Source organism: Scyliorhinus canicula, chromosome 7, assembly GCF_902713615.1.
Source record: "Scyliorhinus canicula chromosome 7, sScyCan1.1, whole genome shotgun sequence".
NCBI lineage: Eukaryota > Metazoa > Chordata > Chondrichthyes > Carcharhiniformes > Scyliorhinidae > Scyliorhinus > Scyliorhinus canicula.
The window spans coordinates 54,050,311-54,122,399 of record NC_052152.1 but is presented as its reverse complement, the minus strand read 5'-3'; the positions used below and the strand labels follow the sequence as shown (position 1 = coordinate 54,122,399).

The 72,089-nt window shown below is 45.1% G+C and overlaps 1 protein-coding gene and 1 non-coding gene across 3 annotated transcripts; one reads left to right on the top strand and one right to left on the bottom strand.

Moving 5' to 3' along the window:
* Nucleotides 1-22,356: 22,356 nt before the first annotated feature.
* Nucleotides 22,357-69,000, bottom strand: vangl1 (VANGL planar cell polarity protein 1). 2 transcript variants are annotated; one of them, XM_038802040.1, is made up of 8 exons: nucleotides 68,883-69,000; nucleotides 53,261-53,531; nucleotides 47,086-47,218; nucleotides 43,093-43,697; nucleotides 32,205-32,338; nucleotides 29,372-29,504; nucleotides 27,303-27,537; nucleotides 22,357-26,248 (listed from the first exon to the last, which is right to left on the bottom strand). In XM_038802040.1, exons 2-8 carry the CDS (start codon nucleotides 53,329-53,331, stop codon nucleotides 25,988-25,990), a joined length of 1,572 nt encoding a protein of 523 aa, XP_038657968.1. In that variant the 5' UTR covers nucleotides 53,332-53,531; nucleotides 68,883-69,000; the 3' UTR covers nucleotides 22,357-25,987. The 2 variants fall into 2 exon arrangements, with proteins under 2 accessions (XP_038657968.1, XP_038657969.1); XM_038802041.1 differs by lacking the exon at nucleotides 68,883-69,000 and adding an exon at nucleotides 64,195-64,236.
* trnat-ugu lies at nucleotides 60,437-60,510 on the top strand. Its single transcript has one exon. It is a non-coding gene; the product is annotated as a tRNA-Thr (tRNA).
* Nucleotides 69,001-72,089: the final 3,089 nt, after the last annotated feature.

Genomic DNA, 72,089 nt, shown 5'->3' with positions numbered 1-72,089 from the left:
GATGAACGTAACTGAGGGTTTAATACACTAAACAGCAAGCCCCCTGCCTCTGGACCCAAACTGGGTCGGAGGCGGAGACTTGCCACCTTTATACATAAGCCCGAGGGGAGGAGCCACAGGCGGAGTCAGCCTGGACAAGCCCAGGCACGCACAAACATGCACAATACAATACAATATATATAGTGCAATAAAGTGGTTTACCACAAAAACCCCATTGGCCGGCTGGTGGGATGGAGAATCCCGTCGCCGGCGGTGGTGCGCCGCAGCAGAAATCTGGTGCCACGGGATGGAGAATCCCGCCCAAGATGTCTCATGGGTTTTATTTGTGAAGACCGATAACTCATAATACACGATTATAGTGAAACAATTGCGGAGGTTTCAAACAAACATTCACACAGATTTCACATGCTGTTCCTTAAATTCCACTTGCCCTGCCCCAGAGGAGAACCACACGCCATTTATTTTCTGTATTTGCTGCTGATGCCTTCTTCTTGGATCTCAGTTTGAAGAACAAACAAATTGCTGCAATCCCTGTTAATGTAGCTGTCACATACTTCCTCCTCCCTATGATGGAGTAGGCATTGAAGTACTTCATTAAATCATAGAATTTACAGTACAGAAGGAGGCCACTCGGCCCATCGAGTCTGCACAGGCCCTTGGAAAGAGCACCCCACTTAAACCCACACCTCCACCCTAACCCCGTAACCCCACCTAACCTTTTTTGGACACTAAGGGCAATTTGTCATGGAGCTGTGCAGCAAATATGCTAACCACTGTGCTACCGTGGAAGCCAGTGAACTGGTGCTGACTGCCAGCACGAGACCCACCATTCTCACCCTCACACAAACCTCACTTGGCCGCTCTCTATGTCCTTCATAGGCCCCGGGCACCAACAGTCCCACTGCCGGAAGTACCACCCTCGCCTCCTTCTATTGGTCAGCGGAACAATGATGCACCGGATGTGACGTTAAGAAAGCTAATCACCCATTGGATAATCAGGGTGCCAATAGGCTAGGGCAAGGCAAAATGCTGCGGCTGCCGGCAGGCAAGGGCAGCATTCTCAACCTCAAATCCGGCCGTAGCTGTTGGGCGCTTCTCCCGCGATCGGGAATACCACGACTGATCGCGCTGTGACCCTCACAACACCCAGCCGCAAATCACCCCGCGGGTCGTGATCCTGGGGTTGAAAAACCCTGCGTTGCACCCTTCTGACAGAACACCGAGGCACTTCAAAACGTTGGTGAACAGGTATGTATTATGTATTGTGCTATTTACAGGTATTGTGCCCTAGCCCCTATCGCTAATTTATGTGCTGCACCCATGCCAACTTTAACTGGAGTCTACCTTTCTGGCTTTACGGGCCCCAACACTGTCCAGGTGGTTCCCCAGGCGGTACATTAGGAGTGGAGGTGCCCTGCTGCGGATCCCTCCCTGTGACATGGGTCCCCTTTGATGGCCATCATCTGAAATGACCTGGCCTGCTGCCTTCCAGTTGGCGTGGTGCCCTCCTGTTCTGCCTGCTGCCCATCAGATGCCCAGGGACTGGTTGGGACTATTCAGATGTGCTGAGATGTCCCAGCTCTCCCCTGCAAGAGTCATAGGCACTGACCCATCACTTCCTTCTCCCTCAGGGTGCCGGATGGCCCCCAGGCTGCTCCTGGGGATGGGGGAGTGGATGGTGCAAGTTCCAGGTCTCTGCCATCACCTGGTACTGCCAGTCCTGGAGGCCCTCTCTCGTATCAGCCAGGGACTCCATGCTCGCAGCCATGGGGCACAGGGACTGTGCCACGTCCCTCTGGGGCTGTGCCATGTCACTTAGTGACCGTGCCAGGGCCCTCAGGGACTGTGCCATGTTGCTCAGGGACTGTGCCAGGTGCCTCTGTGTCTGGTTCAGGTCAGCCAGTGCCAGGCCAATGCCGTTGACGCCTGCAGCCTTGGCCTGTTTGATTGGGCCAAGCTCTGGCGTGCTGCAGCAATGTCCATGTTGCCCTGGCACATGGCTGCCTGTGACATGGCCGCCCTGTCCTGTGCCTCAGCCACTGCCTGTGCAGAGTTCCCCAGGCCCTGGACATCCTGACCCATGGCCGATACCGTTCGCATCAAAGGCCTCCAACGTGGACGTCACCCGCACAGTGTTGGCCTGGGTGGCATGCATGGTTGGCACAGCCTCCTGCCCCTGCAGGCAGTTGGACTTCTCCAACTGCACCTGCAGGCACTGGATGGAAGCTGACACCCCCTCATACAGTCCCCAGCTCTGCGCCTGCACCTCTAACATTGACGGTACCACCATTTCCAGAAGCCTGAGACCCGTCGCGACGTCAGCTGGTCCCTGGGATCAGGCCACCCTCCGACTGTCCACCCGCTGGATGGTTCCTGCCTCCACCTGATGTACCACAGCACGTGTGTGTGGTGCATACTAGATAGTGCCCCAGGAGCCTCTTCACTAAAGTGCCCAACAGAGGTGAGTGTCTCTGGGGTGGTGGAGGGTAGCAGTGACATCACTGCCGAGAAGTCGGTGTTGTTGGCGAACGTGTTCTCCGGGGTGTCATAACCCAACCCAAACCCTAATTCTCCTAACCATCTCCTTAATAAAACTAGTCAAAAAGATGATGTAAACCTCTATACGGTCTATAACCCTAAACCCCAAATCCCAATCCCCTAACCCTGACCCTGAAACCTAACCCTAGGTTTGCGAGTGGGAGCTTGCATCGCCAGCAGGTGCCGCTTCATCACCAGATGGGTCTTGGGGTTGTGGCCAGGCACGGGAGCCCATCTTGTTGCCGGGTGATACTGCAAGACAAAGACAAAACGTATGGTTAGCTCACATGCCATAGAGACACTGCAATCCATCGCAGGCTCACTTGCTTCCCTGATGCCAACCTCTGCCTTGGCGACTGCCCGCTCTCCAGGCCCATCGACCACATCCAATATCCTCTGCTCTGCAGGCCCGGCGGGCCCCCTCCGGTCTCTCTCTTCCTGTAGTAGTGGGCCGATTTCTCCTGGGGGAGGGTGGGGACACACACACAGACAATGCACAGTGTGAGACACTCGGACGTGGGCTGCACAGGGGGTCAGCGGCTAGTGGCCTGTGTGTGTAGGGCACGTGGCCATTGTGGGCTGTATGGATATTGGCACGTGGTGCAGGGTGGGGTATGTGTGGGCTGCTGGTGGGTGGGGTATGATCGCCCCCTAAGGAGCGGCTAGGGGTGTGTGGGATGGGGGTTGGTGCCAAGGGCATGGTGGTGAAAGTGGCTCAACCTGGCTGGCCTGGGGGGTTGCCCACTCTCACTCCGCGCTGCCTGCCGATCTACCTGGTGGGGGCCGTGTGGGATGGAGGGGTGGGAGCGGTGAGGGGTGTGGGATGGGGTGGTGCCAGTGGCATGGAGTTAGTGACTCACTTGGGCTGCCCTAAGGAGGTCATGCATTTCTTCCTGCACTGCTGTCTGGTCCTGGCGGTGGTCCACTGCCTTCTTCCCACCCCGGGGAACAGGGTGCCCCACCTCTCCTCCATGCCATCCAACAATGTCTCCAGCTCCGCATCTGCGAATCTCAGTGCCGCTCTTCAGGGGGGAATCATCTTGGCTGGAATGAGTGTGTGTGGAGTATGGGGTACTTATATGCGGCTGCAGCCTGTCAGGCTCGCCAGTGTCAATCCCAATCCCTGAGAATCCAACGCCAGCGTTGGTTGGAATTGCACTCGTTGCACCTGGCGCTGGTGCTAGCCCTATAACGTGTCCTGAATCGCTCCAGGACCGGCACCGCTTTTGTCAACGTAAAACTCTCGATATTCAGTCCCGCCATCAGCATTTAGTCTCTCAAACAGAGAATCCTGGCCAAGATCCTCGCTGATAGGTGCACAATGCTCCATGCCATTCCTGACTCTTCAGATGCTGAAGCAGCCTGTGTCTGCATGCAGCAAAGCGTGGACAATATTCAGAGTTGGGCTACTAAGTAGCAAGTAACATTTGGGACACACAAGTTCCAGACAATTATCATGTGTAACAGGTGGGAGTCTAGGCACCGCCCCATTTCATTCAGCAGGATTATCATTGCTGAATCCACAACATCTACATCCTAGGAGTTACCATTAACCAGAAAGTTAACTGACCTGTCCTATTCATACTGTGACTACAAGAGCAAGTAAGAGGTTGGAGGTTCTGCAGTGTGTGACCCACCTCCTGTCTCCTTAAAAAATTTCAAGCACTCACGAGGCACAGGTCAAGGGTGTGATTGAATACTCTCCTCTTGCCTGGATGTGTTTGTCACCAACAACACTCATGAGACTTGACACCATCCAGACCAAAGCAACCTGCTCAATCACTGCCCTAAACCTTCATTCCTTCAACCATCAGGCGCAGTGGCAGCAGTGTGTGCCATTTATAAGAGGCAATGGCTCACCAAGGCTCCATCACAGCACCTTTAAAGAATGACATAGGCATGATGGGTCAGATAGCTTCTTCATGTTGGTGGTGGTGTCGAGGTAGTGTCACTGGACTAGTAATCTAGAGACCCAGGGATCTGGGTTCGAATCCCACCAGAGCAGATGGTGAAATGTGAATTCAATAAAAATCCTGAATTAAAAGTCTAACGATGACCATGAAATCATTGTCGATTGTCATAAAAACCCATCTGGTTCACTAATGTCCTTTAGGGAAGGAAATCTGTTGTCCTTACCTGGTCTGGTCTACATGATCCCAGGCCCACAACAATGTGGCTGACTCTTAACTGCCCCTCAAGAACAATAAGGGATGGACAGTATCCCATGGATGAAAAAAAAGAGCATTCTATACTGTAGCTAACTAGTACTTCAATATTAAAGGTATTGTAGAGTTGGCAACTAATTTTACAATTGGAGAGGGGGTCAGTCATTGTTGTGCTGCTTATCTGAGGGTTGGCTTTCCAGAAGAATTGATATGTTACATAAGAACATAAGAACATAAGAACTAGGAGCAGGAGTAGGCCATCTGGCCCCTCGAGCCTGCTCCGCCATTCAATTAGATCATGGCTGATCTTTTGTGGACTCAGCTCCACTTTCCGGCCCGAACACCATAACCCTTAATCCCTTTATTCTTCAAAAAACTATCTATCTTTATCTTAAAAACATGTAATGAAGGAGCCTCAACTGCTTCACTGGGCAAGGAATTCCATAGATTCACAACCCTTTGGGTGAAGAAGTTCCTCCTAAACTCAGTCCTAAATCTACTTCCCCTTATTTTGAGGCTATGCCCCCTAGTTCTGCTGTCACCCGCCAGTGGAAACAACCTGCCCGCATCTATCCTATCTATTCCCTTCATAATTTTAAATGTTTCTATAAGATCCCCCCTCATCCTTCTAAATTCCAACGAGTACAGTCCCAGTCTACTCAACCTCTCCTCATAATCCAACCCCTTCAGCTCTGGGATTAACCTAGTGAATCTCCTCTGCACACCCTCCAGTGCCAGTACGTCCTTTCTCAAGTAAGGAGACCAAAACTGAACACAATACTCCAGGTGTGGCCGCACTAACACCTTATACAATTGCAACATAACCTCCCTAGTCTTAAACTCCATCCCTCTAGCAATGAAGGACAAAATTCCATTTGCCTTCTTAATCACCTGTTGCACTTGTAAACCAACCTTCTGTGACTCATGCACTAGCACACCCAAGTCTCTCTGAACAGCGGCATGCTTTAATATTTTATCGTTTAAATAATAATCCCGTTTGCTGTTATTCCTACCAAAATGGATAACCTCACATTTGTCAACATTGTATTCCATCTGCCAGACCCGAGCCCATTCACTTAACCTATCCAAATCCCTCTGCAGACTTCCAGTATCCTCTGCACTTTTCGCTTTACCACTCATCTTAGTGTCATCTGCAAACTTGGACACATTGCCCTTGGTCCCCAACTCCAAATCATCAATGTAAATTGTGAACAATTGTGGGCCCAACACGGATCCCTGAGGGACACCACTAGCTACTGATTGCCAACCAGAGAAACACCCATTTATCCCAACTCTTTGCTTTCTATTAATTAACCAATCCTTTATCCATGCTACTACTTTACCCTTAATGCCATGCATCTTTATCTTATGCAGCAACCTTTTGTGTGGCACCTTGTCAAAGGCTTTCTGGAAATCCAGATATACCACATCCATCGGCTCCCCGTTATCTACTGCACTGGCAATGTCCTCAAAAAAATTCCACTAAATTAGTTAGGCATGACCTGCCTTTAACGAACCCATGCTGCGTCTGCCCAATGGGACAATTTCTATCCAGATGCCTCGCAATTTCTTCCTTGATGATAGATTCCAGCATCTTCCCTATTACCGAAGTTAAACTCACTGGCCTATAATTTCCTGCTTTCTGCCTACCTCCTTTTTTAAACAGTGGCGTCACGTTTGCTAATTTCCAATCCACCGGGACCACCCCAGAGTCTACTGAATTTCGGTAAATTATCACTAGTGCATCTGCAATTTCCCTAGCCATCTCTTTTAGCACTCTGGGATGCATTCCATCAGGGCCAGGAGACTTGTCTACCTTTAGCCCCATTAGCTTGCCCATCACTCCCTCCTTAGTGATAACAATCCTCTCAAGGTCCTCACCTGTCATAGCCTCATTTCTATCAGTCGCTGGCATGTTATTTGTGTCTTCCACTGTGAAGACCGACCCAAAAAACCTGTTCAGTTCCTCAGCCATTTCCTCATTTCCCATTATTAAAACTCCCTTCTCATCCTCTAAAGGACCAATATTTACCTTAGCCACTCTTTTTTGTCTTATATATTTGTAAAACTTTTACTGTCTGTTTTATATTCTGAGCAAGTTTACTCTCATACTCTATCTTACTCTTCTTTATAGCTTTTTTAGTAGCTTTCTGTTGCCCCCTAAAGATTTCCCAGTCCTCTAATCTCCCAGCAATCTTTGCCACTTTATATGCTTTTTCCTTCAATTTGATACTCTCCCTTATTTCCTTAGATATCCACGGTCGATTTTCCCTCTTTCTTCCGTCCTTCCTTTTTGTTGGTATAAACCTTTGCTGAGCACTGTGAAAAATCGCTTGGAAGGTTCTCCACTGTTCCTCAACTGTTCCACCATAAAGTCTTAGCTCCCAGTCTACCTTAGCTAGTTCTTCTCTCATGGAAAGTTACTTTCCATGTCAGTCTCTAAAATGAATAGGTGTAGATTTAAAAACAAAACTGACCACTTGACAGAGACTCCAAAATGTGGAATATAATCTCAATCATTTACAAGTCAAAAAAAATCCACGATATAGCCTCAAATGTTCCACCTGATATTGCTGAGGTGGCAAATAAACAAGTCTATCCCTGTACTAATGGAGATATCTAAATTAGAAGATATTTATTTTAACAGTACAGAGTGCTGAATTACCAGGTGACTATAATCTGAAAAACACATTAGATTTAGGATGTGATTGCATCAGGTTTCAAAATTTATTAGAGTACATCCCATGCTATCTCAATAAACCCTTGCAGTCCCTATTCCATAACCTTATACAGGAAAGTAGCATATTGATGGTCTCAGGTCTCAAGTTAATTTTTTCAAAAGTAAGAACCAATCTCTGTCAAGAGGCTGGTGTGAGATCTTTAGAGTTTCAAGCAGATGGAACGTTCCCAGTTTAGAAGCCAGTCCATTCCTTAACCAATCCCTTGGAGCCATAACTTTCTATTCTTATTTCAGTAGCCAGAGCAAAGATTAGGCTTTGGGCTGTTACAGAACAACAATTAATGAAAAATGAAGCCCCCAGGCAAGTTAGCTAGATTGAAAGACAAATAGAACATAGAACATAGAACATAGAACGATACAGCGCAGTACAGGCCCTTCGGCCCTCGATGTTGCACCGACATGGAAAAAAAAAACTAAAGGCCATCTAACTACACTATGCCCTTATCATCCATATGCTTATCCAATAAATTTTTAAATGCCCTCAATGTTGGCGAGTTCACTACTGTTGCAGGTAGGGCATTCCACGGCCTCACCACTCTTTGCGTAAAAAACCCACCTCTGACCTCTGTCCTATATCTATTACCCCTCAATTTAAGGCTATGTCCCCTCGTGCTAGCCACCTCCATCCGCGGGAGAAGGCTCTCGCTGTCCACCCTATCTAACCCTCTGATCATTTTGTATGCCTCTATTAAGTCACCTCTTAACCTTCTTCTCTCTAACGAAAACAACCTCAAGTCCATCAGCCTTTCCTCATAAGATTTTCCCTCCATACCAGGCAACATCCTGGTAAATCTCCTCTGCACCCGTTCCAAAGCTTCCACGTCCTTCCTATAATGAGGCGACCAGAACTGTACGCAATACTCCAAATGCGGCCGTACCAGAGTTTGGTACAGCTGCATCATGACCTCATGGCTCCGGAACTCAATCCCTCTACCAATAAAGGCCAACACACCATAGGCCTTCTTCACAACCCTATCAACCTGGGTGGCAACTTTCAGGGATCTATGTACATGGACACCGAGATCCCTCTGCTCATCCACACTACCAAGAATTTTACCATTAGCCAAATATTCCGCATTCCTGTTATTCTTTCCAAAGTGAATCACCTCACACTTCTCCACATTAAACTCCATTTGCCACCTCTCAGCCCAGCTCTGCAGCTTATCTATGTCCCTCTGTAACCTGCAACATCCTTCCGCACTGTCTACAACTCCACCGACTTTAGTGTCGTCTGCAAATTTACTCACCCATCCTTCTGCGCCCTCCTCTAGGTCATTTATAAAAATGACAAACAGCAACGGCCCCAGAACAGATCCTTGTGGTACGCCACTCGTAACTGAACTCCATTCTGAACATTTCCCATCAACTACCACTCTCTGTCTTCTTTCAACTAGCCAATTTCTGATCCACATCTCTAAATCACCCTCAATCCCCAGCCTCCGTATTTTCTGCAATAGCCGACCGTGGGGAACCTTATCAAACGCTTTACTGAAATCCATATACACCACATCAACTGCTCTACCCTCGTCTACCTGTTCAGTCACCTTCTCAAAGAACTCGATAAGGTTTGTGAGGCATGACCTACCCTTCACAAAACCATGCTGACTATCCCTAATCGTATTATTCCTATCTAGATGATTATAAATCGTATCTTTTATAATCCTCTCCAAGACTTTACCCACCACAGACGTTAGGCTCACCGGCCTATAGTTACCGGGGTTATCTCTACTCCCCTTCTTGAACAAAGGGACCACATTTGCTATCCTCCAGTCCTCTGGCACTATTCCTGTAGCCAATGATGACCTAAAAATCAAAGCCAAAGGCTCAGCAATCTCTTCCCTGGCTTCCCAGAGAATCCTAGGATAAATCCCATCCGGCCCCGGGGACTTATCTATTTTCACCTTGTCCAGAATTGCCAACACTTCTTCCCTACGCACCTCAATGCCATCTATTCTAATAGCCTGGGTCTCAGCATTCTCCTCCACAATATTATCTTTTTCTTGAGTGAATACTGACGAAAAGTATTCATTTAGTATCTCGCTTATCTCCTCAGCCTCCACACACAACTTCCCACCACTGTCCTTGACTGGCCCTACTCTTACCCTAGTCATTCTTTTATTCCTGACATACCTATAGAAAGCTTTTGGGTTTTCCTTGATCCTACCTGCCAAAGACTTCTCATGTCCCCTCCTTGCTCGTCTCAGCTCTCTCTTTAGATCCTTCCTCGCTTCCTTGTAACTATCAAGCGCCCCAACTGAAACTTCACGCCTCATCTTCACATAGGCCTCCTTCTTCCTCTTAACAAGAGATTCCACTTCTTTGGTAAACCACGGTTCCCTCGCTCGACCCCTTCCTCCCTGCCTGATTGGTACGTACTTATCAAGAACATGCAATAGCTGTTCCTTGAACAAGCTCCACATATCCAGTGTGCCCAACCCTTGCAGCCTACTTCTCCAACCAACACATCCTAAGTCATGTCTAATGGCATCATAATTGCCCTTCCCCCAGCTATAACTCTTGCCCTGCGGGGTATACTTATCCCTTTCCATCACTAACGTAAAGGTCACCGAATTGTGGTCACTGTTTCCAAAGTGCTCACCTACCTCCAGATCTAACACCTGGCCTGGTTCATTACCCAAAACCAAATCCAAAGTGGCCTCACCTCTTGTTGGCCTGTCAACATATTGTGTCAGAAAACCCTCCTGCACACATTGTACAAAGAACGACCCATCCAATGTACTCGAACTATATCTTTTCCAGTCAATATTAGGAAAGTTAAAGTCTCCCATAACAACTACCCTGTTACTTTCGCTCTTTTCCAGAATCATCTTCGCCATCCTTTCCTCTACATCTCTAGAACTATTAGGTGGCCTATAGAAAACTCCCAACAGGGTGACCTCTCCTTTCCTGTTTCTAACCTCAGCCCATACTACCTCGGAAGAAGAGTCCCCATCTTGCATCCTTTCTACCACCGTAATACTGTCCTTGACTAGCAGCGCCACACCTCCCCCTCTTTTGCCCCTTCTCTGACCTTACTAAAGCACCTAAACCCCGGAACCTGCAACAACCATTCCTGTCCCTGCTCTATCCATGTCTCTGAAATGGCCACAACATCGAAGTCCCAGGTACCAACCCATGCTGCCAGTTCCCCTACCTTATTTCGTATACTCCTGGCATTGAAATAGACACACTTCAAACCACAGACCTGAACACTGCCGCCCTCCTGCGAAGTCAAAACTGTGCTCCTGACCTCTCTACTCTCAATCTCTCGCACCCCAAAACTACAATCCAGGTTCCCATGCCCCTGCTGAATTAGTTTAAACCCCCCAAAGAGTACTAACAAATCTCCCCACCAGGATATTGGTGCCCCTCAGGTTCAGATGTAGACCATCCTGTCTATAGAGGTCCCACCTTCCCCAGAAAGAGCCCCAGTTATCCAGAAATCTGAATCCCTCCCGCCTGCACCATCCCTGTAGCCACGTGTTTAATTGCTCTCTCTCCCTATTCCTCATCTCACTATCACGTGGCACGGGCAACAACCCAGAGATAACAACTCTGTTTGTTCTCGCTCTGAGCTTCCATCCTAGCTCCCTAAAGGCCTGCCTGACATCATTGTCCCCTTTCCTACCTATGTCGTTAGTGCCAATGTGGACTACGACTTGGGGCTGCTCCCCCTCCCCCTTAAGGACCCGGAAAACACGATCCGAGACATCACGTACCCTTGCACCTGGGAGGCAACATACCAAACGTGAGTCTCTCTCGCTCCCACAAATCTCCTATCTGTGCCCCTGACTATTGAGTCCCCAATTACTAATGTTCTACTCCTTTCCCCCCTTCCCTTCTGAGCAACAGGGACAGACTCCGTGCCAGAGGCCCGTACCCCATGGCTTACCCCTGGTAAGTCGTCCCCCCCACAAGTATCCAAAACGGTATACTTGTTACTCAGGGGAACGACCGCAGGGGGTCCCTGCACTGACTGCTTCTTCCCAGTCCCTCTTACAGTTACCCATCTATCTCCAGTCTTTGGTGTAACTACTTCCCTGAAGCTCCTATCTATGACCCCCTCTGCCTCCCGAATGATCCGAAGTTCATCCAGCTCAAGCTCCAGGTCCCTAACACGGTTTTTGAGGAGCTGGAGTTGGGTGCACTTCCCACAGATGAAATCAGCAGGGACACTGACGGCTTCCCTCACCTCAAACATTCTGCAGGAGGAGCATTGTACTGCCTTCCCTGACATCCCCTCTAGATTAAAAAAAAACAAGAAAAAGAAAAAGAAAGGAAGAGCTTACCTGATATTACCTCAAACCCTGATCCCGCTGAAAGGTAAGCAAATTTAAAGGCACTCACTCACCTTCACGACAGGCCCCTGCTCCCGCTTCCCAACCACCGTGGGGTGGGGGGGTTGGTTAGAGGAGGAGGTAGGGTCACAAAGTGTTTCGGGTTTAACTGTCACTTGCCAACAGCCCCTCCACAAACCACCTTCAACTTATGCTGACCGCACTGCACGTATGCAAATTTCCCCAGAACAGCTGATCAGTAGCTCTGCTCTGCTGCCCTCTGCTGGTTGCTTGCCTTTACTCAAACTCCTTGGGTCTTCTTCGCAGGTTCACCTTCAACTTAGGCTGACCGCACTGCACGTATGCAAATTTCCCCAGAACAGCTGATCAGTAGCTCTGCTCTGCTGCCCTCTGCTGGTTCAATTTATGAAAGGAAATAATGAATTTGATAATGTTAATTATCATTAACATACTAAATGCATACTAAAGCTCATTTAAACAAGTAGTGTTTAAATGGATTTAATCCAGACTTGAACTCAGTTTGTAAGTTCACGGACACTAGTCAGTCAGAACTGGATCAGCTCTCAAGCCAGTCTCATATCTCCAATTGTCATTTTGAACTTCGAGCACTTTTCAAACACTAATACATGCAGATTCACCCCCAAACCCTCTAAAAGCTACGCACATTGTGTAAAAGTACGTAGATTGAGATTAACCATACCTATTTAATGTTCCATGTGTCTGAATTAAACTTTACTTTCAAGCCAGCAAGATAATTTATAAACAAAGAGCCACTCATCATCCCGAATATTCCTGTGACAGGCAGGTGACCCAAGTTTACCAACAGTTCGGAAGACCAGAAGATAAGTTGCTTTAATTCCATGCTTATAAATGATGGTCACGATTCTCCGCACCCGCGGAAAATCGCGAAGTTGGCCGTGAAAACGCCTGACTTTTGCGACGGCCCGACATGGCCCATTTCCCGAGGTATTCACGTCCGGGAAATGGGCTAGGATCGGGGCCGCGTCAATCACGTGCGCGATGACGCCGGAACGCGGCGACGCTACGAACACGCCCACGTGACGCCGCCCGACGCTGTTAAAGGGCGCGGGCGAGCACAGAAACTGTAGGCCAGGACGTCGGAGCTCAGGAGAGCAGCCCCACGATTCGTTGAGGCTGACGTGGAGATGCTGTTCGAATCAATCGAGCAGAGGAGGGGCATCATCTGCCCGCGTAGAGGGCATCGCTACCCTACCAGCGCGGTGCGCCAGGCCTGGCGTGAGGTGGCTGCTGCCGTCAGTGCTGTGGGGCAGACCCCTCGCTCTGCAGAGCAATGCAGGAAAAAGATGCACGACCTCACCAGGGCTGCCAGGGTAAGTGCCAAGAGGGTGCCCCCGGGTGACAACCATCCCTCCCCCCTTAACTTAATCACCCACCTGCCCCCCCCCCCCCCCCCCGCCAGCACGGGGGGTGGAGGGGGATTGGGGCAGAGTGAGTTGAGGGTGGTTCACAAAGTAGTCACAGACCCAGCGCTCTGGCCCCCGTGGAGAGATGCAATGGTCTTATTACAACTTGACCCCCAAACTGTGCCAGTATCTGACCGGATTGCTGATACCTGCCGTATTGTAATGATCTACCTATGCACCCTCCCCCAACAGGCCAAGTCCGCTCACAACACTCGTCAGCGGAACAAGACTGGAGGGGGTTTGCCCATCCTGCGCCCCCTCACCATGTTTGAGCAGAGGGCACTGGACCTTGTTGGGGGATCTGCCACCCGGGAGATCGCGCAATGCGAGGTTGGCGGAGCTGCAACAAGTGAGACAACCCTGCATGACAAACAACACCCCCCTCCCCCATTCTCTGTCCCTTCACACCCTGCCCACTGGGACACCTCCCCCATCCTCTGTCCCTTCACACCCTGCCCACTGGGACACCTCCCCCATCCTCTGTCCCTTCACACACCCTGCCCACTGGGACACCTCCCCCATCCTCTGTCCCTTCACACACCCTGCCCACTGGAACACCTCCCCCATCCTCTGTCCCTTCACACACCCTGCCCATTTGGACACCTCCCCCATCCTCTGTCCCATCACACACCCTGCCCACTGGGACACCTCCCCCATCCTCTGTCCCTTCACACACCCTGCCCACTGGGACACCTCCCCCATCCTCTGTCCCTTCACACACCCTGCCCACTGGGACACCTCCCCCATCCTCTGTCCCTTCACACACCCTGCCCACTGGGACACCTCCCCCATCCTCTGTCCCTTCACACACCCTGCCCACTGGGACACCTCCCCCATCCTCTGTCCCTTCACACACCCTGCCCACTGGAACACCTCCCCCATCCTCTGTCCCTTCACACCCTGCCCACTGGGACCGTCTAGCGCCCGGCCGAGCGAATCTAAATAACCCGTTTCATTCTCTTCCCTAGGACATGATGCCGAACGACCTGGGCCGTCTGCCTCCAGGCAGACACAGGCATCTGCCCCCCCCTCACCCAGGGCCGCACAACAGAGGGTGCCCGATCAGTGGGGAGTCCCATCCTCCCCAACCGAATCTGTGGAGCAGGACGCCCAGAGGGCGGCGACAGAGCAAGAGAGAGAAATGGCCCGCGAACGCCCTGCGGCCTCTCAGCGGGCCGATGACATAGAGGAGGCGTCAAACCAAGACGACCTCAAGCTTGCGCACAGCTATCTCCCACACCATCCACCATCCCAGAGACACTCACCCCGGTTGGGATATTTAGTGATGAGGCTCCTGGGTCACAGTCTGGGTCGCACATCACAGCTGAGCAGGTACAGTAGGTAGAGGTCGGAGCAGCCGAGGGCCCGGACTGGCGGAGGCCAGGCCAGGCCCAGCATGCAGCTGGCTCCCAGACGTTTTCCGAGTTTCTGGACTTTCTCAACCCACCCGCACAGCCGATGCATCAAGAAACCCAGGGAAACAATGATGGGATGAGGGCTGTCTTCCAGACTCTGCAGACGCTGTTCGAGGAGTCGAACCGCGTCCACGAGCAGGGAGTGGTGCCACTCATGGCAGCAACCCAGGCCGACACCGCACGGGTGGCATCCGCGGTGGAGGCAATGGGTCAGGTTATGCAAGGCGTTGGGCTTAATGTGCACGCGTCATCCTCGGCCCTGGACAGGGTTGCCCTCTCACAGGCAGCAATGCGCCAGAGCCAACACGACATTGCCGGCGCGCTGCGGGCCTTGGCTGAGTCTCAGCAGGTCATGGCCCAGTCGCAGTACGCCATGGCACAGTCTCAGCAGTCGATGGCACAGTCCCAGAAGTCGATGGCACAGTTCCAGCAGTCAGTCGCGGAGAGCATCAACCGCCTGACACATGTGCTGGATGGCGTCGTGCACTCACAGGTTGAGATCGCACAGTCCCTGGCGGGAATGTCTAACTCCCTGGACTCCGTCTCTGCAAACCTTTTGGATCCTGGTGGATACCGTTGCAGGCCTCCAGGACTGGCAGCACCAGGTGTCGGTGGCGCGACGGGGCACCTCCCCGCTCGCACCTCTGTCCCAAAGTGAGGCCCGGGGGCCACCGGGCTCCCCGAGGGAGGAGGAGGTTTCGGGGCCCGTCCCATTAACTCCATCACGGGACGTCCCGGAATTCTCGGCCTCCCTCCGTCCCATCCCTGGTGCATCGGGTGGGCAGCAGGCAGAGCAGGGTGGCACAACGTCACCCGAGACGCCCGCAGAGCAGCCTGGCCCATCAAGGCCGGGTTGCCCCAGGAAACGCTTGCCGAAGGAGAAACAAGTCGAAGGGGGCGATTCGCAGCAGTCCTCCTCCACTCCTGCTGTATCATCTGGGGAATCACTTAGACGTAGTGGTAGGGCCCGTAAGGCAACAAAGAGAGACACTGAGTAAGTTGGCACGGGTGAAGGGCACAGTTTAGTTGTAGGGGCTAGGGCACCTGTAAATTTTTGTTCACATTAAACGCACTGTTCCACCTTACTTGTAATACCGTGTGATTGTTCCACAGCCACAGGAATCGTGATGGTGACCGAGTGTCGCTGGGGTTGACGAGCGATGAAACTTCGGTGCCGGGTGTGCAGTCCCTTCCCCCCCCACCCCCTCCCACAGCTAGCCCACGCGGGCACGTGATGGAGTGTCCGTGACGATCTCAGCGGCCACCAAGGTGGATGGTTCAGCTATTGCCATGGGTCAGACTCTCTCTAACGATTCTGAGCTCACATCTCATCGCAGAGCGGGCTGTCATCATTCCACATGGCACTGATCACACCCGCTGACACAGCCATCAATGTTGTGCCATACCGTCTGGACCCAGTGGTAAGGGTGATGTCGAAGTGGAGCAGTGTACACTGAGAGTGGGTGGGGGGGTTGAGGTGGTGGCAGTTGTGTGTTGACCCTCTGCACGACTAGGGATGCAGGTGGTGGTTTGGTGTTCAGCGGGGATGTCGCATACGACGCGTGAACCGTGCTGCCACCAAGGCGTCGCGTGCCCGCCGTCCTCGCCGGGTCCGTCGTGCCGCCTCCTGGACTTCACCAGCACCAGGGTCGTGTCTGCGTGCTGCGCCCGCCACTCCGCCAGCCTCCTCCTCCTCCCTCTCCTCCTCCTCCTCCTCCTCCTCTGTGCTGGCACCACTGTCACTGGCTTCTCCCTCCGCCTCCTGCAGCAGGTCATCTCCCCTCTGCATCGCGATGTTGTGCAGCGCACAGCAGACCACAACAATGCGAGCGACCCTGTCGGGTTGGTACTGCAGGGCCCCTCCGGAGCGGTCCAGGCACCTGAATCTCATCTTCAGGAGGCCAAGGCAGCGCTCCACCACAACCCTGGTTGCTGCATGGGCCTCGTTGTATCGGTTTTCCGCATTGGTCTGAGGCCTCCGTATAGGCGTCATCAGCCAAGACCTCAGCGGATAACCCCTGTCGCCTAGCAACCAGCCCCTCAGCCGGGGGGGGACGTCCCTCAAACATCGCAGGGATGAACGACTGCGCCAGTATGTAGGAGTCATGCACACTCCCTGGGAACCTTGCACAGACGTTCATGATTCTCATGTGGGGGTCGCATACCACCTGGATATTCATGGAGTATGTCCCCCTCCTGTTTGTGAACACATCCCTGTCCCCTGCAGGTGGGCGTATGGGGACGTGAACACAATCGATTGCCCCCTGCACCATCGGTATCCCGGCCACGCTGGCAAATCCACGAGCTCGTGAGTCTTGAGTTTCTCGGTCCTCGGGAAAGGTGATGTAGCGATCGGCGATGGCATAGAGGGCGTCGGTCACATCCCGGATGCACCTGTGCACCGATGGCTGGGAGATCCTGGATAGGTCCCTGCTCGGAGACTGGAAGGAGCCGGTCGCATAGAAGTTAAGAGCGACCGTCACCTTGATGGCAACCGGGATCGCGTGTCCTCCCCCCGTTCCACGTGGGGCGAGGTGCGCCACGAGGTGACAGATATGTATCACCGTCCGCCTACTCAGCCGGAGTCTCCTTCTGCTGGTGATGTCCGTCATTGCCTGGAAAGAGATCCGGACACGGTACACCCTCGGCCTTGGTCGTCGCCTCTGGCGCCGTGGCTGCACCCTCACTCTCTCCTCCTCCCCCTCCTCCTCCTCCTCCCCCCATGCTGCTCGACGACTGGCAACTCCTCGGCCCTTCCCTCTGCTGCTGCAGCTGGCCCTGCATCCACTGCGGGTTGTGGCTGTGGATGCTGCTCCATCTCCAAATGCAGTGCAGCGGCCCCAACCACTGCGCAGAACATAGCCGTTCTGTTCACATACATTGTGCTAACCTACAGAAGGGTGGTGGGGGCAGAGAAACGGGACAGTTAGACGGACATGTTAGACGGAGGTTAGTCGACACCTCGGCAGCCGCCTGCCACGGGATACCTGTGTGTCCCGGTGGCCTGGTCGCGCTGCTGACACGCGGGCAGCCTAACCCCTGGTCACTTTCTGCATCCAACGGGCAGTTAACTACGTCCTCTTCATCGGTGCATCAGTGGCCTGTGGCCGTAAGCCACAGGGCAAACAGCGGCCTTGTCCTTGTGACCGGCACGCCATGGCATGGTGGCAGACATTTTGTTACGGGGTTGGACGGGTCACTCACTCACTCTCTCCCTAACCCCCCCCCACTCCCACTCTCCCCCCTCCGCCTCCCCCACTCCCCCCTCCGTCTCCCCCACTCCCCCCTCCGTCTCCCCCCACTCCCCCCTCAGTCTTCCCCACTCCCCCTCCGTCTCCCCCACTCCCCCCTCAGTCTCCCCACTCCCCCCTCAGTCTCCCCCACTCCCCCCTCCGTCTCCCCCACTCCCCCCCTGTCTCCCCCACTCCCCCCTCAGTCTCCCCCACTCCCCCCTCAGTCTCCCCCACTCCCCCCTCAGTCTCCCCCGCTCCCCCCTGTCTCCCCCACTCCCCCCTCCATCTCCCCCACTCCCCCCTCCGTCTCCCCCACTCCCCCCTCCGTCTCCCCACTCCCCCCTCCGTCTCCCCCACTCCCCCCTCAGTCTCCCCCACTCGCCCTCTCCATCTCCCCCACTCCCCCCTGCTCTGGACCCCCCTCCCGTTCTTGGGGATGCCTTCCCCGTTGTGGCCAGACTCCAGCAGTGCGCTGAGCGGTGCGCTGAGCGGTGCGCTCACCTAATCAAAGCTCTCGTCAGCCAGCACGACTGGTTGACGAACTTGAAAAGCAGGTGTGTTGGCCGGCGTGAAAACAGTGCGTGATGACGTCGGGACTTCGGCCCATCCGGGCCGGAGAATAGCGGGGGGCCAATAAGTAGCGATTCTGGTCGTGTCGGGGGCGCGTTCGAGGCCTTTGCCGGGAATCCCGACGTGTAGTTTGTGCGGGGTTCGGAGAATAGCGGGAGGGCGTCGGACCTGCGTCGCCGTGAAAATTTGCGCGGCCCGCTATTCTCCGAACCGGCGTGAGTGCGGAGAATCGCGCCCGATGTGTTGATCCGCATGTTTGTATCATTGTCTTCTCTGGCACCTTAACAAAAGCCTTTTGTTCTCTTCCTTTTGGGTGTGAGGGATTGAAAGTTACACTCTTCCTCGCCTTCACTACCCTCTGACCACACCACCTTTCCTTCAATCTGACCTTCCAACCTTCCCCTTTCTGACCCGGAATGATCTGTCCTTCGCAACAGCCTCAGTTTCAACTTCTTATTCCCCTTCCTCAGGTGAATTCCGAGCACAGCACAATGCTTTCACCTCTGCACCCATGCTTTGCCAGATGCCCTCTACCCCAGTGGACCCTTTTAACGGTCTCCAGTATTTTCCATCCATCTGGACCCCTCCCTCTACCCCCTTCCCACCTTGAGATCCTTTCATTTGAGAACCACTGGCATATCATCATCCATCTCAATTTCTCTTCTCTCCTCACCCATTTTACCCTGTCTCCCTCGGAACTTGCTGTACTCTGTTCTCTCAGGTACTCTTCTTTTAAGCAGCCCCTCAAGATGGAGGATGAGTTGCTTCCACTCAGTTCAGAGATGGCGATCTAAGATCTGCAGATGCTGCAACAAGTGGGGCAGCTAGTGGTAGTATTTGGAATTTTGTGCGCTATCTCTAATAAATTTCTTGACAAAGTCTTGGTGTGTTTGATGCCTTCCTGAGTGAACATTTTTGGTGCTCACAAGCCAGGTTCTCCCATGCATTGGTGGGGTCTTTGGCCTCCTCAGGGAAGCGTTGAGGACATTTCTAATGTGCTTTGCTGGCCTACTGGGGGTCTCATGCTGCATCTGAATTCACTAAAGCAGTTGCTTTGCGAGGCTGGTATCCAGCATGTGAATGACATATCCTGTCCAGTGGAGCCGATTTTGGAGAGATAAGCACCTCAATGCTGGACAGGTTATCTTGGGAGTGGACACTGCTGTTGGAGTATCTTAAAGTACCAAATTAATTTTTTCCAATTAAGGGGCAATTTAGCATGGCCAATCCACCTAGCCTGCACATCGTTTTTTGGGTTGTGGGAGCGAAACCCACGCAAACACGGGGAGAATGTGCAAACTCCACACGGACAGTGATCCAGAGCTGGGATCGAACCTGAGACCTCGGCGCTGTGAGGCTGCAGGGCTGACCCACTGTGCCGCCCATGGACTATCTTTCTTGCCCCAGATTTTGAGGGCCCTTCAAAGCCACCATTCCCGCGTACTTTAAAGTGCCTGCTCTCGGTTGTCCAAACTGCAAAGCATAAAGGAGCAAGGGGATCTTTGTTGCCTAATAAACCACGGCCTTAGTCTCGGGTTTGAGATCCTGGTCCTCGAATACTCATTTTCTCAGTCCAACAAAGGCTAAGCTGGCATATTGGAGAAAATGATGAATATCATCTGCTAGGTCTAACCCTAAATTTATCATAAAATCTGTTGACAAGTGTGCTGGTGACGGGCACACAAATCTCTATCTAGCAGAGGCCGAACATGAACACCTGACACTACTTCCAACTCCCGTTTCAGTTGACACTACTTCCAACTCCCCACTGAACTGATTTTTCTATCGCAACATTTTTTCTCTCTTGTCCAGTCTCTTCCTACCCTCTTGCCTTATATTAATTCCTCATCCCCATCACATCTGTTAGGGTGATGCAACCTTCCACTAGAGCTTCTGAAATGGCTTCCTTTTTCCTCAACTGAGGTTTCCCTCACAACACCAGCAGCACTGCTCTCCTTGTGGTTGAGGGGGCCTATTAGAGTCCATTCTTTCACACACTTCTACCCAGAACTATATGCTTCTTTACCATGACCGTTCACTCCATCAGCTATTTGTCTTGACTTTTCACCCCACCAGCCACTCTATTCAATGGATCACCCTTTGTTACCAAACCCATCTCACCCCTTTATTTCAGCATTCTGAAGGGACCATTCCCTCCAAATGATCCTGGTTCACTCAACTCCCAGCACACCCTCCCTTTACTTTGGCCAACAATCCATGTAAGCACAGGAAGTGGAACACCTGCCATTCTACTTCTTCGCATTTCACTGTTCCAAGACACTAAACACTCCTCCCAGGTAATATAGCGATTCACATGTACTTCTTTCAATTTAGTATACTATATATGGGCTTCCCTACACTGGCCAGACCAAATGAAGACTGGGTGACCAGCTCCATTCAGTCTGCAAGCATGACCCAGAACTTCCAGTTGCCTTTTTAATTCTCCGCCCCACTCCAACCTTTCAATCCTTACCTACTGCAGTCTTCCAAACAAGCTCAAAATACAAGGCTGAGGAGCAGCACCTCATCTTTCAACTGGGCATTTTACATCTGGACTCCCAACACTAATTTAATCAATTTTAAATTCTAACCTCTGCTCTCATTTCCCCCCCCCCCCCCCCCCCCCACTTCAGAAGAGCTATTCAGGATCCTACCATTCACAGCTCCTCTATTCATACAGAAAGCAAAATATTGTAGATGTTGTCAATCACAACATTTTTAAATGATGGAAGGTCATGTCCTGAAACATTGATTGCTTCTTTCCACCTTGCTGCCAGACCTGCTGTGTATCTCCACCATTTTCTGTTTTTATTTCTTTGGACATCTTTTATTTACTCATCCCATTACCATATCCTATGGATTATGAATCTTTTATCATTTAATCTTTCCTGCCCCCCACTCTCTCCAGGCCTTCACTTTTGTTCTTTTCCTCAATCTGCCCCCCGCCTCCTTCACTTGCTCAAAACCTGTTATATTTCCAACTTTTTCCACTCTTGACGAAGGGTCACAAACCTCAAATTCCAAGTTGCTTGTGGTTTCCACACGATGCCAGACCTGCAGAGTATGTCCAGCAAATTCTGTATTTATTTCAGATTTCCAGATACTGGTTTGTTGTTACAAATGTGAATAAGCTCTTGCCCAATGCAATGGATTTAGAGGATGTGCTCCTGAAGTGCATAGCAAACATGTGCTAATTTAATCAGATCTTCTGAGAGGGCTGTTTGTGGGGCCTGTGTAAAATGTTTGACAATTTACTTATCTTACTGGACATTCCTATTGTTAAATAAAGAGCTGCAACAGTGGGCTGGGGTAATTGTCCGAGCACTCTATCAGTCATAGGCAAATGCCTAATCTTCACTTGACATTCCATCAAAATGTCATCACGTGCTTCTAGTCTCAGCACAGATCTGCAATGCAATAGCTCCATCACAATGCATCGGAACTTCAATGCACCACTGCATTATTTCCTGTTCACCTGAGGAAGAAGTTGCGCTCCGAAAGCTCGTGTTTGAATCAAACCTGTTGGACTTTAACCTGGTGTTGTAAGACTTCTTACTCTGCTCACCCCAGCCCAACGCCGGCATCTCCACATCATTATTTCCTGTTGTTAATGTTCACTGATATTAACAGTGCAACCAGATAAGATCTCAGAGGTGGCAAAATCATGAATTAGCATTACACTGGTGGTAATTACAAGGGTAGCTACAGTGCTCCAGGAGGTGCAAGTAAGCAGTGTCGCTAACAAATAGGATGGAGTGTCTGAAGTTCAGTTGTGAGTAGAGTAGGTTGCCAAGCTTTTCCTTGCTTAGCACAAATGTGGGAGTATCACGACAACAGTGGTGCATGACTGCAGCTTAGTGGCACCTTCTCAGAGAAACCAGGAGTAGTCGTTAAATGTATCTAGGTCAACATTGCCAACATCATAAATAAAAGCACTTTACTGACAAACACAGATAGGCCAACTCTAGTTTTCCTCTTTATTTTTCAGGAGACTCCATGTACAAAACCTGATGTGGAAATAACATTTTGCAGTTTGTTACAAAAATGTAAAATTTAGAGAATGATTCCAAAAAGAAATAAATTACTAAGGCTACATACACACACACAATTGTTAGTGTCTATCATGCACCTATTCAATTGAAGTAGATTAAAAATTCAGTAACTCCAAATGGTGACCTTAAAATTCACAAATTCTGTTTCAGTACAAGGTGCAGAAGCTGGTGGTTAGTCCTCGGCTCTGTTACAAGGATATTTAATAGAAATCATTTAAAAATCAGTTCCTGTAAAAAATTAGGTGTGTACAGTAGTTACATAGTGACACTTCAATAACACTTTCACAAGACTAGAAACCTCACAAGTGAGTTTACCAATCAATCTTACAGCAATGACTTTGGCTACCAAAATCCTATACAATGTCGTTTCCAACTTTTTTTTTTGCTTTACAAAGACAATGTTGTGTATATGTTGCATTTTACATTCATAGAGACCACAATGTAATCAAGTTGCATAACACAAATAAACATTTGTGGTGATATCACTGTAAGTCAGGGAGGCCAGCTTCTTGCGCTCAAACATTCAGACCCTTGCAGACTATAAACACAATAAAGAACTGTATACAGCAGATTCAAATTGCTTTGTAAGATATAGAATGCAACATTCGATGGTTTAGCTCTGCAATCTGTCAGGCTCTGGTACTGCCAGTAAATTGTATTGTGTGACTTACTGTTCAACAAATTATAGCCGGTGCTTTCTATTAAGTACTCTGTTTATTTATTTTCACAGGAAAGTTATAAAGATGACTTGCTTCTCCATTGATTCACAGGGTGGGATGTAGTAGGGCTATCTTTGGCAATGGTGCTGTGGTTCGAGCAAGTAGCACCCTAAAATTCTCAGAGGATGAAATGAACAGCACAACAGGAAAATGGAAGAAAGAGCACATTTTATGATATTATTTTATTAGAGTTACCTGGTGCACTTTTTCACTATGCAATGCAGATTGTGTTCCTTCAGATATTACACTGGATATTTAGTACTCAATGAGGCACCTGCATGCCTAACTGTGTTATCTGGTGCCTGAAAATTTCCAGCAGTACGAGGACATTTTTATCTTGTGCCACATAGGTCCAAAGACAGAAGTTTATTTACTTAAAATGCACGCAATAAAAACCTATCAAATTAAGCAGCTGGACCCACTAGCCTTTCCAATGGAATGTTTAGCCAGCATGTGTCTCTTTTTAAATATCTGGTTACATTTCAAATGGTAAGTATAAGGCCAATTTAAACAACAATCTGTTCAGAGAAATGCTACATGAAATTTGAGGTAGTGATGGCAGAGATAATGCATCAAGAAATGCATTTCCTACCTGCCCAGTAACAGAACAGCTACTCTTGACTAGCAGTTACACAGCTGCTGTATTTAAAGTTTGAGCCTGTGTGTGCAAATGTTGTTCCAGTCATATTGTACTCCATTCGAGGATGATTCAACAATTCTTTAAGGCTATACCTGTCTGGCAAGTCCTCTTCTGCTCTAGCAAGATCAGTCTGTGCTTGTTTCAATGACGCTGTGCTAGTTCCTACAGAGAGATTTTTTGGTCCCAGGCAATGCACATTGAGTGCAATTACATTCCAGACCAGTGATGCAACAAGACATTGCATTAACTCTGGAGGCTATTTAACCAGTTATTTTTCCATCTCTGTACTTTGCCTTACATTTTCACTCCAACTGTGCAAGTTGGGACTCTAAAATGTACTAATATGGGCACATCTTTTTCAAGACAACTGTTTTAGAATTCTATATGGTCACTGACAATGCTACTTTGCAACTGACTACGTAGTAGAAGCATGAATTAATCAATGTCAGAACTAATTTCCATCCCAAAAGGGAGCATTTAGCTTTCATGCGATTCATCATCCAGTGGCCCAGTTCAACCAAATGACAGCCAACCCTGATACTTCCAAGTTAAGGAGTTAGTTGTATGCCTCAAACTACTTGTCTGTCAGTCTTGTGGGTTTTACTTCGCACATTAGCATTCTCTGTTGTACAAATTATTCTGCAATTTAAAAAATATTAAAGAAAACAGAACAATGAGACAGAAAAACATACATGATGCATCCCAATAATCAATACACAAACAAATTCAAATTGCACCAAATAACTTGCAGACAAAATCAAAAGATGCTACAATTAAACAACAGAACCTTGCTGTAAGATCAATTTGTAAATTCATTGCTGTAGAACATTTGACTTTGGATAAAAAACAAGCCAAAGTGATGTGTGTTGCAACCTGTAAGTTTGATGTTTAGAAGGTTGCTCAGCATGGACACATTGGACAAATACTGTACTCTGCTCCTGATCTGATAAACATTCTTCACAAGGCATGTCAATTAAAAAAATTGCTCAAAACAAAGTTATCTGTTAAAAAATAAAATAGAAGATTCAAAGGCCACAACCGTTAAAAAAAGTAAAAAAAAAAGTAAATTATTTCTCAGAATTCTTGACAGCAAATATTTTTGTATAAAAATTCCGTAAGCGGGAGTGCAGTGCATTGCGGGCAAAAGGTGAGCCAGCAGGGCACATTCTGCAGTGCACTACAAGAGGTAAAAAAGTGTGAAGAAAACAAATGACAGAGTCCTCAGTTAAAGAATGCAGTTCCTACTGGGCACATCCCAAGTTATTAAACAAAATGAAATATGGAGTATTTTACATGCCAGGACCTTTCAGGAATGCACGTCACTGATTTTTAGTGTGCATGATTTTTAAAAATTACGTGAAAAAACAGATTAATGGTTGCTCTTTGCTGTACAAACGTGCTCCAGTGTCCCAAACACGCGTCCTAGTGTTTCTTTATTCAAGCACTTCACAAGCCCTCAAAGTGATACAATTGAAATTATTTCCAATTTAGTGTTAGTTTTGGGGGTGGGGGTGGGTTGAAAGGGAAGTTCTTCCCTATCTTTACATTACCTGCCTAAGGTAACACATCTACATAAACTCCACATATTGGATAAAACACTATCTATACTGTAACAATTCTTACACTGTGCAAGTCTACATTTGCGAACCAAAATTTCCAAGCATTTTATCTGGGAAAAGCTGGTTCTCTAGAACACTAGGACCAAAAAGATGGGATCTATCTACATCTTCATTTGCAGAACAGTTCGCTAGAAATCCCCATCGACAGTGACCAGTCTTTTCAAACGAAGGCTCTAGAAATACACACTGAGGGCTTCCAAAGAACTTCCTCCAGAGGGCAAGTTGGTCTACATACAAAAGAACCGAGTCTCTAGAAACAAGTAGAAAGACAGTGCATTTCTCTCAATACAGAAAATGTTCAGGTTTCTAGAAGTCCATTGCTATAATGCTGGTATCTGGAAGCAGGCTGATACAGTCCTCATCAATCAGAACAAAACAGGCAAGCCCATGATAGGTGGATTACTTTTTCTTGGAAGATTTATACCAGAAAGATTTAGGTCTCCAGTATTTAGGAAAAAAATCTAAACATGGTCAAAAGATAACACCCTTCCCCATCCAAAGTGCAGTTGGATTATCTGACTGATCTGCCACGTGTGTCCTTGGCACGAACAGCTTACACCGATGTCTCAGACTGAAGACGCAGAACAAACTTGTGAGATTTTGGGTCGACGAACTCCTCTGAGAGTTTGATGAAAGGGATTTTTTTCACTACCACTATCAGGCTGAAGTCAAGACATTTCAGGGTGAAAACCAAGCCATCCTTCAGGCCATTGGTCACCGCCTCTTCGCTACTCAATGTCCACTGACTGGCCAACCATCTGTTCTTATCATACTGAAGGGTAGGTCCTGGGTTCAGATAACGCTCCAAAAAGGCCTATAAATAAAACAAGACACATGGAGGGGCTGGGGAAAGCTTTGAAATACACAAAACAAACTTTTATAACACAAACAGTAAATCAGAAGTGAAATGATGTCCCCCAACTCTCAACAAAAAAAAAACAGAACATGTACAGAAGTTTTTAAACATAGCTCACCAAGGCAATTCTAATTAATTCCCTAATTTGATAAACTTCAGATATCAGAAAAACTTGAGAAAAGGGACATTTCAAATACCAAAAAACATTTATAATTAGCAAATTACTTTATGGACAAATTTTAAGTTGAGTCATATTTTAATGTAACCTATTCCATATATATTAATACATCATACGGATTATTCTAATGATTAACATTAACATAAATAAAGACAGGAATTTTCTTAAGTACAGATGTTTACCTTCATTCCTTTTATTGGGCTAAATCCCAGATAAGGTCATTTATTCCATCTTGGAATAACTTCCATCATTATTCCATCTTGGAATAACTTCCAAATACAATTTTTATTAGTGTCACAAGTAGGCTTACATTAACACTGCAATGAAGTTACTGTGAAAATCCCTTAGTCGCAACACTCCGGCGTCTGTTCAGGTACAATGAGGGAGAATTCAGATTGTCCAATTCACATAACAAGCATGTCTTTCAGGACTTGTGGGAGGAAACCGGAGCACCCAGAAGTAACCCACGCAGACACAAGGAGAATGTGCAGGCTCCACACTCTCAGTGACCCAAGCCGGGAATCGAACACAGGTCCCTGGCGATGTGAAGCAACAGTGCTAACCACTGTGCTACCGTGCCGCCCATAAAACGATTCTTACACTAGAGCTAGAAAGCAAAGTTTGACAGGTAACTGATTCTACTAGGGAGTGACTACTTGCTTTTACAAGTTTCTCTATTTAAAACCAGAGAGCCGAGCAATAATTAATATTTTGGTCAAATGTTGAATTCCTGATGGGGATTTATATTATAAGCAAGTTTTTCAGGGTATTTTGATCTTGGTCTGTTCAGTAATTATTTGCACCAACATCTTAATTTAATAGATTTTGAAATACCTTTGGTGTCATATTGTTGGTAACACAGAATGCCAGGTGCTGTAAGATGCTCTCCATGGTGTGGTAGTGCTGCTGTCTAGTAGTTCGGAGGTATTTCTGTAACGCTCTCGCCATTGAAGGAAAGATAGACTGTGCTGCATTCAAAGGGTCCATCACCTCTCCAGGAGCTTTCTGTTGCTCGTCATCCTGAAGCCGCCTAATGTGGGTGAATGCCTCTTCAACTGCGACCACCAACCTGAAGAAACATAAGACAAAGAGAAAGTAGAGATGATGAGTTTCCTGAACTTTCTCATTGAGGTTCTTCCATGCTTTATTCCTTTGAGCGAAATGTAACAGAATGAATATTAACTGTGTCTCATATACGCATTAGAAATTCTGATCAGCACGTCAGGTTTAATTGCTGGGGTACTGGTTAAAATAACTGCTATGTAATGTCCAATAGCCACCACAGTAAGAAATAATTAATTACCCCCAGAGTTGTCTTAGTTAAGTGCAGGCTTCCTTTTAACAATGCTTTATAATATTTCAGGCCAACTACCAACTAGTCTGCTTCCAATCTTTCCACAACTGGCATTTTCTTGTTGAAAAAATGTCACCTTGGTTACAACTACCTCATTCTTGTAACAGTGACCAAAATAGAATAGAATAGATATAATGCAGAAGGAGGCCATTTGGCCCATCGAGCCTGCACTGACCCTCTGAAAGAGCACCCTATCCATTCCTCGACCCCACCTTATGTGTGTCTGAAGGTGAATGCTACAAAAAGCCTGAAATGTAAAATTTAACTTTTGTAGGGCTAAATATAGGCATGATGGAATACACCACCATTATATACCCCACCCAATTGGGTAATCAGGTGTTGTATAATGGCTAGCAGATCTACTATCGCCCATTTCACGATATCCATTCAAGTTGAATTCCACTCCCTTGAGTGAAAATGATGTTGTGCGTAGTTCGAAGTCGCTCTCTGATAATTGCTGAACAAAATGACTCCAATTGCAGCCAGCTTATGGGAACTGCATGAAATACAGCTGGAATTGTTTTCAAAATAAAACGCAGGCATTCGTGTCTGGCTGAGATGAGTCATCAAGTCAGTCTTCCCTCTTCTTTGACAACTATTAGACTGAATGGCAATCTGGCCTATGCTTTGTCAGGTGAGAAAGGGGAGTTGGGGAAGGGCATTATTCATGGTTTAGGAGCCCTGTTGTAAAGATCTACAGCTAGATTTCCGCACCAGACCATGAGAGAACTTAAAGAAGAACCTCTGCAATTTGAAGGAGACACCAACTGCCCAAAGAATATTTTGTACCGTGGCCCATACACGGGTATACTCTCGCTCAGGTACTTGTACAATTATGCCTTTGAGAACCCTTTGGTGACTACTGGACACAGGAGGGCATGTTTTCCTCATTTTAATCTCATCAATATGCAAGTGATTACACACTGAAGTCATTAAGGCCTGCCTTTCTAGAAAATGGGAAGGACGGTCAAGTATAGCCTCAAATACATTTTCAATGGAGCAGCACGGTAGTACAGTGGTTAACAATGTTGCCTCACAGCGCCAGGTTCGATTCCCGGCTTTGGTCACTGTATGTGCGGAGTCTGCATGTTCTCCCTGTGTCTGCGTGGGTTTTCTCCAGGTGCTCCGGTTTCCTCCCATAAGTCCCGAAAGACGTGCTGTTAGGTGGATTGGACATTCTGAATTCTCCCTCCATGTACCCAAACAGATGCTGGAATATGGCGACTAGGGGCCTTTCACAGTAACCTCATTGCATTGTTAATGTAAGCCTACTTGTGGCAATAAAGATTGTCAGTATTATATCTGGTCTGCTCCAGATCAGGCTCAAACCTGTCTGGATTGGGCCAGAAGGCCTAACCCTTGCTGTCCATGCCCGTACCACAATACTATTCATTTACACCAAATTAACACTCTTTAAACTGAACTATGTTCTTCCCAAATGGGAAATCCTTATTCTTTAACGTTACACAGAGTATAAATTTAAAAGTGTGTTCCATATAATGCATTTCCAAACTTCCCCATCTTCAACAAATCTGTGATGTGTCATTACCTTGCACGTCGTTTCCTCACCCTCCGATCATGTTCTGCTTCCTCATAGTACAGCTCATTGTGACTTGAATCACGCCGTCTCGCTGCTGCAGCAATCATTGCACGAGACTGTCCAGCTGCATTATTTCCAGGTCCTAGGAGTAATTACATTGTAAGGGATAAAATAACTGTCAAGCAAAGATACCACAGTCCTGTGATTAGAAGAGACTGCATAATATTTTTCATTGCTCAATCAAGAAACAGCAGTGGAAACCGAAAGTTAATTCATGATATGGAACTCATTAATTTTTAAATTGTGTCACAGAAAAAAGTTTGTTTTAATGGTTATTTTTAGGGCAGCACAGTGGTTAGCATTGCTGCATCATCGCCAGAGACCCGGGTTCGATTCTGACCTTGGGTGATTGTCTGTGTGTCTGAAGGTGAATGCTACAAAAAGCCTGAAAGGTAAAATGTAACTTTTGTAGGGCTAAATAGAGGCTGGTTTAGCACGCTGGGCTAAATCGCTGGCTTTTAAAGAAGACCAACGCAGGCCAGCAGCATGGTTCAATTCCCGTACCAGCCTCCCCGACAAGGTGCCGGAATGTGGCGACTAGGGGCTTTTCACAGTAACTTCATTGAAGCCTACTTGTGACAATAAGCGATTTTCATTTTCATTTCAAATATTGGCATGATGGAATACACCACCATTATATACCCCACCCAATTGGGAAATCAGGTGTTGTATAATGGCTAGCAGATCCACTATCGCCCATTTCACGATATCCATTTAAGTCGAATTCCGCTCCCTTGAGTGAAAATGATGTTGTGCATAGTTAGAAGTCATGATAATTGCTGAACAAAATGACTCCAATTGCAGCCAGCTTATGGAAACTGCATGAAATACAGCTGGAATTGTTTTGAAAATAAAATGCAGACATTCGTGTCTGGTTGAGATGAGTCATCAAGTCAGCCCTCCCTATCCTTTGACAACTATTAGACTAAATGGCAACCTGGCCTATGCTTTCTCAGGTGAGAAAGGGGAGTTGGGGAAGGGCATTATTCATGACCCGTGTCTGCTTGGGTTTCCTCCGCGTGCTCCGGTTTCTTCCCACACTCCAAAGAGCAGTTTAGGTGAATTGAACATGCTAAATTGCCCCTTAGTGTTCAACGGTTAGATGGGGTAAAAGAGATACGGTGGATATTGGGTATGTGTACGATGGTCTTTCAAACGGTTGGTGCAAACTCGATGGGCCAAGTGGCCTTCTGCACTGCAGGGATTCTATGATTATAAAATTGCAACTGAAAACAAACACATGGGTAGTTTACATTGGTTTCAGTTGAAAGTGTAAATGATCTGTCTTGTCTCGCTCCAGCAGTAGCATGGACACACAATTTCAAGGCGTTTGTGAGCTGTGGTCAGATGTACTTCTGCATTTGACGGAGAGCAATGATGTGTTCAAAAGTAAATGGGGCAGAGTATTAATATGAGAACAGTATAGTCCCAATTTCCTCAAACAAATTCTGCACCATTAAACAGAGCGCAGTACCAGAAGACAGCGAAGGCCACTTCATTTCACTCGTGAAGCACACTTGCACTTGCTTACTCGCATCTTAATGTCTTCTTTGTTTGTATAACAAACTGCTTTTCAACAACTTCATGCCCCCAGCCCTCCCCCACCCACACAACTGTTTTTGGGCATAAAGGATCTTTGGTTTTTAAATTAGGAATGTGATACAATAACAAAACAAGAAAAAGGCACCCCAAGCAGCTTCCTTATTCCCCGTGAGGATTCACCAAGACTAAGCTCAGAGCAGAAATGAAGCCAGGATTGGGAAGCCAGAGAAGCAGGAAATCAAATCTATGGATTATCATGCCCAATATGACCTTCACCCATTTGAAGCTTTGAGTTTTAATTTTCTAACTACAATAAAATTTTGCAGCTTTGACCATTTTTAAAGATTTTTTAATAATTGGATTTCATTTAAAATATCTTGATCCATTTTTGCATGTTACTTGGCAGGCAGTCCAGCGCTACATTACCAAACATGTTGTCCATTGAGGCAAGTGTAAATGGAGCCCTTGAAAGGAGCCGGTACTGTGGTTCTTCACCAAGCAAAGAAGAAACTGTAATTATGGACTTTTGAAGAGTGTTCCCAAATCCCGATCCCTTTGGTTATCATCAAAGCAACGGATTTAATTGAACAGCATATGCCTCAGAAACTGTACTAAATAAAATGGACAACAAGAAAAAGCACCATAACCGACTCCCTCATTCATTTATACATGCGATGTTGTTGCAATGCATTCTGCAAACCTTAACACTGGCCCTTTGCCGCAATATTTACTCACACTGCAACTCAAGGTCTATTGCATTTGGGGTTCCAGCTAGGAGGTGTGTTTACAGGCTCTGCCTTGGCTGGAGTTCTAACAGCGGCGCCACAAAACAAAGTGGTGCATATTTCTGATATACGATTTGTGTGTTAGGTTGATTTACCTGCGACAGCATGATATTTTTTCATAAGGTGTCCATTCCTCTCACCAGACACTGCTATCGATTGCATCAAGAGTCAAAATTTCTTGGGGAAGGGAAGAAATGCCCAAGACACTCCAGAAAATGCACTTTGCACCACCTAAGGAATTTAATTTGTTGGCTTTGGTCACAGGCCTTAATTCAGGACTGTTTACCAGTTGTATAATACTGTTTTGAAGCTGTCCTTTGGTACTTCCAAGTTTTGTGTGTTTCAAAACCTAATTTATGATGGCCACTTATTAAGTTACTTAAAATATAAAGCATGGAGCAGGAAACATTTATCGAGAGGCACATCTTTGTTGTAGTATTTCTGTATGGACTCACCATCCACGTTGTAGACTTTCAGTCCAGCCATGTGTTTGGCTGCACGGGATTTTGCGGCAGTCAGGAGGGCTGGGTTGTGGACAGTGAAATCCTTGTAGTAATTCTCCAGAATGACAAGGGCGGCCCGTTGAATACTGAAAATACAGGATTACATTTTGGAATATAAATATATGGAATGGCAAAATAGTTAATCCAATCCTATCCTGATTTCACTGATAATGCTGAGATTAAGGAGCATGACTCAAGATTTTCCAAACGCATTTTTCTTTTAAAAAGCCTGCTCCTGTTTACACTATTAGAGTCAGAGTTAGACATGGCAATTGGATTTAGAACTCCAGATAATTCAAATTGTTCGATCCACAGCACCTTCAATCCTGCAAACCGACCCCCAAGAAACCAAACAGGAATCGCGGCAACACATTCATTTTAACTGCCTGTACCCGACCCGCCAGTGACAGGGGAGACCATCCCACCTTGCCAGATCAGCTTTCACCCTCCCCACCAAACTAGAAACGTTGTACCTACAAAGCTCCCCCCAATCCCGAAGCTTTCACATTTTAGCCAGCAAACCCTTCAACTCATAGTCACGCTGCTCTGTGTAAGTGTGGCCAAAACATTCCAGAATATGTAGAGCTCATCTTGGACGAACAACATTTTCTAACATCAGTCCTGGTGCCAGTAGTTTTCTCTCAAACAAGTTTCAGCCCATTTACTATTATTTACAATCTGCTTCAGCGTTTCCAATGTGCTCAACTTTTCCCCTCCATAGACAACTATCATGCACCAAAGCTAGGCAATGGCTTAATTTTACTAATGGGATTACGATTTACCACTTAGACGTGCTGTCCTGTCTGCTCCAGTGAAATGCAGGCCAAAACCAAAATTCATTATAGTTTCTTTCAACCCATGCCAGATACAGAAGCAGTTCTGTCGGTCAATGCTCTTATAGCCATTAAAGTCCATCATTTTTTGAGAGGAGGGCAGCTTTAAACGAGGTAGACATCACTCAAAATATCTCTAAATGTATACATTTCATATTTGACAATGATTCATAAATAAGGGGCTGGTTTAGCATACTTGGCTAAATCGCTGGCTTTTAAAGCAGACCAAGCAGGCCAGCAGCACGGTTCGATTCCCGTATCAGCCTCCCCGGACATGCGCCGGAATGTGGCGACTAAGGGCTTTTCACAGTAACTTAATTGAAGCCTACTCGTGACAATAAGCGATTTTCATTTCATTTCATTTTCAAATGATGGTTTGCTACATCAGGGGCATTAGGTTGCTGGCATGCTGAATCTACTCCTAAGTCAATGGAAATAAGTTGATCATTATTAAATGACATTCCACATAATGCAGAAAAACAGGCTAGGGTGTTTCTGGAAACATTACAAAAATGCCACAGCAGAATGGAAAAGATATTAGAAGGGCGCAACCAAAATTCTAGCCAAAGGGTAGTGTTAAAGGAAGGCAGAAGGCTGGCGAGATTAAGGAGGTTAGGGAAGAAATTCTAGAGCTAGACAGCTGAAGACACAGCTGATGACAGTGGACAGAGGTACATTGGATGCACAAGTGGTCAGAGATAGTGAAAGATCTCATGGAGGCTGGAGTAGGTCAGAGAAGGAAGGCGATGGAGGAATTCACACACAAAGGTGTTGGGGCACTGGGGGACTGGGAGCCTATGCAGACCAGCTAAGAACAGGGCTGACCAATTCAAGAGTAGGATAGGGGCAGGAGAGTTTTGGATGAGCTGGTTTATGAAAGGTATAGGATGGAATATTGCAGGGTGAAAACAGAATATATCTCTGATGAAAGGAAGCAGGGTTGAAGCTCAATTTGGGCTCAAATAGAATGCAGAGGGTGTAAATGGTACTCTTCAACCTGAACCAGTAGTCAAGGAGAGGGCTGGGGTTTGTGGCAAGGAGATTCAGCTCATCACAGCAGCATGTTAAGATGCAGAAAACTGAGCCCCATCCAGAACTGGATACTGGACAAACAGCCTGACTAAAGGCAAAGCAGCAGAGGGATGGAAAAAGGTTGCAGTGATAGAGAGCTGGACATCAATGTTGATGTGGCACGGGGTGGTGGTAGGGTTAGCCAAGGATGGAGTATTGGGAGGAAGTTCCAAGATGATGGCTTGAGTATGGAAAGAGAAGCTGCTGGAGGAGATTTTCAGACTATGAATGAATCAAGATGACTGGAAGCGAGTGAGAGCAGTCCCACTGAGCTGGACAATGGAAATGAGGCACTGAAGAAGGATGGTGCAGTTGGCCACATCAAATATTGTAGAGACGTTGAGAAGATGAGGAGTGATAGTGCACCATTGTCTGTCACATGGCACGTCATTTGTAACATTTTTTAGTGTTGTGGAAGGAACAAAATGTCCTGACTCGAGAGGTTCCAAACTCGGAGTTGCAGATGGGCACGGATTTGGGGGATGATCATTTAAAGCACAAGATAACAGTCAATGATTGTAACTTTTCTTTAAATTTATGAAATATACCCAAGTCTCCCTGATGATTCAATGGAGGTTGTGAAGCTGCGGGTTGATTGTAGTGTGGGTCAGCCACAGCATAATGGATGTGTGACACAACTGGCCTCCTTGCCCCTTGGTCAGAGGTGGAATAACATAAATAAATACAAAAATCAGTCAGGGTCTTGCTCCTGACTGCTACATGCAATTTGTGCTATAAAGTGCGCGTGTAAGTAAAGGTTTCGTGAAGGCAGAAACAGGAGAGCTGCGCTGGCTAGGCACAAAGAATGGGTGAGGTACAACACGGCTCCAGTCATCCATCAAATGGTGCCGCAGCAGCAGTTAAAGCCTTCAGGACAGAAGGGGACAAAAGTGATTAAATGAAATACGCATAGGCATACCCCTCCCATCCACTCCCTTCCCCGTGGGAACCACGATTCACAGATGTGCAGCATTAACGGAAATTAGCTTTCTGGCTAACACTTGCCATGTTTAAAGAGGTCAGAAGTACAAGAGAAGAATTTAGGAGTCCAGAATCTACTGATGAGAGTCTTAGCAGTAAATGCTAAGCAGTGGCTAAAGGCTATCAGAGTGCTTGTCATTATTCAAATGAAGAGCTGTACAAAAGGAAGAAATTCATAAAGACAATTATTGATCAAACACACCCAAGTTTGTGGTCAAGTCCTGTAATTTCCCAGATCTCACAAACCCCTATTTATGGTCATTTTAAAACATGTGGATGCAAACTATTTAGGTTTTCTTGGTATAAATGCATTCAACCATTGATTCTAAATATTCAAATGGTGTCATTTTGTGCCCCGAGCATTAATTTGTCAGGGGATGACACTAACCAAAATGCTCGAGTTCGGAAGTGTTTTACTGTGGTCTATCTAATCGTATAGCTGCAATGTCAGATTTCTGCCAGGAGAGGCCCCCAGTGACCTGTTTAAAAGCTGGGTTCCATGAAGAGATTGAACACCTCAGAATAAGCGACTGAGTACACCCTTTGATTACAATGATTTTCACACTGATAAAAAGATAGTAATATTGATCAACTCGCACTGCCAGTAAACAATATCAAAATACATAATGAGCACCGGTCAAAATACAGAAAAAAAGCCCACCAACTTTTCAGGTCTTTTCTCTGGAATGAAATATTATAGTTCAACAGCATTTAAAAAGGAAAAGAAAAAGAGGAAAGGAGGAAACAAAAGCAAAGGGGAAAGAAAAGAGAATGGGCTGTGAAGTGCTTGTCTGGAGAACACAGCATGGTTAAGTGGTAGAACTGGTATCATTGGGAGACAAATGGAGGTGTAACCCGACGCTGCTGTATTGAGAGACAACAAAGAAATAAAAGACCTAAGCAATATACATAGTGTATCCCTTGATAAAGGAAACCAATAGCAAAGGAAACCAGCCAGAGAAGGCAGGTTCCAGAGACCTGGAAATATTCTGGAAGAGAAAAAGGTTCAACATCAAGCATGCTTATCACCTCAAATCGTGTGGAGACATGGAGAGATACCGTGGCTAGTTATCTTGGGATGAGAGGAAAATCATACAAAAGCAATTGTGTGGGGCTTCACTACAGAAGGGGGAGCCAGCAGAGGAAGATGGGATGGTTTAATATGTCAAATGGTGCAGTGCTTTTCAGTTATAGAGAGTACTGAAGTGAGGCCCTGGAATCCAAACATAGAATTACAAGTGAGCTTGAAAGTGGGTGGCATTTATTCTTATTCTTCTCTGTGAATCACAACAAACTTTCAAAAATCTTCTGGCTTTTAAAACCCAAGGTTGGCTGAATCACTACTTCTAGATTTATGTTAGCTCATTACAACATCAGTGGTGTCCACTCCTATGGGCTTTAGTCCTTCAGCAGTTCATGAAAAATGTTGAAGAATCTTCAATGTACAACAATAATCCATAAAATTTTGAAAATAACAACAAAGATAAAAATAAAGAAAAATGGTAAAAGTTTAAAAAGTGGACAGACATAAAGATGTAAAAAAAAAACCTGTGTCATGTTCAGTGTTCTAGTTGGTCTAGTTTGGTCCTTACCTCCACTGGAGAGGGTACAGGGATTTATGAATGTTGCCAGAACTGGAAAATTGGGGCTACGAGGAAAGACTGGATAGGCCGGAATTGTTTTCCTTGAAACAGAGAAGACTGAGGGGAGATTTCCATAGAACAGTACAGCACAGAACAGGCCCTTCGGCCCTCGATGTTGTGCCGAGCAATGATCACCCTACTTAAACCCACATAACCCGTAACCCAACAATCCCCCCATTAACCTTACACTACGGGCAATTTAGCATGGCCAATCCACCTAACCCGCACATCTTTGGACTGTGGGAGGAAACCGGAGCACCCGGAGGAAACCCACGCACACACGGGGAGGACGTGCAGACTCCACACAGACAGTGACCCAGCCGGGAATCGAACCTGGGACCCTGGAGCTGTGAAGCATTGATGCTAACCACCATGCTACCGTGAGGTTACAAGGTTTTGAGGAGCCTGCATAGGGTGGATGGGAAGGATCTGTTTCTCTTAGCAGCGGGGTCAGTAACTAGTGGGCATTGATTTAAAATGATAGGTAGAAGGATTAGAGGAGACGGAAAAAATGTTTTTTTCACTCGGGGGTGGTAGGGGTCTGGAACTCTCTGCCTGAAAGAGTAGTAGAGGCAGAAATCCTCAACTCGGGTGTCAGGATATGCAACCAAAGCCCCATAATCTCTATGGCTATGGACCAAGAACAGGAAAATGGGATTAGCTGCAGACAGTTGGAATGGGATCTCATATGTTTCCATAAGATCACCTCTCATTCTTCTGAACTCCATTGAATACAGGTGCAACCTTTCCTTCAACCCATGAATTTGAACCTTCTCTGCGGCAAGGTGACACAGTGCCTTGCACTGCTGCATCACAGCGGCAGGGAGCCAGGTTAGATTCCAACCATGGGTGACTTGTCTGTGTGGAGCTTGCATTCTTCCGTGTCCATATGGGTTTCCTCTGGGTGCTCCGGTTTCTTCCCACAGTTAGGTGGATTGGCCATGCTATTGTCCTTTTGTGTCCAAATATTGGGTGTGTTTACGGGGATAGGATGGGGGAGTGGGCCTAGGTAGAGTGATCTTTCAGGGGTTGGTGCAGACTCAATGGGCCAAAAAGTCTCCTTCTGCATTAAGGGATTCTATGATTCTCGAAACCGCCATTAATCCAATTATGAACTTTAAGGAGACCAAAACTGTTTGCTGTACTCCAGATGTAGGGCTGGACTGTCCACCCCGCCTCTCCACTTTTCTGCCCCGACACGCTGGCGGGATTCTCTGTTACACCGGCCGGTCAATGGGGTTTCCCATTGTGGGGCAGCCCCACCAGGCCACCGGAAAAACGGAGAATCAGGCCAGCGGAGAATCCCGCCCCCAGTCTCCCATTTCCCTTGAAATAAACATTTAATTACCCTTACTATTCACCTGCTGTAGCTGCAGACTAACTTTTTGTGATACATGTGCCAGGACACCCAGATCTTTTAGCGCCACAGATTTCTGCAATCTCTCTCCATTTAAATAACTCACTTCTTTTCTATCCTTCCTGCCAAAGTGGACAAGTTTACATTTTCCTACATTATACTCCATGTGCCAAGTTTTTTTCCCACTCACTTGGCCTATCTCTATCTCTTTGCAAATTTCTTACTCCTCTTTACAACTAACTCTCTTACCTACCTTTGTCTCATCAGCAAATTCATACATTTGGTCTCTTCATCCAAATCATTACTATAAATATTGAGGCCCCATCTCTGTGGCATTCCACCAGTTCAGAACTTAAGAAATAGGAGCAGGAATAGACCACACAGCCCATCGAGCCTGCTCCGCTATTCAATATCATGGTTGATCTTGGGCTTCAACTCCATTTTCCTGTCCACTCCCAATATTGCTTAACTCACTGAGACCAAAAATCTGTCTATCCTAGCCTTAAATATATTCAAGATTCATATGTAGTTATAGCTTGACAACCTGAAACTGACTCATGTATTGCTACTATTTGCTCTCTGCTAACCACTTCTCTGTCCATGTTCATATGCTACTTCCTGCACCATGAACTTTTATTTTGTGTAATAACCTTTGATTTGGGACCTTATCAAATGTCTTGTAGAAATCCAAGTACACCACATCCACAGGTTTCCCTTAATCAGCACTGTTTGTTACTTCTTCAAAGACCCCCAATAAATTAGTCAAACATAATTTCTCTTTCACAAACCTAACCTGATTGTGCTTCATCGCATTATGATATACTAAGTGCCCTGTTATAACTTCCTTAATAACAGATTCAAGCATTTTCCCTATGATAGATGTTAGGCTAACTGCCCTGTAGTTTCCTGCTTTTGGTCTCCCTTGGGTCACTTTTTGAATAGAGGAGTTGCATTCGCGATTTTCCAATCTGAAGGGTCTTTTCCAGAATTTTAGCAATTTTGGAAAGTTACAACCAATGCATCTACTATCTCAGCAGTCACGTATTTTAACACCCCAGGATGCATGCCATCAGGTCCTGGGGACTTGTCAGCCTTTAGTTCTAATAATTTTCTCAGTACCCCTCCCCTGGTGATTGTAACCATTTGAAATTTCTCTCTCCTGTTCACCTGTTGATTTACAAGTATTTCTGAGATGTTATTTGTGTATTTTACAGTGAAAACAGACAAAATTTCAGTTCAACACTTCCTCCATTTCCTTATTTTCCATTATTAATTCCCCAGACTCACTCTCTAGAGGACCAACATTCACTTTAGTTACTCGTACCCTCTTTAAATATTTGCAGAAACTCTTAGTGCATGTTTTTATATTTCTGACTACCTTTCTCTTATGTTTCTCGCTTACTATTTTTAAACATCATTCTTTGCTGGTTTTTAAATTCTGTCCAATTTTCTGACCTACCACTAACCTTTGCGGAACTAAATGCTTTTGCTTTCAATTTGATACTATCCTAAATTGCCTTAGTTAGCCACAGATGATGTGTCCATCCCTAAGAGTCTTTCTTTCTTATAGGAAAGTATCTTTTCTGAGTATTGTGAAATTTCTCCTTAAATGTCTACCACTGTAACTCCACTGTCCTATCCTTTAACGTTCTTTCCCAATTCACTTTGGCCAGCTGAGTCTTCAAATTCTTCTATTGCCGTTTAAGTTTAAAACATTAGCCGTAGACTCATTTCTTACCCTCAAACTGAATGTGAAACTCATTTTATGATCACTACTACCTAGAGATTCTTTTACTTTGGGGGCATTAATTCACCCTGTCTCATGCACATTACCAGATCTAGACTAGCCTGTCCTCTGCTCAGCTCTAGAACATTCTGCTCTAAGAAATTGTCCTGAATACACACAATTAACTCACAGTCCAGGCTACTTTGCCAATTTTATTTCTCCAATCCATATGTAGATTAAAATGACTCTTGATTACTGCAATACTTTTCTTATGTGTCCTATATTTCTTCCTGCATACTTTGTCCTACAATGTAGTTACAATTTGGAAACTATAAAGTACTCCCACAAGTGACTTGTTACCATTGCTATTTCTCATCTTTACTCAAACTGATACTACATTTAGAACTGAGGTCATCTGTCACTATTTTACTAATGTCATCCGTCACTATTTTACTAATGTCATCCCTAACTAACACAGCTACCCCACCATTGTTTTCTAGCTTGCTGTCTTTCCGAAAAGTCAAGTACCCTGTAATATTCAGATCCCAGTCTTGGTCACCTTGCAGCCAAGTCTATGTAGTGGCTATCGGTTATACATATTTATTTCTATTTGTGTTGGCAGTTCATCGTTTTGTTATGGATGCTACGTGCATTCAGATAGAGCCGTTAGTTCTGCCTTGTCACTATTTTTGCAAACTTTGTCCTTATCTGCAGGCGCACTCATTCATTTGTACACTCTGTCCCTTCCTGTTACACTCCGATTATTGCTATCTTGCTCTATTCTTGGCCTTTCCCTTTACTTTACCACATATTCCCAACATGGCCACCCCATAGGACCATAAGACATAGGAGCAGAATTAGGCCACTTGGCCCAGAGTCTGCTCCGCCGTTCAATCATGGCTGATATTTTCTCATCCCCATTCTCCCCATAACCCCGGATATTGAGTTTAAAGCCCTCTCAAGCCGTTGGTTATGACCCGCCAGAATACTAGTTCCAGCATGGTTCAGGTGAACACTGTCTCAACAGTACAACATCTAACTTTCCCAGTACTGATGCTAGTGTTCCATGAATCAAAATCCGTTCTTCCCACAGCAATCTTTGAGCCACTTACTCAACTCCCTAATTTTACATACTCTATGCCAATTTGCACATGGTTCTGGGAATACCTTTGTGGTTTTGCTCTTTAATCTATCCCCTAGTTACTCATATTCTATAAGCAGAACCTATTTCCGAGCCCTATCTAGGTTGTTGGTACCTAAGTGGACCACGCCAACTGGATCCTTTCCCTCCCACTTCCAAGTTCTTCGCCAACCCGGAGCAGATGTCCAAAAGTGCAGAAGGCAGTGCAGCCTTCTGGACTCTCACTCTTGGCAATACTGAACTGGGTCTATTTCCTTGACCAAACTTTCTCCTGCACTCCATGCTATTTACTCACTGTAGGCTTCATGTACTACGGTGCCACGGTAAACTTGCTCATCCATCCTGCAGCCCTTGCTCTATCCATTTAAGCTGCCAGAGATGCTCCTCCTTCAGACAGACTGGAAGTGATAATTTGTTACATTTGCTTGTGCCTGCCTTATTTTTTAATGATTAATCTCCGTGTAATACAGTTGATTCAGTCAACAAAAAGGAATCTCAGGGACAGAATATGCAACTGTTATTTTCATCCAATGATGCTAAATCTGCAACTTTATATGTTGCACTTTCAAATGGAAGCATTTTCATAGAATTTCATAGAATTTACAGTGCAGGAGGCGGCCATTTGGCCCATCGAGTCTGCACCGGCCCTTACAAAGAGCACCCTACTGAAGCCCACGTATCTACCCTATCCCCATAACCCAGTAACCCCCACTTAATATTTTTTTGGACACCAAGGGCAATTTAGCATGGCTAATCCACCTAACCCGCACATCGTTGGGACTGTGGGAGGAAACCGGAGCACTGGAGGAAATCCACAGACATGGGGAGAATGTGCAGACTCCGCAGACAGTAACCCAGCCAGGATTCAAACCTGGGACCCTGGAGCTGTGAATAAACTGTGCTAACCACTATGCTACCGTGCTGCCCCTTCTTCTAGCTAGTACTGAAAAACAATAAGGTGGAAAAGGGGTGGAATTCATCCCACCTAATCACAGGTATAGAGGAACATACAGAACTTCATCGATGTTGTAAAATCCAATATGAAATTAGCCGTTTTCACAGCCGATGTTTAACCTCAGGAGTATGAAGCGCAAATAGTTTTGCAAATTCCCGTAGTTTAGTTGGTAGAACAGACATTTTTGATAAATGTTTCATTTAACTGCAAGTTGTTTGCTTTAAATCCAGCAATTACCATTTAAAACTTGATTCCATCTTTATCGCAATTCGATGATGAAACTGAAGTATAGAACTTGAGATTCTGTCACAAGTAATTAGCACTAACACGCCACCATAAGAGAAAAACAGATGTAAACTAGCATACACCATGTCACCCACTGAACTGAACTGAAATGGTGTTCGGTGAAAGTATAGAGATACAAGCCAACTGTAAATAGCAGGAGCTCGAGTGGTTTCGCTGCAACGTAAACATCACCTACAGGTGAGTCATAGAAACATAGAAGATAGGAGTCTGCTCCGCTATTCGTCACCATCATGGCTGATTGTCCAACTCAATAGCCTAATCCTACTTTCTCCCCACAACTCCTGATTCCATTTGCCTCAAGTACCATATCTAGCCGCCTCTTGAATGTATTCAATGTCTTAGCCTCAACTACTTCCTGTGGTAATGAATTTCACAGGCTCACCACTCTTTGGGTAAAGAAATGTCTCCTCATCTCTGTCCTAAATGGTCTACCCAAATCCTCAGACTGTGACCCCTGGTTCTGTACACACCTATCATTGGTAATATCCTCCCTGCATCCACCCTATCTAGTCCTGATACCAAACATCAGCTTTTCCAAATAAAGGGGTAATAACTGTAGTCATTTACACTTGGGCATTACAATTCTGAGCAAGTAAAACCCAATCCACATCCATGTTAATGTCCATATATAAAACTACAACTCATTCACCACAAACTAATGTTCATTTTCTCTTGGACATTTCAATTTTAATCTGAGCTCTGAACTTTCTTACTGGGCATGGCTAAAAGTGCTGAAAGACATTAGAATGGAAAAATATAGGCAGATGAAAAACTACATTAGCAACAAAATGTAAGTGTTGCAAACAGTGATGCTGCACGCCACATACCTCAGTAGGCCCAATGTGTAGAAATGGGATTCCCCATCAGTTGAGCGGGTCACTTTCACAGTGAACATAGGCTGCAGCTGACGCAGTTCCAGCAACACGATTGCTAAGTAGTGGATAAACAAGAGGGCATCAACCAGCGAAACTGCGTACTGAACAATTCCTTGGTAATTTGGATCTCTTGAGTCCAAAATACGTACTCCATAGAACAGCCAATAGGAAACCACAAATACGAATATCAGCACCATCAGGAGTGCCCGGAACACAAAGACACGTGGCATCTGCGCCTTTGGTTTGCGAAAGAAGAGTGCCCAGGTTCCAATGAGAAGGATGAGAAGCTTGAAGGCGACAGAGATGAATAGCCCTTCGCATACAGTACCACAGGGTTCAAGCACTTCCCGCCACAGAACTTGAGGCAGAACCATAAAGGCAATGGGAGTTAAAAAGACCAATATTCCAAGCACAGCAGCGATGGCTATCCCCAAATGCCGAGTACAGTCCAGCCCAGTGTCATCCACATCCTTTGTGATCCTTGCAATATCTTCCTGTGATATACTGTGCTCTGAAGTCCCAGTGATGGCTGTTGTTGTTTCCCCCCAGTTATCATCCTGCAAGGTAAAATGCCATGATAAGAATTGCATTTTACAAACCTTTTATTGAAATCAACAACTAAATCAAGCCAAATCAAAACAACTTATTTGTTTTTGAAGCTTGAAACCTGCCCCAGATTTTCTGAATAAATGTCAATATTGCACTAGTTCCATATCAATTCAGTAAGCTTACAAGGTCTTCAACAACTTCCCAATCCAATATTGAAATACATGTCTGCATTTAGAAGCACAGGAGCCCTAAAATAGGCCCCAAGATCAACTAAAATCAAAACACTTTTCTGTTTTTTTATATTTATGCTTTTGTAATACTTTAAATTCTGCAATAAAATCCTGCACAGCTTCACAAACTAATTATTTAAAGCCACTAAGTGGTAGATTTAATTAAAATATTCCCAGAGAAATTACAATCACATGGTTTAATTATTAGGCAGGTGTGTGAACCCCAGAGTATAATTCTATCAGAGTAGGACACATGGTCTAACTTATAAAAGGCACCTTTTCCAGAACTAGCAGTTAGAGGAAATATCTGTATATTTGCTTACATTGTCTGTACACAGCAACTAGGGGAAAATTAACCTCCTGGCTACTATATTGAATCCACTATTTTCTATCAAATTTTAATCCTGATTGTGTCAAGTGTGTATTTAGTCTCTACCACTGCTAATGTCCTTCAACTGGTCTTACTCACATAGCTTACCACAAACAGGTCAATAGTTTAATCTACCTTCAGGGAATAATTTAAACCAAGGCTTCTTTTTAACCAGGTATGATTCTGAACCTTGCTGCAACTTTTAATAACACACTCTTGTTGTCTTTCCTCCATGAACACAGTTTTGCTTTTATGCTCAGACATTGTGCAAAGACCCCAGGATGATGAAGAGGATGGATCTCAGCATATCTAAAATGATCTAAATTCTGGCCAACAGATTTTACAGAATATTCCATTACTGTTGTAACCAATATGTTTTCTTCCCTGTACATGCATTATCCAGTGCTGTACCTCAGTGGACGCTCGTAGAAACTAACCTCTGTATTAAAACTCTAAGTGCCACTGGATACAGTTCGAAGTCATCCTCTTAACTCCCATGAACCGCTCAAACTACTGAATTGTAACAGGACTGAATCACATTGATTCGCTCAACCCACAACCTCTTTAACCAAAGTCCAACCCTTCAGTGCTGCAATGAATATGCAAATTACTCTGGGCTCAGCAACATTTAGCTTATTCATGACAGATAAGAGAGTTCAGAATTTCTTGCCTTTTTTTGTTAACTCGTCACAAGCGCACCACTTGCTGTTTTAAAAGCAAATGCTATAAAATTTACTAAATACTTCAATAAAATGCTGTAAACTTTAGTGAATGCTTTTCCATTACATTAAAAAAAAAGAACTCCCACAATGACAAACATTATGATTGAATACTGAGACTAAAACCGAGACAAAAAGGTTGTCAGCAGAAAAGGTTACAGGGTGAAGCAAAGGTTACACAGATCCATGGTGCAAGAATAAATAGCCAGTCCTAACAAATTCCACTTCAATCACTGATAAGAACAACTTGCATTTATAGAATCTAGAAAATTCATGAAGGAGTTTTAAAAGATGTAAAGAAAAGATAAATAGGAATAGATGAAGAGAAGGCCACTGAGGTACGCATTGAAATTTGGAGAGGTAACCAAAAAGATGATTTTTACTTCGATTTTTAGAATCACCAATGGCTGGTCGAAGGGAGGAGACAATCCATAAAGAGTTAGAGGGTCAAAGAAAGCAAAATAGTTTGTAAGAGGAAGGCCAAGAAATTGCAAACACAGGATAGGGCAAGACCACATAGATATTAGAAGGGCAGGGATTATAAATTTAATAATTGTATGGGGCGAGAATTAAGTGTAGGTCAGTACAGGATTAGTGGGTGGCACATTCTGAGAGCAGCAGAATTATTGTAGACCATTTCAATTTGGACAAGAGGGTATTCTGCATGCCAATATTATTTATACATGGGATGGAACTGCAACCGTTTACAGAGTCTTTCAAAGTGACAATCATACGCATTAAAATAAAGAACATTAAAATGATGCTACAAAGTTAAGGGGCAGGATATATTTCAATGTCAGAATGCTACTTGATTAGGAGGATGACATGCAAGTAGTAATATTCACATGTGTCTGTTACCCTTGCTTTAGGTGGTTTGTGGTCACAGGTTTAGAAAATGCTTTTGGTGGTGCTATGGCAATTTGCTGCCGTGCATCTTGTAGATGGTACTCTGGAAATCTGGAGGTGATTAACTCACAGTAGAATTCCCAGCCTCTAACCTGTTCTTGGATCCAGAGTATTTATATGACTGGCCCAGTTAAGTTTCTGGTCAATTGTGAACCCCAGCATGTTGATAGTGGGGAATTTGGCTATTGTAATGCCGTTGAATGTCGACGGTAAGTTTCTCGCCTTTTAAGATGATCACTGTCTAACACAAGTGCGGTATGAATGTTACTTGCCACTTTATCAGCCCAAGCCCAGGTTGTTCGGGTCTTGTTGCATGTGGACATGGAATGCATCTGAAGAGTTGCGAATGGAATTGAACAGTGAACATCTGACCGACTGATGGAGGGAAGGTGATTGATGAAATAGCTGAAGATGACTGGCATGAGTATTCTATCCTGAGAAGTTCTTAGATACCTTGGCTTGGGATGATTGGTCACCAACAACTACAACCATCTTCCTTCGTGCTAGGTATGACTCCACCAGATACCCAGTGACTTTCATTGGGTGTGACATTTGGTCAAATGTCACTGTGGTGTCAAGGGCAGGCAATCTTACCCTACCTCTGGAATTTAGCTTTTTTGTTCCTGTTTTGACACAGATTTTAATATAGTCTGGATCAGAGTGGCATTGGCAGAGCCTAAGCTGAGCATCAGAGAGCAGGTTATTACTGAGTAAGCGCTACTTAATAGCTCTGCCAACAACTCCTTCCATCACTTTGCTTATGACCAAGAGTAGATTGATGGGCCGATATTTGGTCAGATTAGAATTGTCCTGCTTTATGTGGACATGATGCACCCAAGCAGTTTTCCATATTCCATAGCCTTTGCTGTTATCAATTGACTTCAATTTGCTCTTATATATTGACAGAAACAAAAGGGAAAAAGACAAACGAAGCAACCTCCAGGGGTAGCAACAAGTTGGCCGGTGAAAAACATCTTTATACATATATCTATCTAACAAAATAAATGAACAAAAGGGACTATAATCAGATAAACTTCTGAATTTTTGAAAACAAACATTAATGCTCATTCAATAATAAATAATTATATCACAATCTTCACTAATCTGCCAACTGAAACATCAAATGATATGGTTCTCATTTTGAAACTTGATAAATCAGTCCAAGTCTTACCTGTACTGTCTCATCCCCACGAATTGACTCATTGCCAAGCAATGGTTCTGCTGGTGGTGTTTGGATGGTAACAGATTTTTCAGACCGGCTACTGTCTTTGTTTCTGGATCTTTGCCGATCTCGGCTCCTTTCACTGAAAGAGGCAAAAGCAGGGAATTTGATCATGGCCGGGGAATGTTGCCACAGAACCCATATAGGACAGCTTTAAATGATCTACACCACTGTATTACAATTCAATATAGGTTCTGCTAAAATAAGCAACATATTCTCCCAATCTAAAACTCTAATTCACACTACGCTTGGCTTAAACATTCTTGAATATTAGGCCCCTCTCCTGTTTGATGTGCTAAATTGGACTACAAAAGCAACCTACACTCGAACATTCCGACAATAGTTGGGGCAAATGTTAATCTTATGAACCAAGTTTAGAGTTACACAGACTGACAGATGGACAAAGAACCCAGATGCAACATAACAGAATAAGAATGAGGCACGGAATTTGAAAAATAAGCAACAAAATAACTACAGAAAAAGTAAAGTAATGAGAGAAACTAAAGTTATAAAAAATGCTCTACATCAAAGGAAGGAAAATGCAGGATTAGCTTAAGTTATTTTGTATTCATCTTTTCATTTTCTTCCAATTGTGTTCAGTAGAATACATAGGAAACTAGTTCGCTGTCCATTAGCAATCAGCTGTCAGAAGCTGCACAAGATTGTCTGAGAACAGTGATCTCTGTCACTCCCCAACCTTAACCTGGCCTTTCCCTCTGTCCAACACTTGATGATATTGGTATTTAATTCTGGTCACCATCGCATATTGCCTGAATTCCTAAATAATGCCAATTTAGAGTATGCACCTAATTTTTACCACCAGGGAACTTGGTGATCCAATGTGTTGTGCCATTTGAAATGCATTATTTTGTATTTCGAAGACTGGAAAGAACACTAATGCTAATTTTGCCCTTATCCTGGCATCCAGTCCAGACTGAGCGTATAGAAGGTGACGAGAACCAACAGCAGGGACAAACCTACTAAATCATGCCCTCACCAACATGTTTGTTGCAATGTCATCTGCGAGGGCAGTACTGGTAGGAGTGACCACCGCTCAGTCCTTGTGGAGATGAAGTCCCATCTTTACACTAAGAGCAGGCTCCAGTCTGTTAAGTGGCACCTCACTTTGCTAAATGGGATAGATTTAGAACAGAATCTACAAGGTGCTGCAAATCATCAGCGGCAGCAGAGTATTACTCAACAATGATCTGAAACCTCATGGCTGGCATATCCCTTACTTTACCATTGCCATGAAGCCAGGGGAATAACCTTGGCTAAATGAAGAGCAAAGAAGAATCTGCCAGGAACAGCACAAGGAATAGCCAAAATGAAATGCCAACCTGGTGAAGCCACAGCAAAATACTACACAATCAATAAATCAGATCAAAGCTATGTAGTTCTGCATCATCTAGTGTGAGTGGAGGTGGATAAAGTGGAGAAGAAAGCTCCATAAACATCCCTATCCTCAAATTTGGGGGAGCCCAACATGTCAGTGAAAATGACAAGGCTGAACATCTGCAAGAATCTTCAGTCACAATTGGCAAGGCGATGATCCATCTTGGCCTCTTCCTGAGGTGGTATCACAAATGCCAGTCTGCAGTGAATTAGATTCACCCCATGTGATGTCAAGAAATAAGTGAGGGCACTGGATAGAGCAAAGGCCTTGACAATATCCTAGCCGTACCACCACTAGAGCAATAACACAGGCATCGACCCAACAAAGTTGAAAATTGTCCTATCCAACAAAAGGAAGGACAAATCTAACCTGGCTAATCACAGTCCCAGTCTACTCAAGATCATCAGAAAAGTGATGGAAAGAACTGGCAATAGTGCTATCAAGCAGCACTTACTTAGCATTAACTGCTCACAGTTGCTCAGTTTGGGCTCCGCCAAGGACACTTGGCTCCAGACCACATTCCAGAGTTGAGCCAAAAATAGGCAAAAGAGCTCAATTCCAGAGATGAGGCAGATAGCCCTTGACATCAAAGCAGCATTTGACCAAGTGTGGAGTCAAGAAGACCATAGCAAAACTGAAGGCAATGCAAATTAGGGAGAAAAATCTCCACTAGAATCACATCCAGCACAAAAGAGTACGGCTGTGGTTGTTAGAAGCCAAATATTTAAGTCCCAGGGTATCACTGAAGGACTTCCTCAGGTTATCAGCTAAGACATAACCATGGTGGCAGGGTAGCACAGTTGCTTCACAGCTCCAGGGTCACAAGTTCGATTTCCAGCTCAGGTCACTGTCTGTGCAGAATCTGCACATTCTCCCGTGTCTCTGGGTGCTCAGGTTTCCTCCACAAGTCCCAAAAGATGTGCTTGTTAGGTGCATTGGACATTCTGAATTTTCTGTGTACCCGAACAGGCACCGGAGTGTAGACACTAGGGGATTTTCACAGTAACTTCATTGCAGAATTAATGTAAGCCTACTTGTGATACTAATAAAGATTATCTTCAACTGTTTTATCAGTGACATTCCCTCCAACATGAGACCAGAATATGGTTGTGGGGTGTTCAGTAACACTCAACTCCTCAGGTACTGAAGTGGCCTGTGTCCACTGCAGCAATCTAGGACAACATTCAGAATTGGGCTAAACTGAGAATTTTCATTTTTTACACAGAGGGTGGTACGTATGTAGAATAAGCTGCTGGAGGAAGTGGTTGAGGCAGGGACATTGACAATATTTAAAAGGAATTTGGACAGATTCATGGACAGGAAAAGTTTAGAGGGATATGGGCCAAATGCAGGCAAATGGGGGTTAGCTTAGATGGGCTTTTTGGTTGGCATGGACCAGTTTGGGCCAAAGAGCCTGTCTCCGTGCTGTAGATTCTATGAATGTAAATGTCGAGTAATATTTGTGCCACGCAGGTGCCAGGCAATGATGATTTCCAACAAGGGAGATTCTAACCATCTCTCCCTAACTTTCAACAGCACAACCATAGCTGAATCGTCACCATCAACATCCTGTGGCTTACCATTGACCAGAAACCTAATTAGTCCAAAGATGTGCAGGTTAGGTGGATTGGCCATGATTAATTGCCAATAGGGTGGAGCTGTGGGCTTAAGGGTGCTCTTTCCAAGGGCCGGTGCAGACCCGAAGGGCTGAATGGCCTCCTTCTGCACTGTAAATTCTATGATTCTAGACCAGAAGATAGTTCTGACTGGCCTTGCGGCAGCAAGTACTCAACTCCTGCCTATTGTCCACAAGGCAAAAGTCAGGAGCTTGGTGGAATACAATCTACTTGCCTAGATATGTTCAGCTCCAAGAATACCCAAGAAGCTCAACACCACCAGGACAAAGCAACTTGATTGTTTGGCACCCCATCCACCACCTAGAGACATTCACTCCCTACACTATCAGCACTAGTTACAAGATACATTGCAACAATTTGCCAAGCCTCCTTCAACAGTACCTTCCAAACCCACGACTTTTAACACCTAGAAAAACAAGGGCAGATGAATGGGAACACCCTCACCTACAGGTTTGGCTCCAAACCATTAACCACCCCAACTCGGAATTATACTGCTGCTAGGTCAAAATCAGCTCAGCAGGTGTACCTACAGCAGATGGGACTGCAGCAGTTTAAAGACAATTAGTGGTGGCAATAAATGCTGACTTTATATGTTCCTGGAAGGGAGCTTCGCGAGTTTGAGGAGCTTGGAGGAGAAATTTGGGTTGGTAAGGGGAAATGATTTTAGATACCTACAGTTGCAGGACTTTGTTCGTAGACAGGTCCCATCTTTCCCGCGCATCCCGCCAATGGGGATCCTCGACAGAATAGTCTCTAGGAGGGAAGAAGGGGAGGGCAGAGTCTCGGGTATATATAAGGTGCTCATGAGGGAGGAAGGGTCCCAGACAGAGGAACTGAAACTTAAATGGGAGGAGGAGCTAGGCGGGGAAATGGAGGATGGGCTGTGGGCAGAGGCCCTGAGTAGGGTAAATTCGACCGCGACATGTGCTAGGCTCGGGCTGATCCCATTTAAGGTCGTTCACCGGGCCCATATGACGGTGGCTCGGATGAGCAAATTTTTCGGGATAGAGGACAAATGCGCTAGGTGCGCGGGAGGACCAGCGAACCATGTTCACATGTTTTGGGCATGCCCTGAGCTAAGGGGGTACTGGGAGGGATTTGCGGGGGTCATGTCCCAGGTGCTAAAAACAAGGGTGGTGATGAGTCCAGGGGTGGCAATTTTTGGGGTTTCGGAAGACCCGGGCGTCCAGGGGGAGAAAGAGGCCGATGTGTTGGCCTTTGCTTCCCTGATAGCCCGGCGACGAATATTATTGGCGTGGAGGGACTCAAAGCCCCCGAAGACTGAGTGGTGGCTTGCGGACATGTCGAGTTTCCTGGGGATGGAAAAAATTAAGTTCGCCTTGAGGGGATCTGTGCAGGGGTTCACCCGGAGGTGGCAACCATTTATTGACTTCTTTGCGGGAGAGTGAGCGTCAGCAGGGGGGTGGGGGGAGGGGGGGTAGAGTAGAGTAGGAGGGAAATATGGCGGGTAGTACCGGTGGGAGGGGAGCGGGCTTGTGCAATATGTTACGATGGAAGTATTGAAAGTACGTGGATGTTTGCACATTTTTGCCTTTGTTGCTTCCTTTCTGATGTCTGTAACTGTTTATAAAGCCAAAAACTACCTCAATAAAATTGTTTATTAAAAAAGAAAATAAATGCTGACTTTACCAGTGATGCTCATAGCCCACGAATGAACAAAAATAAACTCCTAATCTAAAGTAGACTGGGGCAAAAGCTAGTTAATTCTAAAGAGTCATTGCTGCTAAACTATCAAATCCTCTATCAAAATAATGCATACTGCTAATGTTGCTGGATGCCAAATTTTCAAATTAAACTCCTGTTTAGATAAAGAGATGAAAAAAGTCTCTACTGTGTACCAAATCAAACTGGCACCTGAAAGTACTTGCCTAGTTGCTCGGTCAAACATTCTCAATAAGGGATGCAGGCTGGAGATTGGTGTGACATATCGTGGTCTTCCAACGCTGCTAAGAGCAATGCGTTGTTCATTTTATATGGGGAGCACACACACAATGGGAGAACAGCAACAAGGATCAGAGGTGGCCCTGCCAGTCTTTCTTGACGTAAGAAGGCAGCTCGAAGTGGAAGGTGTTTAGGTAGAGATAGATTTTGGCAACTTCGTGCCAGCTCAAAAATGCAAGCATGATTTTTTGCTCCATCATCTGGTTCCCTCTTAGAATGTACTCGCAGTTTCAATAACAATGCAAGGCAGTAAATGTATTTCCTTTAGAACTCTGTAAGCAGCTCCTTGTAGAGTCACTTGTTAACACATGGTCCTTTTCTCCTTTTAAATGGGGTCTTGCAAAATGACAGGACATGGCAGAAGGAGACATGGATGAGTTGGCTACTTCTCAGGTCTTTTCACATTGTCCAACCCAGTCAGACCACTCAAGAGGTTTGCAATGTGTCAGTGGTCAGAGAAAGTTAGTAAAGTGTGGCAGTCCTTTTATGCCATTCATGATCCTGTACCAAAAGGGATATGGTCACAGGAATCTCCAAAATCTCTATTAACAAGCAGCAAGCTGCTCCAATTTCACTCCACTCACTAAGGTAGTAATAATAACATTAGATTAGGTAGAAAATACATTCAATACTTTGTCACTAAGGTGAAGTACCCAAGAAACAAACAGTATCATAAATACAGGGCACTCAGAGGAGGAGCATATAAACAAAGAGCAGAGTGCAAATGAGAAGACAAGTGAATTTCTGCACATGGGAGGAGACACATGGCAGAAGTCCTCTAAGTTACACAAGTTTTGTGGGCTCTCGCTTGTTGGGGAATGGGTGTGTGTAAGGAGATAAAATTGTACATTTCTTTAAATTGTTATTTATTTCCTACAGGATCGTTACTGCTAAGCTTCAAGTGGTCAAACAAGATCTGAATGCTAAATTACTACATTTAAAGTGAATATTTCCCAGTATAAAGCACTGGAGCAGGAAAACTAGTTATTGAACTTTGAACAACTAAGAGCTCTTTCCCTTCCCTCCAACTCTTTTCCAAATGAATCTGCAAAGGGTCACCTTTTAGCTATAATCTGAGATGTAATTACATTAACAATAATACAAACTATTCTAAAGAAACAGTACCTACCCATGTCTGTGAGAGCTCTTGGAGCGACCTGAATAGTAGGAATAGCCAGAATATGTGGATTCGGTATCCATTGTCGCAGATTCCTTGCAGACTGGAAGATAGAATGATTTCCAATTGTTGATGGACTTTGGTCCTGCTTTCCAGGAGCCAAGCGGTTGTTTGTCAATGGTCTTGCCCAGGCCAGTTGGGATGGTCAGTAGGTTGGCAGCATGGTTCTTTAACTGGTCTATTTTGAAAACAAACCAGGGGTCTCTTGTGAAGAAACATTAACCTGCAGCAAGAACATACATGGGAGTAAAATACTTTTCAAGCAGCATATTTCACACTCTACCTCAAGTGATTACTGCACTGCAGGTGACAGACTGACAAATATTTGATAATTACATACATTTCTCCACGCAATTAAATTTGTAAATTGAAGGTTTAAACCTAGCTATTAAATAAAAACACATCCATAGTTAAATCCTCTAGGCACAGTAGGAAATGTTCGCTGAACAGAAAGCAAACCAGAAACAGCACAAGAGAGAGATTCAGTTGTATCAGAACTAATCCTAGATTCTGTTGGACAAGTCACCCTTATTTTGTGGTTACCATATTATTGAAAATATCTATCACATATTTTTACACCGGACTGAAGTGAACTGTTCAACTGAATAACCAAATCTTACTCCCATGATTGCAGAGTCCGAAAATGTCGTGGCATTTTATATAATACGTATCTATATCGCAGCTACCAGTCTGAAACCTCATATTTGTCCATTACTTCCAACAAGGTAGGCTTTCACTTTTAGTGTCAGAAACTACAAGAATTATCCGAAGATAATACACACACACAGCTCCTCGAGCAGTCATTAAAATCTAAGTGTTGTGACACTATACAGAGGAGAATTTAAAATATTTAAATCGACCCCAGTTAAGTTCAAAAAGTGTTTAGGGTTTCAATGGAGCTGGTCAGCACTTTTTAAACTAAGTTTGACACCATATTTGAGTTGCATTGCATGCAACGCCAAAACCAATGTTTGAGAGTGAAAGGTTACATGCAAATGACAGCACTGTTGCAAAGCAAAAAGTGATTGCCAACAAGGCTAAAATTGTAATATAAAATACAGATTATGTGGTTATGGACATGACTCATTGCAATGTTACAGCAATCATGTAAGGACTGTGAAAATCAAATAAGTGACAAGAAACAATATATGCTGGCCAGAATTAAAGGCAAGAACATTATAACTGTAATTTTGATTGCACAAGCAGAAAAATAGTCTGTTACATTAATTAGCGGAGGTTTATTGCTTAGTTCGAATGACCAGAATATTATATTACCTTTGATAGAAACATCCTTTACCTAATTAGTATATTTAGATATCCACATTCAATTACATAAAACATGGTAGAAAAATAAGTATGAATACCAGAAAGGAAAAATAAAGTTTTTTGTCATTGATATTTAAAGCACATCTAGTTATAACACAATACAGCAAAGATGTCAGATTGCCAATTTAAGCATAATCCTAAAACCCCACAGCTATATATAAAACACAGAACTAAAATTATTCACAATACTGATTAAAACAAATCAGCAATAATATTTTGATCTAAGTGCATAGAGATTTATTCAGACAGGCAATTTAACTTTAATGGGTGGCACAACAATAATCAAACCAATATACCTGACAGAAACAGAACTCTATCCTGCATCAAATTTTTATTTCAATGTTATAAGATATGCGTTATGGTTTTAGCATTGGGTAAAGTGATTGGGCCCTGTGTGAAGATAATATCAATATATCCACAAATGTCTCAATTGATAGTGCACCAATGAGTGCCCATTGCATGTTTACTGTTAATTGGACTGTATAAGAAATATTTTTGGACTTGTGGATTGATTCTTTTTTTAAAGTAAGATTTGTAGCAGCAGGAATGACCTCTTACATGTTTTTCAACAGCACTTTTCCTGATCAACAAAGAATAGGTGGGACTCGCTCAACAAAGGATAACCAACAAAAAATATCAAGACACTTGCAGTTCTTCAGTGAAGTCGGCAGACATTTAGGCAATTAAATCGAGTTTTTATTGGAAATTGTTGTCACACAAAATCCTCTTTAGAACTTGTGCACTGACCCAAAAGTAAAATCTGTAAAGTCACACTCTCACAACACAAATTAAATCTAAGTATTGGTACAATAATTAAGAAAAACATTTACAAGGTCTAAAAACACTTCACCATTAATGGGGCATTTTGGAATGTAGTTACCATTGTAATACTTCCGTTCCAGTTTCCTGCTAGCTGATATAATAAACAGTTTCTTGGTACTGCCCACTGCCTCCCAAATCTGCTGCCCTACTCAAACAGGATATCCTGAACCCTTCTGTCCTCGCAAAAACCAACCCCATTTTCAACTTCCCTTCCCTCTCCTCAGCAGAGAATCTGCTGCAATGGCTGTTCTTCCTGCCTTTGCACCTTTATTGCTCGAGTCTTAACAGGATCTATCCCTTTCCCTCTCTTAACTCTCACCCACAGCTATCATCAGTGACATCATCCACAACAGTGTTCCAAATGCGTGCTGATGACATCCAGCTCTACCTTTACCGTTCCAGGTCAATGAAGCTGTTATTGTTGGGAAAGGTGGTGGCAGTCAATTTTCACAAGCAAGATTTTGTAAACTGCAGTGATGCAAATGACTAGATGATCTATTATAATGTTAATTGAGGGACAGATTTGTGATTAATAATATTTTACTGTAATATATATTTCAAAATATACTCTATTACATTTTTGGAACATAACAGAAGTTAACTCCCAGGTGTACAGAAATCCCATTCAGTCATTATGGAACTGTGAGAGATCAGTTTCACCTTTCAGGATGATAGATTCTCTGATTTTCTCTCTAAGGTATAGTTGAGATTGAGAGCTCATTCTACTATTCAGTGGCACAGTGCTTCACTGAATTTGTCACAATGCCATCCAAATGCGATTTTTCATTTTTAAATGTTGTTGATTTTCTTGTGCTATACATAAACCAAATGAGTATAGCCTGGTACAGAATAAAACTCCAAATACTTTGCACCAGTTTGAATATTTCTATTTCCAACAACTCTGAATCCTACTTATGTACTGCTGCTTATTTTCAGTGATGATACAATGTTTCTTTAAATAACTCAGCTCAGCATTGTTCTGTGGAGTATCTTTTCAGTCCCTAAATATCTCAGTACCAGTTGGGAATTTGGTGACGTAAAATAAGTTAGTATCTGCCAAATGGCCATTAATTACTAAATAACTTAAAATTCAACTGAACCATTTTTGCTGCAACATTATAAGTTGTTACGTTTGTGAAATTACGAGTAAGTTCATTGACCAAATTAGACTGTCAATGCACAGAATGCCAGGGGATATGATTGAATAGTGACTTGGTTACTTCTCATGCAGCAGCGTTGCAACCATTTTCCTTAGGTTTCATGCAGTATTAGCAATTCTTTCCCAACCACATTCTAAAAATCAAGCTTCCAAAAGTCATTGTACATTAAATATATCCACTGCAATGAGCTCCTAAAAGAAACACAGTGGCTAATAAATCAATGGCCAGTGTTATTTCCATTCAAGTGCCCGTAACATTAGCAACAAACAAATTTAGCACATTCCCTCCAATCTCACCCATTCTAATTTGTAGCTGGGGTAACTGAGGTGGGAGGGCCAGTCTGAGTTCAATAAAGCTTTTGTCAAAGATGCTTTCTGCATTGTCCATTTTCAGAACAACTGAATTTCCAATCACAGAAAGCATTAGCAGGTCCATGTTAGCAACAGACACATTAAATGATTTGTAGAAAACTTTCCACCAAAGTACTGCCTGTTGTTTCAGATATGGGGGATCTAAATCTGTGAACTCTGAAGCTGACCTTCAGCCTTCTGGCAATAGCCAAGCTACGGGAAAATCCATCAGCATATTGGACAGAGGTTGGCTGGTTCAGAATCTCCTCTTGAATTATGAACTTCATTATTCAACCCCATTCCTCGAATGGATTTGATAATCACAATGCAATTTCAGTAGCATTTTCAGCATGAAAGTCGACTTGGTAAGAAAAAAACACTTCAAACTGGATATTTTCAAGGGAAGTAAGGAAGTCACTGAGCTGGATAAGCATGAATGCAAGAATAATGTTCTAGACTTAAGACATTATGTTGCAGATGGTTAAACTGCGTAAACCCACTTTCTACAAAAGTAAAATTTCAGAACTCTTCTGCCCAACAAGAATAAAAAAATTATAGTGGAATTTTCACAATGTTACACAAGACAAACCATTTCTGGCATGCTTGCCCTCAACATTACTGAGTTTGATATGTACCTATAATTTACATAATACGATCCTATTTTCATTATAATGCGCATTTTGATAATGCAAGCCTTGAGCTGAAAATGTTTCGGGTGGAAGACTATATATAGACAACAAGTTTAAAAATAAGATGGCGATGAGATCAAATTTTGGGGGGGGGGGGGGGGGGGGTGAACAAAAAACAAAGAAAATTGCAGCACAGGAACTGGCCCTTCGGCCCTCCCAGCCTGCGCCGATCCAGATCCTTGATCTAAACCTGTTGCCTATTTTCCAAGGTCTACTTCTCTCTGTTCCCCACCCGTTCATATATCTGTCCAGATGCATCTTAAATGATGCTATCGTGCCCGCCTCTACCACCTCCACTGGCAAAGCGTTCCAGGCACCCACCACCCTCTGTGTAAAAAAACTTTCCACGCACATCTCCCTTAAACTTTCCCCCTCACCTTGACTTGTAATTGACACCCCCCACTCCTGGAAAAAGCTTGTTGCTATCCACCCTGTCCATACCTCTCATAATTTTGTAGACTACAATCAGGTCCCCCCTCAACCTCTGTCTTTCCAATGAAAACAATCCTAATCTACTCAACCTTTCTTCATAGCTAGCACCCTCCATACCAGGCAAGTACACCCTGAACCCCATACGACTTCACTTTTTCCATCAACCTGCCATGGGAAACTTTATCAAATGCTTTATGAAGTCCATGTATATGACATCTACAGCCCTTCCCTCATCAACTTTGTCACTTCCTCAAATAATTCTATTAGGTTTGTAAGACATGACCTTCCCTGCACAAAACCATGCTGCCTATCACTGATAAGTCTATTCTCTTCCAAATGTGAATAGATCCTATCCCTCAGTATCTTCTCCAACAGTTTGCCTACCACTGACGTCAAGCTCACAGGTCTATAATTCCCTGAATTATCCCTGCTACCCTTCTTAAACAAAGGGACAACATTAGCAATTCTCCAGTCCTCTGGGACCTCACCCGTGCTCAAGGATGCTGCAAAGATATCTGTTAAGGCCCCAGCTATTTCGTCCCTCGCTTCCCTCAGTAACCTGGGATAGATCCCATCCGGTCCTGGGGACTTGTCCACCTTAATGCCTTTTAGAATACCCAAAATCTACCCCTTCCTTATGCCGACATGGCCTAGAGTATTTAAACATCCATCCCTAGCCTCAACATCAGTCATGTCCCTCTCCTTGGTGAATACTGATGCAAAGTACTCATTAAGAATCTCACTCATTTCCTCTGACTCCACGCAACAATTCCCTCTTTTGTCTTTGTGTGGGCCAATCTTTTCTCTAGTTACCCTCTTGCTCCTTATATACGAATAAAAGGCTTTGGGATTTTCCTTAACCCTGTTAGCCAAAGATATTTCATGACCCCTTTTAGCCCTCTTTATTGCGCGTTTGAGATTTGGTGGGAGAATAGTTTGTGGAATTCTCTTCCCCAGAAAGCAGTGGAGGCCGAGTCATTGAATTTATTCAAGGCTGAAGTAGACAGATTTTTGAGATGACAAAGGAGTCGAGGGTTTGAGGGGGGTGGGGGCCAAACAAGAAAGTGGAGTTGAGACCACAATTGGTTCAGCCATGCTCTTATTGAATGGTAGAGCATGCTCGATGGGCCAAATGGGCGTTCTCTTGCTCCCAAACCCCTCTGTTTCCATTATAATTGGGAAAAAGTAATCGACTCCATTTAGAAACCAAAGTTTGTAAATAAGTCGCTCATAAATCCAATCTTAATAGAATATGGGTGCAAGCTTCTCATCTCAGAATACTTGAAAGACTACTGCAAACTTTAATCCTTACTAGTTTAACACAAATTATAGGGAAACCCTCAAACTTCACATTTACAATAGGTAATCTTGATGCTCTCCCAGATATGGTGAAAATTATCCTGCATTGTCTAGTATTTAAAAGGGTTTGAATCTTGTACAGAGTGTATATTGCAGTGCTACTTGGATTTAACGGAGTCTGCAATAGTGTATAAGAATACGAGAATCAAACAAGGGATTAATTCTAGTGACAACTGTAACCAGCATCCCTTGGAGAAAATCAGACTTGATAGTAGTTATTGCAGGAAGAAATACAAAACTATTTATCTTACAAATTTTATTTGAAATACATATTTTATTGAAAAGAACAATATCAATTTAAACAATTTCATAGCCAAGATGTAGATTGATTACAGGGTGAATTGCTGTTTTTAAAATAAATGAGTGCATGGATTTTGATTCCAGGCTGCAGCACCTTCCCATTCCCAAAATGGTAATCGCTCACTCTCTCAAATATTTAGCTAATGCTCACTTAGATATTCAACACCATCTACCTTCATGCACAATCTATTCTACGTATAGTTAGATCTATAGTGTGCACCTTCCTTCTTCCACATTTGAGCCCATTTTTCTTGTTTTTAAAGATTATGGCAATGGAAATAATATTTTGTTACATTATTTATAATGACATATATTATTACATCTATTCCCCGGAGGACCTTGATCATTTCCCCAAGGCCTTCTTTGCAGTGTTAACAATTACAAAGTCTTCAACTTTTCATTACTATTACTCAGATGCCTTAAGCTAGGCACCAGCTATACTGGCCGTTTTTGCACTGTCTCCCATGTCTTGAAATTCTCGCTATTAATTTGCAACCTGACTTGTAAGAATGTGAGAAATAGGATCTGGGGTGGTCATTTGGCTTGCTGAGCCCTATCCACGATTTAACAAAATCATGGTTCAATTTTTACCAAACCTACACCCTTCCATATTGTCCCCATATCCCTTGATTCTCTTTGTAGCAAGCATCTTTCAACCTCTGGCCTGAATATACTAAACAACTTGGGATTGGCGCTGTGGCTTAGATAGTTAAAGCGCCTGTCTTGTAAACAGGAGATCCTGAGTTCAAATCTCAGCAGTGCCTTTATAGGGGCTGTTTAGCTCACTGGGCTAAATCGCTGGCTTTTAAAGCAGACCAAGCAGGCCAGCAGCACGGTTCGATTCCTGTACCAGCCCCCCCAGACAGGCGCCGGAACGGGCTTTTCACAGTAACTTCATTGAAGCCTACTCGTGACAATAAGCGATTTTCATTTCATACAACCCTTTGAGTGAAGACATTTCTGCTCATCTCAGTCTTAAATAGCCAAACACTTTTTCTGAGATTGAAACTCCATATTCTAGGTTCACTAGTCAGGGATACATTCTCTCAGCATCAATGAAATCACTACTCATTCCTCTCAACGCCGAGAATATATGTCTAGTCCACTAAATCTTTTGTCCGAGGGCATCCTAGAAACAAGTCTAGTGAACATTTATTGCACTAGTAATGAAGATTTATACTCCAGAACTTGCTGCATCCCTAGCAAAACTGTTCTAATACAACTACTACATTAACATCTACCTGGCAACGTGGTAAATTGCCCAGATATGACCTATACACAAAAAACAGGACAGTTTTGCCCTATCAGTCTAATCACGATAATCAGTAAATGATGGAAGGAGTCAGCAATAGTACAATCAAGCAGCACTGACTTAGCAATAACCTGCTCACAGATGCTCAGTTTGGGTTCTGCGACACTTACTCAGTTCCTGACCTCATTACAGCCTTGGTTCAAACACGGACAAAGAGCTGAATTCCAGAGGTGATACGAGAGTTACTGCCCTTGACATCAAGACAGCATTTGACCGAGTGTGGTATGAAGGAACACAAGGAAAATTGGAGTAATTATGAAACACCCTGCTGCCTGGAATCATACCTCGCACAAAGGAAGATGGTTCTGATGGTTGGAGATCAATCATCTCAGCTCCAGGGTAGCTTTGCAGAAGTTCCTCAGGGTAGCGTCCTACACCCAACCATGTTCATCAGCTGCTTCATCAATGACCTTCTTTGCATCGTAAGGTCAGAAGGGGGGGGTGTTCGTTGATGACTGAACAACGTTCAGCGCCATTCATGACTCCTCAGATACTGGAGCAGTCAACATCCAAATGTAGCAAGACTGGGACAATATCCAGGCTTGGGCTGACAAGTGGCAAGTTACATTCACGGCACACAAGTGCCAGGTAATGACTATCTCCAACAAGAGAGAATCTAACCATCACCCCATGATGTTAAATGGCATTATCATCGCTGAACCCCCACCATCAACATACCATTGACCAGAATTGAACTGAACTAGCCATATAAATACCATGGGTACAAGAGCAATTCAGAGGCTAGAAATCCTACGCTGAGAACCTCACCTCCTGGCTCCCCAAAGTCTGTCCACCATCTACAAGGCACAAGTCAGGAGTGTGATGAAATTCTCCCCACTTGCCTGGATGACTGATGCTCCAACAATACTCAAGAAGGTTTACAGCATCCAGAACAAAGCAGCCTGCTTGACTGGCACCCATTCCACAAACATTCACTCAGTCCATCACTTGGATGCTTCAGTGGAAGCCGTGTGTACCATCTACAAGATGCATTGCTGGAACTCAACGGTTCCAAACCCACGACCACTACCATCTAGAAGAACAAGGACACCAGCACCTGCAAGTTCCTTCCAAGGTATTCACCATCCCCGACTTGGGAGTTATTGCATTCCTTCACTGTCACTGGTCAAAATCCTGAACTCCCTCCCTAACTGCACTGTGCATGTACCTACATGACATTGCATGTACTTACATGACAGGAACTGCAGCTGTTCAAGGAGGCAGTTCACCACCACCTCAAGGGCAATTAAGGATGGGCAATAAATGGCAGCCTAGCCAGCGATGCCCACAACCTATATTTTTTTGAAACACCCACTTGAGCAAGGAGCATTAGTGTGACATTTCATCAAGATTTCCTTACTGCTGTCTTGCATTTTACAGTTCCATTTCTGTGAGGGGTTTTCATTCAATGCTCCCAAATCCCTCTAATGTGTCAAGTCTTGTAGCACAGAGCCATTCATTTCCCTCCCTATTCGGATTAATTATGGGCAGGATTCTAAGGTCCCCAACCGCGTGTTTCTCGGCGGCATGCCGTTCACTGGTGGCGGGATTCTCTTTGCGCCGCTTGTCAATGGGATTTGCCATTGAAGCTACCCCACGTCGCTGGGAAATCCACAGTCGGGATGCGCTGTCAGCGGGAAAAGAAGTATCCAGACGGCCATAACAATTCAGCCTACATTTTCCCATAGTAAATTCTATTTGCTACTCTTGGGCCTACCTGCTGATTGCTTCGTAACAGCCAATGACTCTTCTTCCCCCCCCCCCCCCCCCCCCCTTTGGCCTTTCATACAAATACAAATCCAATAATCCAAAGTTTAGCACATCAATCATATTACACTAACACAGAGCAGGAACCAGAGGAATGGAACTTCCAGTAACTGTGCATCCTCTTAAATCAAGATTAATAAAATAATCTGTTTCATTGGATCTTCATGTCACTTTTATCTATGGTGTTCAAGATAAATGGATGAACTCCCATTGGTCTGCCAAAATCTTTAGCCCATTGCTTCTTCCATTTTAAAAACATTATCCAGTAGGACAACTGATACAAATAGGAGCCAGTCACCTCACACCAGATAAGAAATTTAATCAAAATCAATTTAAGATAGCAAAAATAAAATTGCTCTAAACCTTGATCTTTTGCTGTTATTATGATATATTCTTAAATTTCATGTGAAGCCTTGTAAAGTACTATAAAACATATCAGAATGGAATAAACTCTTAAAAACATTTCTCTCTCCTGTCCACAATGAATAATTATCAGAAAATAATGATGAATGGTCCATCGACCTGAAACATAAATGCTGTCTCTCACAGATGCTGCTACTGTGTTTCTAGTATTTTCTGTTTTTATTTTTAGTAATAAAAAGGATTTGGATATCCTCAATCGCAATACCCTCGAGTGAACCTCCAGCAGTTTACAAACATCTGAACTAAAGATGAAATTACTGCTTTAAAATCACTCAGCTATATTATAATAATTGAAACTGTGCCCATTTCTATGGATTTTCAAGTCTGCTTTGTCAGTTTTTAATGCCATGAGCACAACGGTGCACTTAATGTCCCTGAGGTTGGGTGACATTCTCAGAAGAGAATTAAATTCCACAATATGATTACTGCAGCCTGAATTGTAAAGTTGTCACTGATTATGAAGAGGGCCAAGATATATTAAATAATAGATACACAAAGCAGTTACCTCATGCTGGGTTCAAATACATCACACAACAGGAATTAAACAAGATGATCGTATAACCATTGTTCAAACCTCAAAATGTTACTTCATCTAATCTTTTTTAAAAATTGATACATAGATACTATTGAGCTTCTGAGATTTTTTTTCCTTTGTTTTGGGATGGTGCATCAGGCACCAACAATCTATCATCCTGTTCAATGCATGGCATGACATCCACACTAAAAGATAAATAATATCATGTAACTGTTGGAATTTATTATGGGGGATAATAAATAATTACCAGGAAATAATAGGGTCAATTTATGGTATATAAAGATTGGCTGAAAATAGTGCAAGGGCTCAGATAATCTTAAACTTCACACCTCACCAGCTCACATTCACACATTATAGCATTGTCAGCCTCTAATGTTCTTAATGAGACCAGGAGTGAAATATGAAATATACCTCCACTTCCCAACAGATGTGCTATGAATCCTCACACACTCCACCACTTGGAAAAGAAAGTAATATAGTTTAGAAAAATCTTTGTAAACTACAAACTGTATAGTGAATGACAACAAGTGAAACACAAAAACCAAGATTTCACCGAATGGAGCCTGGGCCTATATGTGTACTTATATAGGTTTAATTCTACAGGATAAGTTTTCCTATCACCCAGGGCGGGAGTTACCCGACCAACCCGCCATGAGTTTTTCGGCGGCGGAGGCAGGCCGGCAGCAGGGGTCTAACGACTCCACCCTTGTCAACGCAATTTCACGGAGACTGCATTCCTCGTTGCCGGGAAACCTGTGCGTCAGCATGGGACTGGAATATTCTGCCAAGGTGAACAGTTGGCAGATTGTGCCCCTCCCCATCATTTCATTTATTTTGCTTAAAGCACATTTTTTTTTAATTGATATTTTTGGAGAAGGGAGCTCACCCCAGCCCTCCAGGCAAGTGGAGAGTAATCATTACATTCCTGACTTGTGGCCTAGATGGTGGCCTGACTCTATATCAGTTGAATTACTTGCCTAGAGGTCCTCTGTCGCTGACCTGTTCTAACTGTCACAGTATTACATTAATGTTCAAGTTTCTGTTGAATGGCAATCCAACAGGATCAGTGGTCCTTAAGCAGAATGGATGTGATAATCAAAAAGGTGCCATGCAGGAATAAACATCCTCTGCTTGAGTAATGCATTTTAAAAATGGTAGCACAGTGGTTAGTATTGTTGCTTTACAGTGCCAGGGACCCGGGTTTGATCCCAGCTTGGGTCACAGTCAGTGCGGAGTCTGCACGTTCTCCCTGTGGTCTGTGTGGGTTTAGAACATAGAATTTACAGTGCAGAAGGAGGCCATTCGGCCATCGAGTTTGCACCAGCTCTTGGAAAGAGCACCGACCCAAGGTTAACACCTCCACCCTATCCCCATAACCCAGTAACCCCACCCAACACTAAGGGCAATTTTGGACACTAAGGGCAATTTTGGACACTAAGGGCAATTTATCATGGCCAATCCACCTAAACCGCACATCTTTGGACTGCGGGAGGAAACCAGAGCACCCGGAGGAAACCCACACGGTGAGGATGTGCAGACTCCGCACAGTGACCCAAGTCGGAATTGAACCTGGGACCCTGGAGCTATGAAGCATTTGTGCTATCCACAATGCTACAGTGCTGCCCTCCCACAAGTCCTGAAAGACGTGCTTGTTAGGTGAATTGGACATTCTGAATTCTCCCTCAGTGTATCCGAACAAGCGCCAGAATGTGGCGACTAGGGGATTTTCACAGTAACTTCATTACAGTGTTAATATAAGCCTACTTGTGACACTAATCAAAATTATTAAATGTGCGTCTGCACGGCTCATCAATTCTGAGACCAGAGTGCAACAAGCCAGGTGCACATAGCAAACTGAAGTAGAGGGAAGATTTTCTCAGAATGTTGATGGTAGAGGATTTAGTGATGACAATGCCATTGCACGTGATAGCAAAATGGTTAGAGTTTCTTGTTGGAGATGGTCATTTACCTGGCGCTTGTGTTGCACCAATGGATATTTGACAACTATCAACCTACACCTGAGCATGGTCCAGGGTCTTATCTCATGTTGGCACTGACGCTCAGTGTCTGAATGAAGCATTTCCCACTTCTGACCTTATAATGAAGGAGAAAGGTCAATTGAAATGAATGAAAATCGCTTATTGTCAGCGAGTAGGCTTCAAATGAAGTACTGTGAAAAGCCCCTAGGTCGCCACATTCCAGCGCCTGTTCGGGGAGGCTGTTACGGGAATCGAACCGTGCTGCTGGCCTGCTTTCAAAGCCAGCGATTTAGCCCTGTGCTAAAACATTGGATGAAACAGCTGAAGATTGTGCAGCAGACGTCAATATCCTGAAAAACATCGCAGAAATGTCATAGGGCGGAGATGATTGGCCCGCAACAAGCACAACCATCTTGCTTAAGGCTAGGTATAACTCCAACCAGTGATCCCGTTGACCTTCAATTTTATTTGGACTCTTTGATGCCACAACTTTGTCAATTCTGTCTTGCCATCAAGACCAGTTAGTTTCACATTACCCCTGGAACTCACTCATTTGTCAATGTTTGGCCAAGGCTATAATAAGATCTGTAGCCCAGTGGTCATGGTGGAACCCAAGCTGAACATTAGTGGGCAGGCTATTGGTGAGTTAAGTGCTGCTTGGTAGCACTGTCGACGACATCTTTCAATCAATTTTCTGATGATTGAGAGTAGACTGACGGAATGGTAATTGGCTGGACTGGATTTGTCCTGCATTTTGTGGACAGGGAATACCTGGGTATTATTTGTTTTGTTAGGTACATGCCAGTACTGTAGCTATACGAGAACTGCTTGGATCTGGACACAGCTGGTTCTGGAGCACAGGTCTTTGGTACTACTACTGAGAGTTATCATGCCTTTGTTGTGTCCAGTGCACTCAGCTGTTTGATATCACATGGAGTGAATCGAATTGTCTGAATGCGGACATAGTGAAGCTGCAGACCTTAGGAAAAAAAATAATAGAATCGATACAGTACAGGAGACCATTTGGCCCATCAAGTCTGCATCGACCCGCTGAATGACATCCTAACTATTCCCCTCCCCCACCCTGTCCCTGTAACTCCTCCTAACCTTTTGGACACTAAAGGGCAATTTTAGCATGGCCAATCCACCTAACCTGCACATCTTTGGATTGTGGGAGGAAACCAGAGCACGCGAGGTAACACACACAGACATGGAGGAAACTCACAAACTGCACACAGACTGTCATCTAAGGCTGGAATTGAACCCGGATCCCTGGCACTGTGAGCAGCTGTGCTAAACCTGTGCCACCTTTAAAGTTGCCATAGTCCCAGATGACCATAGGGCTAAGATGAATTATCCATTCGGCATTGCAACCATTGCAACCTCATCTTTCACATTGATGTGCTGGGCACCATCAACTTGAAGATGGGACATTCGTGCGGTCTCTCCCACTAGTTAATGTTTGAGATATCCACTATAAGTTGAGGGACGGGATAGAGACTGCAGGGGCTATAACTTAATTTCTTTGCTTGTGGGATAGTTTGGCTATCTAGAACATGCTGCTTCCATTATTTACGTGCTCTCCAGTGGTTCTCAATTGTAACTTCATCAGGTTTATAGTGAGAGAGGAGGAAGAATTGGTGTGTGGGAGAACCTTTCATTCAGAACATTTCCCCCATTATGATAACATGAGGAGCATAATTTTATATTTTAGCAGATTTTGTATTTCTGACTGGTATGAAGAGCTGCGTGTCTATACCTCCTTTGAAACGACTATACAACTTTGGTGTCATAAGGTTGGGTGATATTGAATTCAGAAAATTAGAAATCAATAATTAACCAAACCACAAAGAATCATGCAGCACAGGGGGAGATCACTATGCTTTGCCAGCGCTTCGGAAGAGCTTTCCGATTCACCCCTCTGCCTTATTTCCCCACAGACCTGAAAATCTTTTCATTTGCTAACATGCCCTTTTTCAGTCAGTGATATCCTCCCATTTGATCTTCCGCCCCCGACCTCCACCAGTCAGAGACTCCTCCAGTCTATACCCACCCTCAGTGATGGACATCGTCCATCTATAACTCCCCCCTCATGATGAGCAGCCTCCAGTGTATACCCTCCCACAATGATGGACGTCCTCCAGTCTATAACCCCCCTCAGTGGTGAGCAGCCTCCAGTTTATACCCTCCCTCAGTGATGAATCCCCTCTTGTCTATAACCCCAATCAGTGATGGACACCTCCAGTATATATCGCCCCTCAGTGATGGACGCCTCCAGTCTAACCCCACCCCCCCCCCCCCCCAGTGTGGCGACATGGTCCAATTATACCCTGCCCCTAGTTTAGGGACATCCTCCAGCCTACCCCCCCCCCCCCAAACTTAGGCAAATTCTCCAGCCTACCCCCTCTCAAAGTTAGCGACATCCTCAGCCTACCCCCTCCCAAAGTTAGGGACATCCTCCCGCCTCTCCCCCTCCCAAAGTTAGGGACATCCTCCAGCCTACCCCCTCCCAAAGTTAGGGACATCCTCCAGCCTACCCCCTTCCAAGGTTAGGGACATCCTCCAGCCTACCCCCTCCCAAAGTTAGGGACATCCTCCAGCCTAACCCCCTCCCAAAGTTAGGGACATCCTCCAGCCTACCCCCCCCCCCTCAAAAGTTAGGGGCACCCTCCAATCTACCCCCTTCCCTGCTAGGGACATCCACCAGTTTCTATCCCTCCTTCCCCCATAATCCGTTGGATGTTGAGAATCTGAAACTTTTTCTCGGTCTCACATTATTGTTTTGCGGGCACGAATACAAACCCCGGCGGGGCGGGCTCCCGGGTGCGGGGGGGGGTTGCAGCTTGCCGCTGCCGCCTCCCCTCCCGGGCTGGGCGGACACAGGAGCCCGGGAGGCAGGGCCGGGCTCCCAGTCTGCAGCCCGCGCATTGCTCGGGTCCGGGGCGGGCGGGGGTGGTTGGGCCGGGCCCGCCGGATCAGAGCCTGAGCGCTAGGCCGCAGTGCAGGCGGCCGCCGCTTTTTCTGGGCTGCCCCGATCCCGGGGTGAGACGCTGTGAAATGGCGCCGAGACCCCGCAGTCAGCGAAGCGCGTGGAGCAGCGCTTTGATCGCGCACACTAACCTGGGCCCAGCTTCCTATGGAAACGGTCTCGCTTCTCGCCAGCAATCACAAAACACCCGGATTCAAGGAGGGGGCTGGGGAGGGGGGGATAGGGATGGAAACAGATCCGAGTGGGGAGGGGGTGGGCGGGGAAAGTCACTCCCGTAAAAACACCACCCCTGTCAGCCGCCGTAGACAGTGGCGCGCCTGCGCGGGAGGTGCGGCCTGCTTTGGGCGGACATGGTTGGTGTCTTCTCCCCCACTTCATTTTTTTTCCCTGAAGCTGAAAGAGGAGAAGGGCGTCGAGAGACTGGTGGTCACTCCGCTCCTTTCACCCGCCTTTGCCCCTTGAATCTTAGCACACTGTTTTTAAAAAAATCATTTAATGCAATGCGAGCCTCTGTGTCAAGGTCAGGAATTGTGGCTCACTCCTCATTGCTGTTACCCCTTGAGAAGGGGGGTGGTGAGCTACTTTGAACTGCTGCGGTGGTGTAGGTACACCCATAGTGCTGTCAGGGAGGATGTTGCAGGATTCCTCACTGGAAAGTTGCCCAGGTGTGACCTGTACACCCAAAACAGGGCAAATCCAACCCAGGCAATTACCATTGTATTACTACTGTCCATCATCAGCAAAATGATGGAAGGAGTCATCAACAGTGCTGTCAAGCACCACTTGGCAATAACCTGCTCACAGATGCTCAGTTTGCGTTCCGCCAGGCTCACTCAGTTCCTGACCTCATTACGGCCTTGGTTCAAACATGAACAATAACACTGAATGCCAGAGGTGAGAGTGACTACTCTTGACAGCAAGGTAGCATTTGATCGAGTATGGCATCAAGGCGTCTTAGCTAAACTGGAGTCAGTGGGAATCGGGGGGGGGGGGGGGGGGGGTGGGGGAACTCTGCTGGTTGGAATCATACCCGGCATGAAGGAAGATGGTTGTGGTGGTTGGGGGTCAATTATTTCAGCTCCAGGATACCACTGCAGGAGTTCCTCAGGGTAGTGTTTTAGGCCCAACCATTTTCAGCTGCTTCATCAATGATCTGCCTTCCATCCTAACGTCAGAAGTGGTAATGTTTGCAGATGACTGCACGATGTTCAGCACCATTCGCAGCTCCTCAGATAATGAAGCAGTCTTTGTCCAACTGCAGCAAGACTTGGATAATATCCAGGCTTGGCTGACGAGTGGCAAGTTACAATCGTGCCACACAAGTGCCTGGCAATGACCATCTCCTACAAGAGAGGATCTAACCGTCGCTGTTTGACATTCAATGGCATTACCATCGCTAAATCCCCCACAATCAACATCCTGGGATTTCCATTAATCAGAAACTGAACTGGTCTAGCCACATTAATACTGTGGCTGTCAGCGCAAGTCAAAGGCTAGGAATCCTTTGGTGAGTAACTCACCTCCTGACCCCCCAAAGCCTGTCAATCATCTCCAAGGTATAAGTCGGGAGTGTAATGGAATACTCTCCACTTGCCTGGATGAGTGCAGCTCGATTAACACTCAAGAAGCTCAACACCATCTAGGACAAAGCAGCCCGTTTGATTGCTCCTCCTCCCACAAACATTCAATCCCTCCACCACTGACGAACAGCAGGAGCCTTTGCACCATCTACAAGATGCACTGCAGTAACTTACCAAGGTTTGTTTGACAGCACTTTCTAAACCCACGACTACTACCATCTAGAAGGACAAGAGCAGCAGATTCCTGGAAACCCCACCACCTGGAGGTTCCCCTCCAAGTCACTCACCACCCTGACTTGGAAATATATCGCCGATCACTTGCTTTCGCTGGGACAAAATTCTGGAACTCCCTCCCTAACAGCACAGTGGGTGTACCTACACCTGAAGGACTGCAGTGGTTCAAGAAGAACTCACCACCACCTTCTGAAGGACAAATAGAGATGGACAATAAATGCTGGTTAACCAGCGCCGCCCACATCCCGTAAATTAATTGAAAAGAAAATTTGACGCAATGACAGTGAAGGAGCAGTAATATTTTTCAAAGCGAGGGTGGTGTGTGACTTGGAGGGGAATCTGCAGTTGATGGTGTTCCCATGTGTCTGCTATCCTTATCCCAGCAAATGGTAGAGGCCTCAGGTTTGAAAAGGAACTCTCTAAGTAGCCTTTTTTACCGCCTGCTGCACCTCCATGCTTAGCTCAGCACCTACCGCCTGCTGCACCTGCATGCTTACCTTCTGCGAATGATATTCAACCATTCTCAACTCTGGAGAAATTTGAGTTGTTGAGCGCACAGTATTCCTGTATGTGAGCACGAATTGACTCAAATGTTTAGACAATTAGCCTTGTTCTCCTGTTACCTTTACGTATATTACATCTTCTATAAAAGTCATGCCGGCCCATTTGTGGCAGGGTGATGAGTGGACAAGGTGTGTTGAATTCCGTTCTTCAAGTAATTTATGAAGTCTTGAGATATGAATTGTGCATTATTGCTCACCAGTTATTTAGGGTAACCAAATCTGCTGAAGATTTCACCCAGTCTCTCAATTGTTTTCTCCAATGACTTTGACTTCATGATGGCAGCACGGTGGCACAGTGATTAGCACTGGCTGTCTCCCGTGCAGGGACCGGGTTCAATTCTGGCCTTCGGTCACTGTCTGCAGAGTTTGTACGTTCTCCCCTTGCCTGCGTGGGTTTCCTCCGAGTGCTCCAGTTTCCTCATACAGTCCAAAGGTATGCAGGTTAGGGGGATTGGCCGTACTAAATTGCTCCATAGTGTCCAGGAATGTGCAGCATAAGCTACGGGGATAGGGCAGGATGGACGGGGGAGTAGACACAGGTAATAGGTTCATTCAAAGGGTCGATGCAGACTTGATGGGCTGAATGACCTCCTTCTGCACTGTGGGGATTCTATGATTCTATTCAATAATGCTAAATTCAGGCCATTTTGAGTGAGCATCGATGAGGATGAGAAACATGCGCCCTTTCAATGGTCTGGCGTGATCAGCATGGCTTCTTCTGGCCATTCCCACGGGTGCAATGCGGCTAATGGCACTAAGTTCCGCACTTTTGAACAAGTCAAATACATTCCCCCCCTTTCTCTTGATTTCGGCATCTTACCCCAGCCACCAAAAAAGCTCCTGGCTATCTCCTTCATCTTTACAATATCATAGTGGCTTGTGTATAATTGGTTTAATACGTATTTTCTTAATAATGGTGGAATGATGACTCTCATTCTCCAGTGGAGATAATCTGCCTGCT

Coding starts and splice junctions, on each gene's coding strand:
- vangl1 (XM_038802040.1), bottom strand. CDS start 53,331: ATGGATACCGAATCCACATATTCTGGCTATTCCTACTATTCAGGTCGC. Junction 29,505..32,204: donor GAAAGTCTACAACGTGGATG/GTGAGTCCATAC, acceptor AATTACTCCTAG/GACCTGGAAATAATGCAGCT. Junction 26,249..27,302: donor CCAACAATATGACACCAAAG/GTATTTCAAAAT, acceptor TTTTATTTATAG/GCCTTTTTGGAGCGTTATCT.